This window comes from Botryllus schlosseri, unplaced genomic scaffold, assembly GCF_051294905.1.
Source record: "Botryllus schlosseri isolate E-star unplaced genomic scaffold, Bs_hap1 Bs31a, whole genome shotgun sequence".
NCBI classification, from domain to species: domain Eukaryota; kingdom Metazoa; phylum Chordata; class Ascidiacea; order Stolidobranchia; family Styelidae; genus Botryllus; species Botryllus schlosseri.
The window spans coordinates 129587-199206 of NW_027648640.1; the positions used below are offsets into that span (position 1 = coordinate 129587).

Here is a 69620-nt window from a genome sequence, read left to right on the forward strand (position 1 = left end):
TAACAAACATGTTTAAAACAAAGCCTTTGTTTAAAACATGTTTTTTATAGTTTTTTTGAGCCGTGATGTCACGAATATTCATTGTGACGTCATAGTGGATTGACATGAACAATTGAAAATATAGGGTAAATATAGCTCATTTGACGAAATATCTGTACTATCGCTGTTGAACCGACTATTTTGAGGGTTCCAGCCATCCCATATCGATATACGTTGGCTATATCGGGTGTTGATTGTCCGGAGGCTCATACAACATGTTTTTTGGAAAGTATTTACGCAATTATGGCATAATTTTACAACAACAAAAAAACAAAATTTTGTTTTTTTTCAAATGCCTTTGTTTAAAACACTGTTTAAAACATGTTTTAAACAGAGTGTTTTAAACACCGTTTGTTTTAAATGCAACCCTAATTGTCAGCCATCGAAGGGATTGGAGCTTTCGGTGTTGTAGACCAGTAGCAATCTATCTACCTACCTAAAGCCATTGAATTTACGTTCCATGAACAGCTCAGTGCTCACCGCAACGAGCATCTTGTGCATCGAACATGTATGGTTATGGACGTTTAGATTTCTCGCCAGCAATTTTAGCGGCCTTAAATTGTTTCTCATGGGTGCGTAAGTCGGCTACCAATCGCATCATATCATATCATTTTTTTTCACCTGTATGAGGTTTCGTATTTTATCGTCCATTTGGTCAATTATTGTCATCGAATGCAGTAGGAGGACGCTTGCAGACAGATAACAACGTAGGTTATACTCGATTTACAAAAAAAAATTAGCAACCCAATTTGCAATTTCAATCATTTTCAGAATGCAATGACTTGAGCAATCGGTGTAATCGGTGATTTTATTATTTTCATTTCTTGTACTTGAAGAATCCTACTAGATTTAAAATTGACTTGACGTGACTCGGGTGAAACTAAAAATGTGCTCCTACTTTATATGTCTTGTGACTCGAAGGCAGCGTCTTGTTCCCAGCGTTTGTCGGCACGCGGCCATTATTGCGCAGCGATAGAATCGTACTAACTTGTTGAGCCTTGTCTTCGGTCGCTGTCGATTGCCATGCCTTGTTTTCCAAGCGAGCGTGCGTTATCGCCCGTTCCGGCATGTTGTTCCATTAATCGTCCGGTGAGGAGCTCACGAATACCGGATGAAATCTGCATTCGTTGGTTACGGAACGCGTTGGTGACGTAGCCTACCTCTGTTGCATCGCCTGTCGAGGATTGGGTGAGGCCGACTTTTGATGAGGAGGTCACAATTGATTTACCATTCCGCCATGTCGACGTGGAAAATTCGATCCTACCTGGTTCACTGTCACCAGTATTCACCAACCGTAAATACTATATTTCATCATGAGACCAACAGATAGGCGCTAGCGCGTCGCGCTCTGCAGTGGGGCAGTCTTCGGAATGATGTCACGATAAGCTTTGAAGCACGGAAGTCTGTTTACAGGTTAGCACTATTATCTCACCACGCAATAAAGATACGCTTACCAACACATGTTATTGCGTCGGCGTGTAGCGCACAGAGCTGGTGAAAGTAGTCAATAAAACTACTGAAGTAGAAGCAAAAGTTTCGACGCAATAATCTGCCCGTGGACGAGTAGAGAGTGCTTTTAAAAGCAACCTCATAATACTTCAAGTAGACGTGGATTAGGCTGGCTTTAAATCTACTCAAGTAGGTAAGTAAGTAGTGAAAACATTCATAATACCTTCCATGGACTGTAAAACGCTGCGAATTGAGCTAGGCGAAAGGGGCCGAGAGCATGATTCATATTGATGCATCCCAGGAGATGTACCTTTTTCGACAACATAAGCATTGGGCCGCATCATGGGACCCAAATGATAGTTTTGCTATGGAAAAGCGATTCTAATCTTTTGTTTACTCGCACACCCCGTTTCAGAAAATGGCATGGCACCGTTCCTCTTATTATAAGTTCCGTAGATTAGTCGAAGAGCTATACGGAGAATTTGCATTCAACACGGTTATAACAATGTGAGCAACTAGTGTACGTTATAAAAATATGGCGGATCGTGAAACTGCCTTATTCTGTAAATTTATTTCTGGAGAATGGAGGTACTTGGTTTTAAACTTCAACATGTATTTTCTCAGAACAAAAAGAATGAAATTAATCAGAAGAGCTCAAAGTTATGATGCTGCGAATTACAAGAGAAATAAAAATACTGCTTCTAAATAGCGGAAAATGTATTTCGTGTCTTTCGTCCAGAAACCGTCAACGGTGGTATGCTAGAACAGGTCTAAGGCTCAAAGAAGTCGGTGACCACTTTCCAGAATAGAACACGCCATGTGCTGCCAGATTACGATAACACAGGTAGACGCCAGATTGCGCAACGGTAGTTCCAAACGTTTTGGTGAGCCATATGTATTGTGATGAAACATGTGATATGTGATATGAACGGAACCACGCAACCCGCTACCTAGATTATGTTCACCAATACTTCCGTGAAGACATAGTTGTCACTCCACAGCTAATTTTCGCGAAGCGCGATGAAAACTCTGGGCTTTCCCTAACTTTTGTGAAAATGGAATTGTTGTTGGTACGCCGTGAAAACAGATCCGAAATTCCTCAGTCTCTCACTCCCTCTGATTGGCGATATTAGCCTACTTGTACTTGACAAACCGAAAATAGAGAAAAGAAAGTAAGCAAATCGCAAAATTATACGAAGTAAAAGTAGCGGGAACTTGAATTTACTAGAGTAAGTTTTCAACTACACGAGTCCTCCGAAAAAGCAGAAGTATATCTTTACTAGCCACTTTTGGTGTAGCGCGTATGTTGATTTGAGTGTATTTAGCGCATGTGATGCTATACCCAAGCGAGATACATCCACCACGCGTCGTAAGAGAGGGACTGACCTTTCAGGAGGTCTCGCCACCAACACCACAAGAAGACGGGCCGTAGCTGTTGTTTTTGGAATCCATGGTGTCGATTACTAAGGTCCTTTTACACAAGGCCGATAATATTCCTTATTAATCTTTGTCTGCCGACTAGTAGCACGGCCGTCTTTCATTCTAGGCGTTCGTACGACACCGCTAACGAGGCGGATCACAAGACCACGACGGGTCTAGATACATCCGGAGAGAGACGGACTGTAGCAAGCTAGTACACCGGTTTGCTTTTACGCGGGCGAGTTGAGCCACTTCGGTGAACGCGCGTACGACTATCAGCGGGGTCGGGGCCGCAACAACGGGAAAGTGTGTTGGACACGCGGACGTTGATTGATTCCGACTGCGCGTGGCGAAATCGTCAAGACGTGTTGCGTAACTGCCGTGTCTAATGCCAGCCGCTTTCGTCACAACCGGATCTTCCTTCGATTCGAGTGCGCGCGAGTTGAATATGCCACGACCACTTGTTCTGCAGAACGTCCACTCGAGAGATCGCTTTGCAAGTCGTCGCAGCGAGAGACCTCTCGTTACACGTTGGCATCATCCACGAATCCCGCTGTGCGAGAAGATTACGCCACGATCACGACGCGTCATAGCAGGCGAATGACGGCAGTGTCCTCGTTGGACTTAACGAACTCGACTCGGCGTGCCTTGGAGCGTATCGTGTCCTTACCGCGAGAGCAAAAAATCCGTTTGACCCGCCGTTTGACCCTTACCAATTCCCGATGCATTCTACCGCATAAGGCAGGCACATTTCACCGATCGTTGCCCAGCACGTGCCTCGATGGGTAGTTCGGAGATCATCAATTGCTATCAGACACCGGGAACGTCAATGGAATCCGGACGAAACATAAATACACTCACACACATTCGTTATGAGTCGGAGTAAAACATGACATTCATTGTAACTCGTTCTTGTAGCCCGACGACTGACTTATTCGCGCTTTTTGGATTGTTACTCCGCCCGCGTGATTATCTTTCAACACAAAACTTGTTGACCGCCCCATCCCATCCGCAACACGTTCCACTCGCCATTTACCGTTCCGCCCGTCACATTGCATTAAACATTGGGATAAGGGGGCGCTGTTCCACCGCGCACGTGGTGTTCGTTGATTGCGAAACGGACACTTCAACTGCGTAGGGCCTACACGAAGGGGCGCTGTTCCAACACCCCCGTAATTTCCGTTGGTTACGAAACACACTCGTAAACAGCGTAGCTAGATGGGCAAAACAAGTCCCATTTGCCGAGTCAATATTTGTTTCCTTTTCGTCGGTAGCATATCTTGGATTAGCCGGGAGGGGGGGCGTTATTTCACCGCCCACTTACTTCTCCGTGTTTACTGCTCGGGTGCGGGCAGTACATGCACTCAACGTGTGTTGCAAGGCAGCAGATTGTGCACAGATTGCGGATGCTGGATTTTTTCTCTTTCGTTACGTTCCGAGTGCTGGGGACGTTGTTCTCTCACTTCTTTGATATCATCATGAGGGAGAGCTTGCGGAGGAGAGTGCTGCGCTATGGCAGAAGCGAAAAGACGACGAAGAAGAATTTTTTTCATCTCTCTCTCTCGTTCTCTCTCAGTCCCACGCGCCATACCGGCTACGCCGTGCCAAAACCTATAAAGCGCGGCGGTACGGAAGGCATTTATTCAGCTTCTAAATCAAGCAACGAAGAAAACGAACAAAATGCGTCTGTTGATCATCCTCGCTATCGCCAGTGCCGCTTCGGCCGCATACTACAGCCTGAATTGCCCAGGACGTGAGTATACTGACGGACGAGACGACAAGTCGCCGCGCACTGTAAAAGCTAGACTCTAATGTTGGCCGGTTCTATTCCAGTTAGCCGCAGCCGCTATGGTTGCCAATACGCCTGCGCCATCGCACGACCAACTAGCTACAGCCCATACTGCGGATACAGACGCCCTGTCGTCTCTTGTGCCAATTCCAACAGCAACGTCTGCGAATACATTCCCGGAAAGTACAGATGCATCAACGTGAGACGTCCATGCGTTCGTGCACCATGCACTCCTAAACGTCACTCCTACAGGACCGGAGGCTCCCGTAAGTAACTTTCGATCGATTCGCCCCATTTCCATACTGTTTCCCCTGGCCCGGGTTACTTTTGTTTCGGTTTACAATCTGTCCCGCAGTTGGTCGGTATTTTACACCAGGCCTCGTATGATTCCCGTGCCGTCGACAGTCATCGCAGGCTATCTGAGCTTGTGCGACACACAGCATGCGCGGTTCGCACGACGACTAGGAGCCTAAATAAGCCTCCTTCATCACTCGCGTAGCATATACTGGAGTCGTTCTCGATCTCGCGACCCATTCGTCGGTCATGCCGCGGTGAAGCGTCTGCCGCTGTGCTACTCGCCACCTACTCCTAAACCGGTCGATTTTCTTCAGGTTGCACCAGGGCCGCTCTCTGCAACTACAACCGTCACAGCTTCAGCACCCGTTGTTAGACGACCCTGTAGAACGACGACTTCGGAATCGACTATCGCGAATTGAGATCTTAATAAACAAACTCAGCCACGTGAAAACGTAGTTTTGTCGGTCGATGTGGAAGGGGCGTTGTTTCAGCAGTGTTGGAATCAGCTAACAGCGACTCTTAGCCAGTGCAGATTAGACACAAGCGTGTCGAGATGCTAGAATCCGCAGCTTCGTTCAACACCGCGCGATTTCCGGACAGGTCCGCAAAGGAGATCGTCACGCGTAAACACGTTCAACTCGTCTCTGCGAAACGCGGAAAATGTACTCGGAGATTCGCACGACTTTACAGATGATCTTAATCACAAGCACTGTTCGTCAGTCGAAAATAAAATACAATTGCTCGAACACTTTTTAAATCGAGTACATTCCAATAAATTCCGAGCAGATTTCATTACTCGATTTACGCCACGCAATGCGTATAAAGTCACTGACTGATTCGCGTACGAAGGGAGAAAGCGCACGTCATGTAGCAGTGTTGAGATGACTCGAGCCACGTCTTGATTCGAAGCGAAATCTCCGAGTCAAATGTCAAGTCATTTACTAATCGATGTTGACTATCTCTGTCTCGCTCTACCCGCACAATGTAGCCACAGGCACAAAAGGTGCATGCTCTCGACCCGCTGCCGTGACACGTGAGGGCAACCGTCATAGTCACTCGGCGATCGTGAAGTCCATTTCGTCCGATCCGCACATTTTCCGTCCCAAATCAATTGTCAGTAGGGTTGCATTTAAAACATAAATCAATTTATAACAAACATGTTTAAAACAAAGCCTTTGTTTAAAACATGTTTTTTATAGTTTTTTTGAGCCGTGATGTCACGAATATTCATTGTGACGTCATAGTGGATTGACATGAACAATTGAAAATATAGGGTAAATATAGCTCATTTGACGAAATATCTGTACTATCGCTGTTGAACCGACTATTTTGAGGGTTCCAGCCATCCCATATCGATATACGTTGGCTATATCGGGTGTTGATTGTCCGGAGGCTCATACAACATGTTTTTTGGAAAGTATTTACGCAATTATGGCATAATTTTACAACAACAAAAAAACAAAATTTTGTTTTTTTTCAAATGCCTTTGTTTAAAACACTGTTTAAAACATGTTTTAAACAGAGTGTTTTAAACACCGTTTGTTTTAAATGCAACCCTAATTGTCAGCCATCGAAGGGATTGGAGCTTTCGGTGTTGTAGACCAGTAGCAATCTATCTACCTACCTAAAGCCATTGAATTTACGTTCCATGAACAGCTCAGTGCTCACCGCAACGAGCATCTTGTGCATCGAACATGTATGGTTATGGACGTTTAGATTTCTCGCCAGCAATTTTAGCGGCCTTAAATTGTTTCTCATGGGTGCGTAAGTCGGCTACCAATCGCATCATATCATATCATTTTTTTTCACCTGTATGAGGTTTCGTATTTTATCGTCCATTTGGTCAATTATTGTCATCGAATGCAGTAGGAGGACGCTTGCAGACAGATAACAACGTAGGTTATACTCGATTTACCAAAAAAAATTAGCAACCCAATTTGCAATTTCAATCATTTTCAGAATGCAATGACTTGAGCAATCGGTGTAATCGGTGATTTTATTATTTTCATTTCTTGTACTTGAAGAATCCTACTAGATTTAAAATTGACTTGACGTGACTCGGGTGAAACTAAAAATTTGCTCCTATTTATATGTCTTGTGACTCGAAGGCAGCGTCTTGTTCCCAGCGTTTGTCGGCACGCGGCCATTATTGCGCAGCGATAGAATCGTACTAACTTGTTGAGCCTTGTCTTCGGTCGCTGTCGATTGCCATGCCTTGTTTTCCAAGCGAGCGTGCGTTATCGCCCGTTCCGGCATGTTGTTCCATTAATCGTCCGGTGAGGAGCTCACGAATACCGGATGAAATCTGCATTCGTTGGTTACGGAACGCGTTGGTGACGTAGCCTACCTCTGTTGCATCGCCTGTCGAGGATTGGGTGAGGCCGACTTTTGATGAGGAGGTCACAATTGATTTACCATTCCGCCATGTCGACGTGGAAAATTCGATCCTACCTGGTTCACTGTCACCAGTATTCACCAACCGTAAATACTATATTTCATCATGAGACCAACAGATAGGCGCTAGCGCGTCGCGCTCTGCAGTGGGGCAGTCTTCGGAATGATGTCACGATAAGCTTTGAAGCACGGAAGTCTGTTTACAGGTTAGCACTATTATCTCACCACGCAATAAAGATACGCTTACCAACACATGTTATTGCGTCGGCGTGTAGCGCACAGAGCTGGTGAAAGTAGTCAATAAAACTACTGAAGTAGAAGCAAAAGTTTCGACGCAATAATCTGCCCGTGGACGAGTAGAGAGTGCTTTTAAAAGCAACCTCATAATACTTCAAGTAGACGTGGATTAGGCTGGCTTTAAATCTACTCAAGTAGGTAAGTAAGTAGTGAAAACATTCATAATACCTTCCATGGACTGTAAAACGCTGCGAATTGAGCTAGGCGAAAGGGGCCGAGAGCATGATTCATATTGATGCATCCCAGGAGATGTACCTTTTTCGACAACATAAGCATTGGGCCGCATCATGGGACCCAAATGATAGTTTTGCTATGGAAAAGCGATTCTAATCTTTTGTTTACTCGCACACCCCGTTTCAGAAAATGGCATGGCACCGTTCCTCTTATTATAAGGTCCGTAGATTAGTCGAAGAGCTATACGGAGAATTTGCATTCAACACGGTTATAACAATGTGAGCAACTAGTGTACGTTATAAAAATATGGCGGATCGTGAAACTGCCTTATTCTGTAAATTTATTTCTGGAGAATGGAGGTACTTGGTTTTAAACTTCAACATGTATTTTCTCAGAACAAAAAGAATGAAATTAATCAGAAGAGCTCAAAGTTATGATGCTGCGAATTACAAGAGAAATAAAAATACTGCTTCTAAATAGCGGAAAATGTATTTCGTGTCTTTCGTCCAGAAACCGTCAACGGTGGTATGCTAGAACAGGTCTAAGGCTCAAAGAAGTCGGTGACCACTTTCCAGAATAGAACACGCCATGTGCTGCCAGATTACGATAACACAGGTAGACGCCAGATTGCGCAACGGTAGTTCCAAACGTTTTGGTGAGCCATATGTATTGTGATGAAACATGTGATATGTGATATGAACGGAACCACGCAACCCGCTACCTAGATTATGTTCACCAATACTTCCGTGAAGACATAGTTGTCACTCCACAGCTAATTTTCGCGAAGCGCGATGAAAACTCTGGGCTTTCCCTAACTTTTGTGAAAATGGAATTGTTGTTGGTACGCCGTGAAAACAGATCCGAAATTCCTCAGTCTCTCACTCCCTCTGATTGGCGATATTAGCCTACTTGTACTTGACAAACCGAAAATAGAGAAAAGAAAGTAAGCAAATCGCAAAATTATACGAAGTAAAAGTAGCGGGAACTTGAATTTACTAGAGTAAGTTTTCAACTACACGAGTCCTCCGAAAAAGCAGAAGTATATCTTTACTAGCCACTTTTGGTGTAGCGCGTATGTTGATTTGAGTGTATTTAGCGCATGTGATGCTATACCCAAGCGAGATACATCCACCACGCGTCGTAAGAGAGGGACTGACATTTCAGGAGGTCTCGCCACCAACACCACAAGAAGACGGGCCGTAGCTGTTGTTTTTGGAATCCATGGTGTCGATTACTAAGGTCCTTTTACACAAGGCCGATAATATTCCTTATTAATCTTTGTCTGCCGACTAGTAGCACGGCCGTCTTTCATTCTAGGCGTTCGTACGACACCGCTAACGAGGCGGATCACAAGACCACGACGGGTCTAGATACATCCGGAGAGAGACGGACTGTAGCAAGCTAGTACACCGGTTTGCTTTTACGCGGGCGAGTTGAGCCACTTCGGTGAACGCGCGTACGACTATCAGCGGGGTCGGGGCCGCAACAACGGGAAAGTGTGTTGGACACGCGGACGTTGATTGATTCCGACTGCGCGTGGCGAAATCGTCAAGACGTGTTGCGTAACTGCCGTGTCGAATGCCAGCCGCTTTCGTCACAACCGGATCTTCCTTCGATTCGAGTGCCCGCGAGTTGAATATGCCACGACCACTTGTTCTGCAGAACGTCCACTCGAGAGATCGCTTTGCAAGTCGTCGCAGCGAGAGACCTCTCGTTACACGTTGGCATCATCCACGAATCCCGCTGTGCGAGAAGATTACGCCACGATCACGACGCGTCATAGCAGGCGAATGACGGCAGTGTCCTCGTTGGACTTAACGAACTCGACTCGGCGTGCCTTGGAGCGTATCGTGTCCTTACCGCGAGAGCAAAAAATCCGTTTGACCCGCCGTTTGACCCTTACCAATTCCCGATGCATTCTACCGCATAAGGCAGGCACATTTCACCGATCGTTGCCCAGCACGTGCCTCGATGGGTAGTTCGGAGATCATCAATTGCTATCAGACACCGGGAACGTCAATGGAATCCGGACGAAACATAAATACACTCACACACATTCGTTATGAGTCGGAGTAAAACATGACATTCATTGTAACTCGTTCTTGTAGCCCGACGACTGACTTATTCGCGCTTTTTGGATTGTTACTCCGCCCGCGTGATTATCTTTCAACACAAAACTTGTTGACCGCCCCATCCCATCCGCAACACGTTCCACTCGCCATTTACCGTTCCGCCCGTCACATTGCATTAAACATTGGGATAAGGGGGCGCTGTTCCACCGCGCACGTGGTGTTCGTTGATTGCGAAACGGACACTTCAACTGCGTAGGGCCTACACGAAGGGGCGCTGTTCCAACACCCCCGTAATTTCCGTTGGTTACGAAACACACTCGTAAACAGCGTAGCTAGATGGGCAAAACAAGTCCCATTTGCCGAGTCAATATTTGTTTCCTTTTCGTCGGTAGCATATCTTGGATTAGCCGGGAGGGGGGGGCGTTATTTCACCGCCCACTTACTTCTCCGTGTTTACTGCTCGGGTGCGGGCAGTACATGCACTCAACGTGTGTTGCAAGGCAGCAGATTGTGCACAGATTGCGGATGCTGGATTTTTTCTCTTTCGTTACGTTCCGAGTGCTGGGGACGTTGTTCTCTCACTTCTTTGATATCATCATGAGGGAGAGCTTGCGGAGGAGAGTGCTGCGCTATGGCAGAAGCGAAAAGACGACGAAGAAGAATTTTTTTCATCTCTCTCTCTCGTTCTCTCTCAGTCCCACGCGCCATACCGGCTACGCCGTGCCAAAACCTATAAAGCGCGGCGGTACAGAAGGCATTTATTCAGCTTCTAAATCAAGCAACGAAGAAAACGAACAAAATGCGTCTGTTGATCATCCTCGCTATCGCCAGTGCCGCTTCGGCCGCATACTACAGCCTGAATTGCCCAGGACGTGAGTATACTGACGGACGAGACGACAAGTCGCCGCGCACTGTAAAAGCTAGACTCTAATGTTGGCCGGTTCTATTCCAGTTAGCCGCAGCCGCTATGGTTGCCAATACGCCTGCGCCATCGCACGACCAACTAGCTACAGCCCATACTGCGGATACAGACGCCCTGTCGTCTCTTGTGCCAATTCCAACAGCAACGTCTGCGAATACATTCCCGGAAAGTACAGATGCATCAACGTGAGACGTCCATGCGTTCGTGCACCATGCACTCCTAAACGTCACTCCTACAGGACCGGAGGCTCCCGTAAGTAACTTTCGATCGATTCGCCCAATTTCCATACTGTTTCCCCTGGCCCGGGTTACTTTTGTTTCGGTTTACAATCTGTCCCGCAGTTGGTCGGTATTTTACACCAGGCCTCGTATGATTCCCGTGCCGTCGACAGTCATCGCAGGCTATCTGAGCTTGTGCGACACACAGCATGCGCGGTTCGCACGACGACTAGGAGCCTAAATAAGCCTCCTTCATCACTCGCGTAGCATATACTGGAGTCGTTCTCGATCTCGCGACCCATTCGTCGGTCATGCCGCGGTGAAGCGTCTGCCGCTGTGCTACTCGCCACCTACTCCTAAACCGGTCGATTTTCTTCAGGTTGCACCAGGGCCGCTCTCTGCAACTACAACCGTCACAGCTTCAGCACCCGTTGTTAGACGACCCTGTAGAACGACGACTTCGGAATCGACTATCGCGAATTGAGATCTTAATAAACAAACTCAGCCACGTGAAAACGTAGTTTTGTCGGTCGATGTGGAAGGGGCGTTGTTTCAGCAGTGTTGGAATCAGCTAACAGCGACTCTTAGCCAGTGCAGATTAGACACAAGCGTGTCGAGATGCTAGAATCCGCAGCTTCGTTCAACACCGCGCGATTTCCGGACAGGTCCGCAAAAGAGATCGTCACGCGTAAACACGTTCAACTCGTCTCTGCGAAACGCGGAAAATGTACTCGGAGATTCGCACGACTTTACAGATGATCTTAATCACAAGCACTGTTCGTCAGTCGAAAATAAAATACAATTGCTCGAACACTTTTTAAATCGAGTACATTCCAATAAATTCCGAGCAGATTTCATTACTCGATTTACGCCACGCAATGCGTATAAAGTCACTGACTGATTCGCGTACGAAGGGAGAAAGCGCACGTCATGTAGCAGTGTTGAGATGACTCGAGCCACGTCTTGATTCGAAGCGAAATCTCCGAGTCAAATGTCAAGTCATTTACTAATCGATGTTGACTATCTCTGTCTCGCTCTACCCGCACAATGTAGCCACAGGCACAAAAGGTGCATGCTCTCGACCCGCTGCCGTGACACGTGAGGGCAACCGTCATAGTCACTCGGCGATCGTGAAGTCCATTTCGTCCGATCCGCACATTTTCCGTCCCAAATCAATTGTCAGTAGGGTTGCATTTAAAACATAATTCAATTTAAAACAAACATGTTTAAAACAAAGCCTTTGTTTAAAACATGTTTTTTATAGTTTTTTTGAGCCGTGATGTCACGAATATTCATTGTGACGTCATAGTGGATTGACATGAACAATTGAAAATATAGGGTAAATATAGCTCATTTGACGAAATATCTGTACTATCGCTGTTGAACCGACTATTTTGAGGGTTCCAGCCATCCCATATCGATATACGTTGGCTATATCGGGTGTTGATTGTCCGGAGGCTCATACAACATGTTTTTTTGGAAGTATTTACGCAATTATGGCATAATTTCACAACAACAAAAAAACAAAATTTTGTTTTTTTTAAATGCCTTTGTTTAAAACACTGTTTAAAACATGTTTTATACAGAGTATTTTAAACACCGTTTGTTTTAAATGCAACCCTAATTGTCAGCCATCGAAGGGATTGGAGCTTTCGGTGTTGTAGACCAGTAGCAATCTATCTACCTACCTAAAGCCATTGAATTTGCGTTCCATGAACAGCTCAGTGCTCACCGAAACGAGCATCTTGTGCATCGAACATGTATGGTTATTGACGCTTAGATTTCTCGCCAGCAATTTTAGCGGCCTTAAATTGTTTCTCATGGGTGCGTAAGTCGGCTACCAATCGCATCATATCATATCATTTTTTTTCACCTGTATGAGGTTTCGTATTTTATCGTCCATTTGGTCAATTATTGTCATCGAATGCAGTAGGAGGACGCTTGCAGACAGATAACAACGTAGGTTATACTCGATTTACAAAAAAAATTTAGCAACCCAATTTGCAATTTCAATCATTTTCAGAATGCAATGACTTGAGCAATCGGTGTAATCGGTGATTTTATTATTTTCATTTCTTGTACTTGAAGAATCCTACTAGATTTAAAATTGACTTGACGTGACTCGGGTGAAACTAAAAATGTGCTCCTACTTTATATGTCTTGTGACTCGAAGGCAGCGTCTTGTTCCCAGCGTTTGTCGGCACGCGGCCATTATTGCGCAGCGATAGAATCGTGCTAACTTGTTGAGCCTTGTCTTCGGTCGCTGTCGATTCCCATGCCTTGTTTTCCAAGCGAGCGTGCGTTATCGCCCGTTCCGGCATGTTGTTCCATTAATCGTCCGGTGAGGAGCTCACGAATACCGGATGAAATCTGCATTCGTTGGTTACGGAACGCGTTGGTGACGTAGCCTACCTCTGTTGCATCGCCTGTCGAGGATTGGGTGAGGCCGACTTTTGATGAGGAGGTCACAATTGATTTACCATTCCGCCATGTCGACGTGGAAAATTCGATCCTACCTGGTTCACTGTCACCAGTATTCACCAACCGTAAATACTATATTTCATCATGAGACCAACAGATAGGCGCTAGCGCGTCGCGCTCTGCAGTGGGGCAGTCTTCGGAATGATGTCACGATAAGCTTTGAAGCACGGAAGTCTGTTTACAGGTTAGCACTATTATCTCACCACGCAATAAAGATACGCTTACCAACACATGTTATTGCGTCGGCGTGTAGCGCACAGAGCTGGTGAAAGTAGTCAATAAAACTACTGAAGTAGAAGCAAAAGTTTCGACGCAATAATCTGCCCGTGGACGAGTAGAGAGTGCTTTTAAAAGCAACCTCATAATACTTCAAGTAGACGTGGATTAGGCTGGCTTTAAATCTACTCAAGTAGGTAAGTAAGTAGTGAAAACATTCATAATACCTTCCATGGACTGTAAAACGCTGCGAATTGAGCTAGGCGAAAGGGGCCGAGAGCATGATTCATATTGATGCATCCCAGGAGATGTACCTTTTTCGACAACATAAGCATTGGGCCGCATCATGGGACCCAAATGATAGTTTTGCTATGGAAAAGCGATTCTAATCTTTTGTTTACTCGCACACCCCGTTTCAGAAAATGGCATGGCACCGTTCCTCTTATTATAAGGTCCGTAGATTAGTCGAAGAGCTATACGGAGAATTTGCATTCAACACGGTTATAACAATGTGAGCAACTAGTGTACGTTATAAAAATATGGCGGATCGTGAAACTGCCTTATTCTGTAAATTTATTTCTGGAGAATGGAGGTACTTGGTTTTAAACTTCAACATGTATTTTCTCAGAACAAAAAGAATGAAATTAATCAGAAGAGCTCAAAGTTATGATGCTGCGAATTACAAGAGAAATAAAAATACTGCTTCTAAATAGCGGAAAATGTATTTCGTGTCTTTCGTCCAGAAACCGTCAACGGTGGTATGCTAGAACAGGTCTAAGGCTCAAAGAAGTCGGTGACCACTTTCCAGAATAGAACACGCCATGTGCTGCCAGATTACGATAACACAGGTAGACGCCAGATTGCGCAACGGTAGTTCCAAACGTTTTGGTGAGCCAAATGTATTGTGATGAAACATGTGATATGTGATATGAACGGAACCACGCAACCCGCTACCTAGATTATGTTCACCAATACTTCCGTGAAGACATAGTTGTCACTCCACAGCTAATTTTCGCGAAGCGCGATGAAAACTCTGGGCTTTCCCTAACTTTTGTGAAAATGGAATTGTTGTTGGTACGCCGTGAAAACAGATCCGAAATTCCTCAGTCTCTCACTCCCTCTGATTGGCGATATTAGCCTACTTGTACTTGACAAACCGAAAATAGAGAGAAGAAAGTAAGCAAATCGCAAAATTATACGAAGTAAAAGTAGCGGGAACTTGAATTTACTAGAGTAAGTTTTCAACTACACGAGTCCTCCGAAAAAGCAGAAGTATATCTTTACTAGCCACTTTTGGTGTAGCGCGTATGTTGATTTGAGTGTATTTAGCGCATGTGATGCTATACCCAAGCGAGATACATCCTCCACGCGTCGTAAGAGAGGGACTGACATTTCAGGAGGTCTCGCCACCAACACCACAAGAAGACGGGCCGTAGCTGTTGTTTTTGGAATCCATGGTGTCGATTACTAAGGTCCTTTTACACAAGGCCGATAATATTCCTTATTAATCTTTGTCTACCGACTAGTAGCACGGCCGTCTTTCATTCTAGGCGTTCGTACGACACCGCTAACGAGGCGGATCACAAGACCACGGCGGGTCTAGATACATCCGGAGAGAGACGGACTGTAGCAAGCTAGTACACCGGTTTGCTTTTACGCGGGCGAGTTGAGCCACTTCGGTGAACGCGCGTACGACTATCAGCGGGGTCGGGGCCGCAACAACGGGAAAGTGTGTTGGACACGCGGACGTTGATTGATTCCGACTGCGCGTGGCGAAATCGTCAAGACGTGTTGCGTAACTGCCGTGTCGAATGCCAGCCGCTTTCGTCACAACCGGATCTTCCTTCGATTCGAGTGCCCGCGAGTTGAATATGCCACGACCACTTGTTCTGCAGAACGTCCACTCGAGAGATCGCTTTGCAAGTCGTCGCAGCGAGAGACCTCTCGTTACACGTTGGCATCATCCACGAATCCCGCTGTGCGAGAAGATTACGCCACGATCACGACGCGTCATAGCAGGCGAATGACGGCAGTGTCCTCGTTGGACTTAACGAACTCGACTCGGCGTGCCTTGGAGCGTATCGTGTCCTTACCGCGAGAGCAAAAAATCCGTTTGACCCGCCGTTTGACCCTTACCAATTCCCGATGCATTCTACCGCATAAGGCAGGCACATTTCACCGATCGTTGCCCAGCACGTGCCTCGATGGGTAGTTCGGAGATCATCAATTGCTATCAGACACCGGGAACGTCAATGGAATCCGGACGAAACATAAATACACTCACACACATTCGTTATGAGTCGGAGTAAAACATGACATTCATTGTAACTCGTTCTTGTAGCCCGACGACTGACTTATTCGCGCTTTTTGGATTGTTACTCCGCCCGCGTGATTATCTTTCAACACAAAACTTGTTGACCGCCCCATCCCATCCGCAACACGTTCCACTCGCCATTTACCGTTCCGCCCGTCACATTGCATTAAACATTGGGATAAGGGGGCGCTGTTCCACCGCGCACGTGGTGTTCGTTGATTGCGAAACGGACACTTCAACTGCGTAGGGCCTACACGAAGGGGCGCTGTTCCAACACCCCCGTAATTTCCGTTGGTTACGAAACACACTCGTAAACAGCGTAGCTAGATGGGCAAAACAAGTCCCATTTGCCGAGTCAATATTTGTTTCCTTTTCGTCGGTAGCATATCTTGGATTAGCCGGGAGGGGGGGCGTTATTTCACCGCCCACTTACTTCTCCGTGTTTACTGCTCGGGTGCGGGCAGTACATGCACTCAACGTGTGTTGCAAGGCAGCAGATTGTGCACAGATTGCGGATGCTGGATTTTTTCTCTTTCGTTACGTTCCGAGTGCTGGGGACGTTGTTCTCTCACTTCGTTGATATCATCATGAGGGAGAGCTTGCGGAGGAGAGTGCTGCGCTATGGCAGAAGCGAAAAGACGACGAAGAAGAATTTTTTTCATCTCTCTCTCTCTCGTTCTCTCTCAGTCCCACGCGCCATACCGGCTACGCCGTGCCAAAACCTATAAAGCGCGGCGGTACAGAAGGCATTTATTCAGCTTCTAAATCAAGCAACGAAGAAAACGAACAAAATGCGTCTGTTGATCATCCTCGCTATCGCCAGTGCCGCTTCGGCCGCATACTACAGCCTGAATTGCCCAGGACGTGAGTATACTGACGGACGAGACGACAAGTCGCCGCGCACTGTAAAAGCTAGACTCTAATGTTGGCCGGTTCTATTCCAGTTAGCCGCAGCCGCTATGGTTGCCAATACGCCTGCGCCATCGCACGACCAACTAGCTACAGCCCATACTGCGGATACAGACGCCCCGTCGTCTCTTGTGCCAATTCCAACAGCAACGTCTGCGAATACATTCCCGGAAAGTACAGATGCATCAACGTGAGACGTCCATGCGTTCGTGCACCATGCACTCCTAAACGTCACTCCTACAGGACCGGAGGCTCCCGTAAGTAACTTTCGATCGATTCGCCCCATTTCCATACTGTTTTCCCTGGCCCGGGTTACTTTTGTTTCGGTTTACAATCTGTCCCGCAGTTGGTCGGTATTTTACACCAGGCCTCGTATGATTCCCGTGCCGTCGACAGTCATCGCAGGCTATCTGAGCTTGTGCGACACACAGCATGCGCGGTTCGCACGACGACTAGGAGCCTAAATAAGCCTCCTTCATCACTCGCGTAGCATATACTGGAGTCGTTCTCGATCTCGCGACCCATTCGTCGGTCATGCCGCGGTGAAGCGTCTGCCGCTGTGCTACTCGCCACCTACTCCTAAACCGGTCGATTTTCTTCAGGTTGCACCAGGGCCGCTCTCTGCAACTACAACCGTCACAGCTTCAGCACCCGTTGTTAGACGACCCTGTAGAACGACGACTTCGGAATCGACTATCGCGAATTGAGATCTTAATAAACAAACTCAGCCACGTGAAAACGTAGTTTTGTCGGTCGATGTGGAAGGGGCGTTGTTTCAGCAGTGTTGGAATCAGCTAACAGCGACTCTTAGCCAGTGCAGTTTAGACACAAGCGTGTCGAGATGCTAGAATCCGCAGCTTCGTTCAACACCGCGCGATTTCCGGACAGGTCCGCAAAAGAGATCGTCACGCGTAAACACGTTCAACTCGTCTCTGCGAAACGCGGAAAATGTACTCGGAGATTCGCACGACTTTACAGATGATCTTAATCACAAGCACTGTTCGTCAGTCGAAAATAAAATACAATTGCTCGAACACTTTTTAAATCGAGTACATTCCAATAAATTCCGAGCAGATTTCATTACTCGATTTACGCCACGCAATGCGTATAAAGTCACTGACTGATTCGCGTACGAAGGGAGAAAGCGCACGTCATGTAGCAGTGTTGAGATGACTCGAGCCACGTCTTGATTCGAAGCGAAATCTCCGAGTCAAATGTCAAGTCATTTACTAATCGATGTTGACTATCTCTGTCTCGCTCTACCCGCACAATGTAGCCACAGGCACAAAAGGTGCATGCTCTCGACCCGCTGCCGTGACACGTGAGGGCAACCGTCATAGTCACTCGGCGATCGTGAAGTCCATTTCGTCCGATCCGCACATTTTCCGTCCCAAATCAATTGTCAGTAGGGTTGCATTTAAAACATAATTCAATTTAAAACAAACATGTTTAAAACAAAGCCTTTGTTTAAAACATGTTTTTTATAGTTTTTTTGAGCCGTGATGTCACGAATATTCATTGTGACGTCATAGTGGATTGACATGAACAATTGAAAATATAGGGTAAATATAGCTCATTTGACGAAATATCTGTACTATCGCTGTTGAACCGACTATTTTGAGGGTTCCAGCCATCCCATATCGATATACGTTGGCTATATCGGGTGTTGATTGTCCGGAGGCTCATACAACATGTTTTTTTGGAAGTATTTACGCAATTATGGCATAATTTCACAACAACAAAAAAACAAAATTTTGTTTTTTTTAAATGCCTTTGTTTAAAACACTGTTTAAAACATGTTTTAAACAGAGTATTTTAAACACCGTTTGTTTTAAATGCAACCCTAATTGTCAGCCATCGAAGGGATTGGAGCTTTCGGTGTTGTAGACCAGTAGCAATCTATCTACCTACCTAAAGCCATTGAATTTGCGTTCCATGAACAGCTCAGTGCTCACCGAAACGAGCATCTTGTGCATCGAACATGTATGGTTATTGACGCTTAGATTTCTCGCCAGCAATTTTAGCGGCCTTAAATTGTTTCTCATGGGTGCGTAAGTCGGCTACCAATCGCATCATATCATATCATTTTTTTTCACCTGTATGAGGTTTCGTATTTTATCGTCCATTTGGTCAATTATTGTCATCGAATGCAGTAGGAGGACGCTTGCAGACAGATAACAACGTAGGTTATACTCGATTTACAAAAAAAATTTAGCAACCCAATTTGCAATTTCAATCATTTTCAGAATGCAATGACTTGAGCAATCGGTGTAATCGGTGATTTTATTATTTTCATTTCTTGTACTTGAAGAATCCTACTAGATTTAAAATTGACTTGACGTGACTCGGGTGAAACTAAAAATGTGCTCCTACTTTATATGTCTTGTGACTCGAAGGCAGCGTCTTGTTCCCAGCGTTTGTCGGCACGCGGCCATTATTGCGCAGCGATAGAATCGTGCTAACTTGTTGAGCCTTGTCTTTGGTCGCTGTCGATTCCCATGCCTTGTTTTCCAAGCGAGCGTGCGTTATCGCCCGTTCCGGCATGTTGTTCCATTAATCGTCCGGTGAGGAGCTCACGAATACCGGATGAAATCTGCATTCGTTGGTTACGGAACGCGTTGGTGACGTAGCCTACCTCTGTTGCATCGCCTGTCGAGGATTGGGTGAGGCCGACTTTTGATGAGGAGGTCACAATTGATTTACCATTCCGCCATGTCGACGTGGAAAATTCGATCCTACCTGGTTCACTGTCACCAGTATTCACCAACCGTAAATACTATATTTCATCATGAGACCAACAGATAGGCGCTAGCGCGTCGCGCTCTGCAGTGGGGCAGTCTTCGGAATGATGTCACGATAAGCTTTGAAGCACGGAAGTCTGTTTACAGGTTAGCACTATTATCTCACCACGCAATAAAGATACGCTTACCAACACATGTTATTGCGTCGGCGTGTAGCGCACAGAGCTGGTGAAAGTAGTCAATAAAACTACTGAAGTAGAAGCAAAAGTTTCGACGCAATAATCTGCCCGTGGACGAGTAGAGAGTGCTTTTAAAAGCAACCTCATAATACTTCAAGTAGACGTGGATTAGGCTGGCTTTAAATCTACTCAAGTAGGTAAGTAAGTAGTGAAAACATTCATAATACCTTCCATGGACTGTAAAACGCTGCGAATTGAGCTAGGCGAAAGGGGCCGAGAGCATGATTCATATTGATGCATCCCAGGAGATGTACCTTTTTCGACAACATAAGCATTGGGCCGCATCATGGGACCCAAATGATAGTTTTGCTATGGAAAAGCGATTCTAATCTTTTGTTTACTCGCACACCCCGTTTCAGAAAATGGCATGGCACCGTTCCTCTTATTATAAGGTCCGTAGATTAGTCGAAGAGCTATACGGAGAATTTGCATTCAACACGGTTATAACAATGTGAGCAACTAGTGTACGTTATAAAAATATGGCGGATCGTGAAACTGCCTTATTCTGTAAATTTATTTCTGGAGAATGGAGGTACTTGGTTTTAAACTTCAACATGTATTTTCTCAGAACAAAAAGAATGAAATTAATCAGAAGAGCTCAAAGTTATGATGTTGCGAATTACAAGAGAAATAAAAATACTGCTTCTAAATAGCGGAAAATGTATTTCGTGTCTTTCGTCCAGAAACCGTCAACGGTGGTATGCTAGAACAGGTCTAAGGCTCAAAGAAGTCGGTGACCACTTTCCAGAATAGAACACGCCATGTGCTGCCAGATTACGATAACACAGGTAGACGCCAGATTGCGCAACGGTAGTTCCAAACGTTTTGGTGAGCCATATGTATTGTGATGAAACATGTGATATGTGATATGAACGGAACCACGCAACCCGCTACCTAGATTATGTTCACCAATACTTCCGTGAAGACATAGTTGTCACTCCACAGCTAATTTTCGCGAAGCGCGATGAAAACTCTGGGCTTTCCCTAACTTTTGTGAAAATGGAATTGTTGTTGGTACGCCGTGAAAACAGATCCGAAATTCCTCAGTCTCTCACTCCCTCTGATTGGCGATATTAGCCTACTTGTACTTGACAAACCGAAAATAGAGAAAAGAAAGTAAGCAAATCGCAAAATTATACGAAGTAAAAGTAGCGGGAACTTGAATTTACTAGAGTAAGTTTTCAACTACACGAGTCCTCCGAAAAAGCAGAAGTATATCTTTACTAGCCACTTTTGGTGTAGCGCGTATGTTGATTTGAGTGTATTTAGCGCATGTGATGCTATACCCAAGCGAGATACATCCACCACGCGTCGTAAGAGAGGGACTGACATTTCAGGAGGTCTCGCCACCAACACCACAAGAAGACGGGCCGTAGCTGTTGTTTTTGGAATCCATGGTGTCGATTACTAAGGTCCTTTTACACAAGGCCGATAATATTCCTTATTAATCTTTGTCTGCCGACTAGTAGCACGGCCGTCTTTCATTCTAGGCGTTCGTACGACACCGCTAACGAGGCGGATCACAAGACCACGACGGGTCTAGATACATCCGGAGAGAGACGGACTGTAGCAAGCTAGTACACCGGTTTGCTTTTACGCGGGCGAGTTGTGCCACTTCGGTGAACGCGCGTACGACTATCAGCGGGGTCGGGGCCGCAACAACGGGAAAGTGTGTTGGACACGCGGACGTTGATTGATTCCGACTGCGCGTGGCGAAATCGTCAAGACGTGTTGCGTAACTGCCGTGTCGAATGCCAGCCGCTTTCGTCACAACCGGATCTTCCTTCGATTCGAGTGCCCGCGAGTTGAATATGCCACGACCACTTGTTCTGCAGAACGTCCACTCGAGAGATCGCTTTGCAAGTCGTCGCAGCGAGAGACCTCTCGTTACACGTTGGCATCATCCACGAATCCCGCTGTGCGAGAAGATTACGCCACGATCACGACGCGTCATAGCAGGCGAATGACGGCAGTGTCCTCGTTGGACTTAACGAACTCGACTCGGCGTGCCTTGGAGCGTATCGTGTCCTTACCGCGAGAGCAAAAAATGCGTTTGACCCGCCATTTGACCCTTACCAATTCCCGATGCATTCTACCGCATAAGGCAGGCACATTTCACCGATCGTTGCCCAGCACGTGCCTCGATGGGTAGTTCGGAGATCATCAATTGCTATCAGACACCGGGAACGTCAATGGAATCCGGACGAAACATAAATACACTCACACACATTCGTTATGAGTCGGAGTAAAACATGACATTCATTGTAACTCGTTCTTGTAGCCCGACGACTGACTTATTCGCGCTTTTTGGATTGTTACTCCGCCCGCGTGATTATCTTTCAACACAAAACTTGTTGACCGCCCCATCCCATCCGCAACACGTTCCACTCGCCATTTACCGTTCCGCCCGTCACATTGCATTAAACATTGGGATAAGGGGGCGCTGTTCCACCGCGCACGTGGTGTTCGTTGATTGCGAAACGGACACTTCAACTGCGTAGGGCCTACACGAAGGGGCGCTGTTCCAACACCCCCGTAATTTCCGTTGGTTACGAAACACACTCGTAAACAGCGTATCTAGATGGGCAAAACAAGTCCCATTTGCCGAGTCAATATTTGTTTCCTTTTCGTCGGTAGCATATATTGGATTAGCCGGGAGGGGGGCGTTATTTCACCGCCCACTTACTTCTCCGTGTTTACTGCTCGGGTGCGGGCAGTACATGCACTCAACGTGTGTTGCAAGGCAGCAGATTGTGCACAGATTACGGATGCTGGATTTTTTCTCTTTCGTTACGTTCCGAGTGCTGGGGGCGTTGTTCTCTCACTTCTTTGATATCATCATGAGAGAGAGCTTGCGGAGGAGAGTGCTGCGCTATGGCAGAAGCGAAAAGACGACGAAGAAGAATTTTTTTCATATCTCTCTCTCGTTCTCTCTCAGTCCCACGCGCCATACCGGCTACGCCGTGCCAAAACCTATAAAGCGCGGCGGTACAGAAGGCATTTATTCAGCTTCTAAATCAAGCAACGAAGAAAACGAACAAAATGCGTCTGTTGATCATCCTCGCTATCGCCAGTGCCGCTTCGGCCGCATACTACAGCCTGAATTGCCCAGGACGTGAGTATACTGACGGACGAGACGACAAGTCGCCGCGCACTGTAAAAGCTAGACTCTAATGTTGGCCGGTTCTATTCCAGTTAGCCGCAGCCGCTATGGTTGCCAATACGCCTGCGCCATCGCACGACCAACTAGCTACAGCCCATACTGCGGATACAGACGCCCTGTCGTCTCTTGTGCCAATTCCAACAGCAACGTCTGCGAATACATTCCCGGAAAGTACAGATGCATCAACGTGAGACGTCCATGCGTTCGTGCACCATGCACTCCTAAACGTCACTCCTACAGGACCGGAGGCTCCCGTAAGTAACTTTCGATCGATTCGCCCCATTTCCATACTGTTTCCCCTGGCCCGGGTTACTTTTGTTTCGGTTTACAATCTGTCCCGCAGTTGGTCGGTATTTTACACCAGGCCTCGTATGATTCCCGTGCCGTCGACAGTCATCGCAGGCTATCTGAGCTTGTGCGACACACAGCATGCGCGGTTCGCACGACGACTAGGAGCCTAAATAAGCCTCCTTCATCACTCGCGTAGCATATACTGGAGTCGTTCTCGATCTCGCGACCCATTCGTCGGTCATGCCGCGGTGAAGCGTCTGCCGCTGTGCTACTCGCCACCTACTCCTAAACCGGTCGATTTTCTTCAGGTTGCACCAGGGCCGCTCTCTGCAACTACAACCGTCACAGCTTCAGCACCCGTTGTTAGACGACCCTGTAGAACGACGACTTCGGAATCGACTATCGCGAATTGAGATCTGAATTAACAAACTCAGCCGCGTGAAAACGTAGTTTTGTCGGTCGATGTGGAAGGGGCGTTGTTTCAGCAGTGTTGGAATCAGCTAACAGCGACTCTTAGCCAGTGCAGAATAGACACAAGCGTGTCGAGATGCTAGAATCCGCAGCTTCGTTCAACATCGCGTGATTTCCGGACAGGTCCGCAAAAGAGATCGTCACGCGTAAACTCGATTATTCTCTTGCCGAACACCTACGGCGCTTAGAGAAAAAATGTTTTTCCTGTGACGAAGTACCAAGTTTGAATTGCACGCGGCCATTGGTTTTTGATTTAGCTTATGGTCTGGTACGTTTGTACTAAGCTCAAGTGAGGACAGAGAATAGATTGGACATTAGGATCGACAAAATATGAATGTGCTGCATGCTACCATTGCACATGATTATTTTGACAGAATTTTCATCTGGAATTCTGCGCGACTTCCCTACAGCTCGGGATTTTAGCTCTGTGTATAGACGCAATTTCAAATTGAAGAATGAGAAGTCTCTGGAGAGTCATAACCTTCCATGCCAGCAACCTGTGCGTTGGAAACGCAAACATTTTGGTTGCTCTTTTAAATACTTGTTGATGGAACAGTAACGGGCGCAAAATTTTCAACTGTCATCAAGAGGGGCGTGTCTAAAAAAGATTGAAAACAACTGTACTAACCGAAACGATATTGTCAGAAATAAAGTGCTTGAGTAATCATCACCTACGGCTCTTCTTGGTGTTTCTTTTCATGGTGTTGCATCTACATTGTTAATTTTGCATCACGCTGATATTCTATGTCATGTCCCCTTTATACCGACTTATAGCACTACCCCCTTCTGTTCTAGGCGGCTGTAAGACATCGCGGAAGTGGATAAGATGACGAGGTGGGGCCTAGATAAATCTTCAACTTTTGGGTAAGAACTCTGGATTCGAGGTAGGACTCGAACTCGCAATAACCCCATGGTGTCGCAATTGGGAACGTACCACTACGCTATCCCTCCGCCACTAATTATACGGCGTGAGGACTATTACCGCTTGCGGAGCGTAGTATTTATACTGATAATGAGAATAATATGCTCGAATAAATCAGACTGACCGATTGACTTTCCTGAAAATCCCGACGCCATTTTGTTGACTGCGGTTACGAAAACAAAGTCTCAGATAAACTTTTTCGCAAGATATATGCCAGAAAGCAACAATATTTTATTCAGTTTATAGCCTCAAATTTTTTTATTTTTCCAATTATCTGCCGATTACAAAAAAAAAACAAGTAGCACCTTTAAATCATCTTATATCGGTTGGCAGCACCAGGGATATCAATCTAGATATCCCTGGGCAGCACAAGCTATACAAAGCTTGAAATACATTTTTCGCTGTTGTTCTGTCCGTGAAGTGAACGCTTGCCTTCAGCGTAATGCGCCTCGTCTGACCAAACCTCGTCTTTAACGCGTCAATGAGAAATAAAGGCATGCACGCATGATATAGTACCCGCGCTATTACCACTGGTAACAATGTTCCCGGCTATGGTGGCCTCCTATTCAAGCCAGTGTTGGGATCATGTCACTACCATCGAGTCACAAGTCACTCGAGTCATCGCACATTTTGACTCGAGTCGAGTCAAGTCAAGTCAATTGATTTTCAGAGGTGACTCAAGTCAAGTCGAGTCAAGTTGAGTCAAGTCGAGTCAAGTCGAGTCAAGTCGAGTCAAGTCGAGTCAAGTCGAGTCAAGTCGAGTCAAGTCGAGTCAAGTCGAGTCAAGTCGAGTCAAGTCGAGTCAAGTCGAGTCAAGTCGAGTCAAGTCGAGTCAAGTCGAGTCAAGTCAAGTCGAGTCAAGTCGAGTCAAGTCGAGTCAAGTCGAGTCAAGTCGAGTCAAGTCGAGTCATATCAAGTCAAGTCACTAGTCAAGCCACAATTCAAGTCAAGTTGTCTTTTCGGAGTACGGGGCATGATTAAGTCATTGCAATCACAATTTATTTTAAATCCCGGTCCGAATAAAGAAATAGACATGTAGAAAGGCGTTGCATAGCCCACGCATGCCTAGAATTGCTAAACTAAGTAAGTAACTGTATACACCCGTCTATCATTATCCGCCAAAATTGAGAATAGAATAAGGAACCTCAGAAAGTTGAAACGAATTGATGTGATGCACTATCCAATTACATATCTGGGGATACAATTTAAACCTAAGCCAATGGTTGACGAGTCATATAAAGTATATTCCAATTCAATTTGAATCATACAAGAGGTTTGGGTAAGGTGAGCACATGGCACCAATGACCAGTCTATAGAACAGAGATGGATACTTCGCTATTATTTTGCTTTCCTAAGTTAACGGTCAATTTATTCGTGATAGAATAATGGAGGTTGAGTAAAACGCAAAATCACTGAATGAATGAAATTGATGTCTCTTACACATCACAGCAGCGTATCGAGAGCAATCAAAAAATACGAAACATACTGCGATTTTTATCAACAACGATTACTTGATGACTTGAAATTGACTCGTAAACTTTGCTCCGAGTCACGAGTCAATCCACATTTTTGAAACGACGAGTCAAGTCAAGTCAAGTCATTGTTGCAGAGTGACTCGAGTCAAGTCAAGTCATACGAAAATGGTGACACGAGTCTGACTAGAGTCAAGTCATTACTCGAGTCACCCCAACACTAATTGGAGCACTTAATAGTAGTGTTATGGGAATCGTTATACGCAGGCCCTCAGGCTATTTAGAATGTAAACTCTCTCATAATATAATTTGCGGTGGACTATGCCCGGTTTATGATGTCATCACAGAGGAATTAGGCGACTGCAGTAGGTTATAGGCTAGATTCCCACTTATTCTATTATGTGTATTTTCCTGGATATTCTATTATGTATATTTCTATTAGTGAAATGCGTCTTGATAATATTAGTGCGTTAACTTTCGAGAAATAATTTTTGTATATTTCGGACTATGTATGTTCGCAAAGACTGTAATTAATTAATATAAAATGGGATTTCGCCTATTCCTACTTCCAAACTTTTATTTTACACTCGCGGTTTTATTGTTATATATTAAAATTATACGTACATTTCGCAGGATCAACTACGCATGATTTTATGTGAATTTCATCGATAGTGTCCGAGTTCTATGTGACATAAGTACGATTCCAACATCGGTATTTGCAATAAAGCCGAAAAATTAGAGTCGCACCTTTTCGCAATTTATGCAGTTATTCGCGCAGACTTTGCCGCATTTGCTGTATCTGAAGTAGAGTTTCAGCGTCGTTATTCGCTATAAGCCGAGAAATGCACCTTCGCGCAATTTATATAGCAAAACGCATTAACTTTACTGCATCTGAAGTAGAATTTCAGCGTCGTTATTTGTTATAAGCCGAGAAATGTACCTTCGCGCAATTTTTACAGGCGGTCTCGCACACTTTGCTGCGTCTGAAGTAAAATTTCAGCGTCGTTGTTTGCTATAAGCCGGGAAATTAGAGTCGCTGCTTCGCACCATTTTTACAGGCAGTCTCACACACTTTGCTGCATCTGAGCTTCATACTAATACATGCATAATTTTTGCATGACGAGAATGCGGGTAATACGGTCAATAAACGCCGGAGGCGAGTCATTTAAACCTTGTTGCTAGATAATACCGCTTTCGGCTACAACAAAGTTGCCCTGCAACAAAAAATAGAAGCCCTAGTGATCATGCAGAGGAAAGTTCGATTATACTTCGAATTATTCGAATAGACTATCTATATTGTGTAGGTATGAAGTGAAATAGAACGGAGTTTACGCAAAAGTTGCTATTGATCATAGACCAAGCTTGCTTTCAGAGCTGGAAACTAAATGCATATGAAAATTTACCTAGGTTTTCCCCACACGCATCAAATGTAGGCCTACTCAAGTGTTTATGAGGTGGCGAATAGTTCGAAGGTTGTTGGCATGCAAGGACGTCACATAGAATTGTTTAGTTTTCTGTAAACTATAATCCAGTGATCTATTTTCAATCACTATATTTTTCATTAATTAAAACTAAGTACTGTTAGTAGGCAAACCCTAGGAAAGTATCCTCTGATAAAAGCAGGAGTAATTTGTTATCCGTGAAATAAATAGATGGTGCGCAATATGAGCGGTGCTGCGATGACTGACAAATACTTTGAATTAATGTATAGAAGTGGCGATTTCGAACTACGTAAAAAGTTAGTCCAGCTCACGCATCTTCCATTTTCAAAAGTCAAAACACGACGTTTTTTTTTTGTAAAATGAATACTAATTTTAATAAAAAATAAGGAAAAAAGAGCGAAAAATTACATTTTATCCCGGAACGCAACAAGAAAAATCGTATGAATTTGTAAACTTCTTATTCATGACATAATATTAATTCTACTTGTACACTTTTTCACATTTTATAACACTTTTAGTAGTACTTAACAGTTTCAGTTTTAAATAAAATTCAGAATATAAAAACTAATCGAAAAATTCGGTAACCAATTTCGCGTAAGCTATGCATACAAATGCGGAACGTTACATCAACGCGTGTTAACTAGTTGTATTATGTAGCTTGTAATTCATGCAAGTAAGTGGGACAAATTCGTCGCATGAACACGACTCTAATGGACATAAAGAAATGAAAATTTTGTAAAGTAGATATTTTTCGGTATGCTAAATTCGGCTACGCGGTGCTAGTCTTCTTGGCCGCATGAAATAGGATGTTTTAGCTTCAACCTCCACGCATTAGCACACCGAATTTAAATATAGGCGATAAATAATATACAGTAGCTCCAATTTTAATGAAAAAATAAAAATAAAAAAGCGCGAAAAATTGCATTTATCCTGGAACGCACCAAGAAAAACCGTATGAATTTGTAAAGTAGTTAGAAAACTACACTATTCCGCTACACTAAAGACTTTGACAATCAGGATTTTGTATGGTGTATACTAATTTTACATTGCGGAGTAGCCTATTCATTATTATGTAGCTTGTAACTCATGCAAGTAAGTCGGACAAATTCGTCGCATGAACACGACTCTAATGGACATAACGAAATGAAAATTTTGTCAAGTAGATCTTTTTCAGTATGCTAATTTTGATGTTGTTCCATACCGAATAGCACTCGTCAAGGTTATACAAGCATACCCCTGGTTTCAACACTTTTACAACGATTCTTCTTGCTTCCTATAACATCCCACTCGAAACCCTCGTTATTAGGCTATGATCTCAGCCTGAGCCATGTCTTGAAGCCTACGGGACTCTGCAAATTGTTTCGATTTATTCTGCTCGTTTTAATTTAAGGAAGCCCATTTCACTCAATGTATCGATACCTACGGTACTCTACAAAATTTCCTGATTAATTCCCCCTATGTTAATTTACCATAAGGAAGACAATTTGACTCCTAAATTCCGAAATACTTGTTCGCTTGAGCTAAGCCGCAGCGCCTGGAGTGGAATTTTATAGTTCTTGTAAAAAGTTGTTTGTACACAATATATGTTTAAGGTAAGTCCTACACATTCATGATTTCGTCCGAGTTTGTATTTTAGTAGTATATACTAATTTACGATACCGCGTTTGTAGCTTGTGCAAGTACAGGAATATCATAGTTCTTGAACCGTGCTCAGTGCTTAATAGACCATTTTTGCTATTTTTCATCGCCGTAAGTCATTCTGGACCGCGTAAACGCATTGTACGATATAGATGAAACTTATGCAAATCCCCGGAACGCAACAAGAAAAATCGTATGAATTTGTAAACTACTTATTCATGACATAATAATAATTCTACTTGTACACTTTTTCACATTTTATAACACTTTAAGTAGTACTTAACAGTTTCAGTTTTAAATAAAATACGGAATATAAACTAATCGAAAAATTCGGTAACCAATTTCGCGTAGGCTATGCATACAAATGAGGAAAGTTACATCAACGCGTGTTAACTAGTTGTGTCGAGTTATCGAATGATTTTTTCCTCACATCAAAATAACTAGAATGTGTAACTACATTAAAAACGTATCTAAATGAGCTCCAGGGCATTGTGATTATGCAGCATACCAAATTGCATCACACATTTACATTTCATGATGGAATAACTTTAAAACTAACGCAGTTCTATAGCAACTTTTGCCTACATCTGTTTTCGGTAGCGTGTACATGTACATATACATAGTCAGCTTTAATAACAGAATTACCATGCTAATATGTGACTCCTCACCTTGAAACTTGGTACGTAGTTGTAGGACATTGTGATTATGCAGCATACGAAATTTCCTCACGCATTTTATAATGGAACAACTTTAAAACTAACGCGGCTCTACATCGACATTTTGCGTACATCTGTTTTGCGGGGGGCGTATAGTACGTACCCATGCATAGCCAACTTTAATAACGGAATTACCATGCTTAACATTGAATCCCAACTCTAAACTTGATACGTAGTTGTAGGACATTATGGCAATGCACCATGCTAGATTTCATCACACATCTAATGATGGAACACCTTTGAAACTATCGCAGTCGAATACCGACTTTTACGCATATCTGTTTATCGTGAACATAGCATATACCCATACATAGTCAATTTTAATAACAGAATTAGTATGCTAAACATTAAATTCTCACCTTGAACGTTGGTACGCAAATGTAGGACATAACAAGAATGCACCATACCAAATTTCGTCAGACATTTCATGATGTAACACCTTTAAAACCAACGCAGTTCTATACAGACTTTTGGCTAAATCTGTTTTTCCGTAGCGTAGCACGTACCTATGCATAGTCAACTTTAATAACGGAATTACCATGTTAATAATCGACTCCCCACCTTGAAACTCGCTACACCGTTGTAAGACATTATGACAATGCACCATGTCAAATTTTGTTACGCATTTCATGATTGAACAACTTTAAAACTAATCCAGTTCCATGCCGACTTTTGTGGGAGCGTAGCACGTACCTATGCATACTCAACTTTAATAACGATATTACCGAGCTTAACATTGAATGCGCAACTTGAAGATTGGTTCACAGGTGTAGGACATTATGACAATGGAACATACCAAATTTCATCACACATTTCATGATGGAACACCTTTGAAACTAGCGCAGTTCTATACCAACTTCGCGTGAATCTGTTTGCGGGAGCGTAGCACGTACCTATGCGTGATCAACTTTAGTGATGGAATTACAGATGTAATTAAGTTTCAACACTTTTACAATGATTCGTCTTGCTTCCTATAACATCCCACTCGATGCCCTCGTTATTAGGCTGTAATCTTAGCCTGAGCTTTGTCGTGAAGCCTACGGGACTCTGCAAATTGTTTCGATTTATTCTGTCCGTTTCAATTTAAGATAAGGAAGCCCATTTCACTCAATGTATCGATGCCTACGGTACTCTACAAAATTTTCTGATTAATTCTCCCTATGCTTATTTATCATAAGAAAGATGATTTGACACCTAAAGTACGAAATACTTGTTCGCTTGAGCTAAGCCGCAGCGCTTGGAGTGGAATTTTACGGGGTATGTGGACTCATTTCGTAGGGCTCTATGCCATAGGAGCATACTTTACGCTCCAATTCGATTCCCACACATTCCATATAATTACTAACAGAACCATTGAGTACCAGCCTTGACATTTTCCGTAGTACTAGATGGCATGTATACAGTTTCATGACATCCGACAGTACGACAGAGACTATAAAAATATCGAAAGAAGCCCTCTATTCTTTTCTGAAATAATCAAGGTTTTATCAGGACTTCCCTTCATATAAACTCCAGCAGAATCACTAATAACCTCTCGAGTTTACTCAATTTACTCTAATTTGATACTCGTGTACCAAATCCCTATTTTCCGCAAGTATGATAGAGGCTATCGCTCGACACTCAACGATTCGTAATTTTGCTGGAATGCAAGTACAATTAGGGATTGAAAAGTAACTGATATAGGCGGTTATGTTTGTAGGATATTTACACTTCTACTTACCGGTTTTTCAGGAGAAACTACCTACTTTTAGGACTTTATATTTTAAAGTAGTTTGAGGTTACGTTTGTATCACCTTGACAAGTGCTATTATCAAAAACTGCTCTCGCTAAACTCTTACACTTTCACTAAACTTCTACACTGAATCTTGTAAAGTAGATGGAAAAGGAAAACTATTAACATAAGGTAAGTGAGAAGCACGCAAATTTCGATTCCATACAAATGCCACAAACTGAGCTAACTGTCAGAGTTGTTAAGTATAGTACTCGTACTTCCTGAGAATACCCAAGTAGTTTTTTTTTTGCCTACATGCACCAAATACTCTCAAGTCCTTATGATATTGGCGTACAGCAACTTAATGATAGCTAGAGTATTAAACAGAAATAGACCTAGATTACTAACGTTTTACTTACTCGGAAATGACTATAATTCTACCTTATTTTAAAGGATACCTCGTTCGAAGCGAAAGTTTATGTGATTTTGGATAATATCCAAGATGTAGGCTCACTTTGAAGGGTACTTCGTAAAACTCAAATATTGCGCAGTGAGAGTTCGCAAATTCTCGAATTATTTTTTGTTATTTTTATTGCGATTAGTCATTCTGCAGCGCGAAAATGCGTCGTAGGATATAGATGAAACTAGCACCACTCATCAAGACCGCTGAAAACAGTACATTTCAACATTTAGTAGCAGTAAAGTTCTAGTAAAGTACAAGAAGTGATGATATCCGAGTGAGTTAAAAAGTAAGTATTGAAGGTATAGTTTGGTCGAAAACCGAAAAAAACTCTGAAATAGAAGTAGATGCAGTGTAAATAGTTAATCACTTGATTAAGTATAGTGCAAGCAGATAAACCTATACTTGAGTACTACAAAATGCACCAGTACTTCGCTATCGACTCCCTCCACGTAATAAGTGACTACGGTTTAAGACTGCTTTTACCGATACTCGTCAGTTTCAGTTTTAGATAGAATTCGGAAACCAAATAATTTCATAAACATAAGCTAATTAAATGAATTTACTCGAATGTACTATGCCGCGCTGATAAGATTAATTATAACATACTTATCATGTTACAGCGATTTTTCTAGCGTAGAAAATCTTTAAAATGTAGTAAGCAGGCCAATATGAAAATATTCGTTGAACTGAAGAAACATAAAAATACTCTAGACCAGTGGTTCTCAACCGCCGGTCCGCGGACCGGTGCCGGTCCGCGACGACATTCCTGCCGGTCCGCGAGGAATATTACAATTTTATACTTTAATTTCAAGATGCAATGTTGAAGGCTTGTCCTTTGATAAAATAAATAAAACATCTTATTATTATTATTATTATTATTATTGGTACAACACAGTGGCGCTTATCGCTTTTTTCAAGCTATGTGCTGCCACGACATGAATTGCGATAATGTTCATAGTGTCTTTGCCTTTCGTAATCTTGGGGACGGCTTTCAATCTCTTCTCCCAGTCAATCTTCAGTCACCCTCGCTAGCACGCGCCCCCAGCGTTGTCTCAGCTGCCGACTTGTAGCACGGCTCACTTTCGGTCTGGGCTTTTCAATGCACTACCGTAGTAGTGAGATCGGCGATGAGGAGCCCAGAGAAACCTCCGACACGTAGAAGTTGGTCAGAACCGTGATTCGAACCCACATCCATTGGTGTCGTGACTGCAGTGCGTAACCAGCTGCGCCACTCGCTTCCCCAAATAAAACATCTAATTTTAAACTGATTCAAAACTTCGTGAGGTAACATTAGGGCTAGAAACATGTTCGATTTAACTTAAAGTACAAGACATTTCATTTGACGACATGCGAGCGACAAATACAGAACAGATACGAGCTCACTCATCGCTAAGCAGCGCAGTTTGATCATTGGTTTTCGATTCATTTATTTTCTGCCGGACCCTAACTGGGGCATCTCAAACCGCCCAATTGGAGAGGGGCTGAGGTTGAAAAGGGCCCAAAATTATTTCGCAAATGACTATAAATCATGGCGTTTTATTTGAAACTTTTTCCAACATTTTTCAATTTCTTTTCGGGCTTTGCACGATTTAGTGTCCCTAAATGTCTTGCTCATTAGGTGCCCTTCTCCGTGAAATACGCATGATTTATAGGCATTTCGGCGTCAGCCATTGCCGCACCACGACGTATCCTCACATAATGAAGTTTAGGTTCACATATGGGACTCCGAAATTTGGGCCTAAAATTCGATCGCGAGAAAAGCGCTTCAGTCGTGAATGATCGAAAATTGTCGCCATTGTCGCGATAAGCTACGTAAACTCTCTGCTTACGCTGAGTAGAATGGATATGATCACAAGTACTGATGAAAACAGCCACGCAAGTGTAGGGTCTTGGGGCGAAGCCCCCTGGAAGTTTGGCTTATCGCCCTGTGGGGCCCCCAAGATCAACGTTTTTGGGGGTGGGCTGACGAAGTGCGTTTTCGGCTCGGATTTGCGGATGGCCGGTATAGCTTCTGTAATGTATTTTCTTGCGGCACGAACTGTATTCGCAGTTGCCGGAGTAGCCTGCGTCTGGTGGCAGTGGGCAATGAGCAAGGTAGCACGACAAGGTGCTTGGTTCGACTCCGATACACTTCTTCTCTTGATATTGTCGGTCGGTATTGAGTTGGCGTGGCCGTTTAAACCCGCGGCCTTTGGCGCGAAAGACTGTAAACGACTGTCAGCGGTAGCACGTTTATCTGGACAAGGCAATTTTACCTCGACTTGGCAGATTCACTACCATAAAATTACGTGGTTGCCATCATGAATAATATTAAATACGATCAAAACCCTCCAAATGTCATCATCATCAGGCCGATGAGTATTCGTTGAGTTGTATAAGCATAAAAAACATTCCCGCGCGCACCTTAACCTAATTCTTCCTACCCCTATACCACCTAATACTAAGACACGCGCGCGGGAATGTTTTTTATGCTTATACAACTCAACGAATACTCATCGGCCTGCTTACCACATTTTAAATATTCTCTCCACTATTGTGTATTCAAGAATATACTTCTCTTAGTAAGCAATTTCTCGTGAATTCCGAAGCACATTGACGTGTGTTAACTTCTGTATTAGGTGATAGTATCATTTTCATGTCTGATAATGTTACTTGTCAAGGTGATACAAACGTAAGCTCAAACTACTTTAAAATTTAAAGTCTTACCAAATTTTATCTAAAACTGAAACTGTCAAGTACCGATAAAGTAGTCTAAAGCCTAGTCACTTTTTACGTGGAGGGAGAACATAGCGAAGTACTTGTACATTTTGGAGTACTCAAGTATAGGTTTGGCCTGCTTGCGCTATACTTAATGAAGTGATTAACTATTTACACTGCATCTACTTCTATTTCAGAGTTTTTCGGTTTTCGACCAAACTATACCTTCAATACTTACTTTTTAACTCACTCTGAAATCATTACTTCTTGTACTTTAGTAGGACTTTACTGCTACACTGTACTTTTTTCAGTGGACCAGTGGTCTTGGTGAGTGGTGTCAGTTTCATATATATCCTACGAAAAGCTACTTGAGCACTTTCCGGGTTCGTATCATCGCAAATAATATATTCTAAACATGTTTAGATAGCGAGGAGTTGTATTTATAGTTGAAAGGGACAAATTTTATCTAAAACTGAAACTGTAAAGTACCGATAAAGTAGTCTAGAGTATTTTTATGTTTCTTCAGCTCAACGAATATTTTCATATTGGCCTGCTTACTACATTTTAAAGATTTTCTACGCTAGAAAAATCGCTGTAACATGATAAGTATGTTATAATTAATCTTATCAGCGCGGCATAGTACATTCGAGTAAATTCATTTAATTAGCTTATGTTTATGAAATTATTTGGTTTCCGAATTCTATCTAAAACTGAAACTGACGAGTATCGGTAAAAGCAGTCTTAAACCGTAGTCACTTATTACGTGGAGGGAGTCGATAGCGAAGTACTCGTGCATTTTGTAGTACTCAAGTATAGGTTTATCTGCTTGCACTATACTTAATCAAGTGATTAACTATTTACACTGCATCTACTTCTATTTCAGAGTTTTTTTCGGTTTTCGATCAAGCTATACCTTCAATACTTACTTTTTAACTCACTCGGATATCATCACTTCTTGTACTTTACTAGAAATTTACTGCTACTAAATGTTGAAATGTACTGTTTTCAGCAGTCTTGATGAGTGGTGCTAGTTTCATCTATATCCTACGACGCATTTTCGCGCTGCAGAATGACTTATCGCAATAAAAATAACAACAAATAATTCGAGAATTTGCGAACTCTCACTGCGCAATATTTGAGTTTTACGAAGTACCCTTCAAAGTGAGCCTACATCTTGGATATTATCCAAAATCACATAAACTTTCGCTTCGAACGAGGTATCCTTTAAAATAAGGTAGAATTAGTCATTTCCGAGTAAGTAAAACGTTAGTAATCTAGGTATACTTCTGTTTAATACTCTAGCTATCATTAAGTTGATGTACGCCAATATCATAAGGACTTGAGAGTATTTGGTGCATGTAGGCAAAAAAAAACTACTTGGGTATTCTCAGGAAGTACGAGTACTATACTTAACAACTCTGACAGTTAGCGCAGTTTGTGGCATTTGTATGGAATCGAAATTTGCGTGCTTCTCACTTACCTTATGTTAATAGTTTTCCTTTTCCATCTACTTTACAAGATTCAGTGTAGAAGTTTAGTGAAAGTGTAAGAGTTTAGCGAGAGCAGTTTTTGATAATAGCACTTGTCAAGGTGATACAAACGTAACCTCAAACTACTTTAAAATATAAAGTCCTAAAAGTAGGTAGTTTCTCCTGAAAAACCGGTAAGTAGAAGTGTAAATATCCTACAAACATAACCACCTATATCAGTTACTTTTCAATCCCTAATTGTACTTGCATTCCAGCAAAATTACGAATCGTTGAGTGTCGAGCGATAGCCTCTATCATACTTGCGGAAAATAGGGATTTGGTACACGAGTATCAAATTAGAGTAAATTGAGTAAACTCGAGAGGTTATTAGTGATTCTGCTGGAGTTTATATGAAAGGAAGTCCTGATAAAACCTTGATTATTTCAGAAAAGAATAGAGGGCTTCTTTCGATATTTTTATAGTCTCTGTCGTACTGTCGGATGTCATGAAACTGTATACATGCCATCTAGTACTACGGAAAATGTCAAGGCTGGTACTCAATGGTTCTGTTAGTAATTATATGGAATGTGTGGGAATCGAATTGGAGCGTAAAGTATGCTCCTATGGCATAGAGCCCTACGAAATGAGTCCACATACCCCGTAAAATTCCACTCCAAGCGCTGCGGCTTAGCTCAAGCGAACAAGTATTTCGTACTTTAGGTGTCAAATCATCTTTCTTATGATAAATAAGCATAGGGAGAATTAATCAGAAAATTTTGTAGAGTACCGTAGGCATCGATACATTGAGTGAAATGGGCTTCCTTATCTTAAATTGAAACGGACAGAATAAATCGAAACAATTTGCAGAGTCCCGTAGGCTTCACGACAAAGCTCAGGCTAAGATTACAGCCTAATAACGAGGGCATCGAGTGGGATGTTATAGGAAGCAAGACGAATCATTGTAAAAGTGTTGAAACTTAATTACATCTGTAATTCCATCACTAAAGTTGATCACGCATAGGTACGTGCTACGCTCCCGCAAACAGATTCACGCGAAGTTGGTATAGAACTGCGGTAGTTTCAAAGGTGTTCCATCATGAAATGTGTGATGAAATTTGGTATGTTCCATTGTCATAATGTCCTACACCTGTGAACCAATCTTCAAGTTGCGCATTCAATGTTAAGCTCGGTAATATCGTTATTAAAGTTGAGTATGCATAGGTACGTGCTACGCTCCCGCAAAAGTCGGCATGGAACTGGATTAGTTTTAAAGTTGTTCAATCATGAAATGCGTAACAAAATTTGACATGGTGCATTGTCATAATGTCTTACAACGGTGTAGCGAGTTTCAAGGTGGGGAGTCGATTATTAACATGGTAATTCCGTTATTAAAGTTGACTATGCATAGGTAGGGGAGATGTGGTACCGATGGATCACTGTGACCGAAAATACTTTGAAAATTCTCTATGATAATTCCATGATTACACTCCGTGAACTTGTCTACAATTGCATGCTGGCAAAATCTTTCCGCACATACAAAAAAATTCGACGTGCGCGAGCAATGGGGTCTCTCACAGATGGTTTTTGTTTTAGGGGGTGTAAACTAAATTTAGATCGACATATACATTTTTCTTTGTAACCTTCAACACGAACAAACCAGCAATCATTTTTATTGTGAAGTGTAGGACTCGTATCAGGCTATGTAATGGCACCTATTATTTTTTTCATTACTTTCCTTGAGTGGACTTTTTTCGATTCATGTATAAAATTCGTAGGGTGGGGACCGATGATACAATAGCCAAATCAAGCAAAATAACCAAGCATACTAATCATGAAACAAATGAAACATGTCTACGTACAGAAAATCTTTATGTAATAATTACATATGATGTTTTATCGCCGTAACGAGGTATTTGGAAGTCACACTGTCGATTTTCGGACAATGTGTATGTACCCTCACATTTGTAAGTCCGAGCCTAAATCGAAACGTGATTTTATGACAACATTTGAGTTAATATTTATTCTATTTTTTGACAGTTGCGACCAAACATTCTTCTTTGGCTTGCTTTAGCTTAGATTATAATACTGAGCAAGAAAAGTTGTCACATTTGAGTTTTTTTAGGGTATATGTGTCATAGGTCCCCGGGTCGTGTGTCATTGGACCCACCGGGTGGGGACCGATGACACGTTCGAGCAACAAATTTTGAACGCCCATAAATATTTTTTGAAAAGACGGATATTCATGTATATGTGCGCGATAGGTAGAGCTTGTATAAAAGTGCTGAGCCAGCAAAAGATCTGCTGTTTTCGGCTGAACACTTCAGGGCCAGCGATCATTTTCCGATTTTTGATCCATCGGTACCACATCTCCCCTACGTGCTACGCTACGGAAAAACAGATTTAGCCAAAAGTCTGTATAGAACTGCGTTGGTTTTAAAGGTGTTACATCATGAAATGTCTGACGAAATTTGGTATGGTGCATTCTTATTATGTCCTACAACTGCGTACCAACGTTCAAGGTGAGAATTTAATGTTTAGCATACTAATTCTGTTATTAAAATTGACTATGTATGGGTATATGCTATGTTCACGATAAACAGATATGCGTAAAAGTCGGTATTCGACTGCGATAGTTTCAAAGGTGTTCCATCATTAGATGTGTGATGAAATCTAGCATGGTGCATTGCCATAATGTCCTACAACTACGTATCAAGTTTAGAGTTGGGATTCAATGTTAAGCATGGTAATTCCGTTATTAAAGTTGGCTATGCATGGGTACGTACTATACGCCCCCCGCAAAACAGATGTACGCAAAATGTCGATGTAGAGCCGCGTTAGTTTTAAAGTTGTTCCATTATAAAATGCGTGAGGAAATTTCGTATGCTGCATAATCACAATGTCCTACAACTACGTACCAAGTTTCAAGGTGAGGAGTCACATATTAGCATGGTAATTCTGTTATTAAAGCTGACTATGTATATGTACATGTACACGCTACCGAAAACAGATGTAGGCAAAAGTTGCTATAGAACTGCGTTAGTTTTAAAGTTATTCCATCATGAAATGTAAATGTGTGATGCAATTTGGTATGCTGCATAATCACAATGCCCTGGAGCTCATTTAGATACGTTTTTAATGTAGTTACACATTCTAGTTATTTTGATGTAAGGAAAAAATCATTCGATAACTCGACACAACTAGTTAACACGCGTTGATGTAACTTTCCTCATTTGTATGCATAGCCTACGCGAAATTGGTTACCGAATTTTTCGATTAGTTTATATTCCGTATTTTATTTAAAACTCAAACTGTTAAGTACTACTTAAAGTGTTATAAAATGTGAAAAAGTGTACAAGTAGAATTATTATTATGTCATGAATAAGTAGTTTACAAATTCATACGATTTTTCTTGTTGCGTTCCGGGGATTTGCATAAGTTTCATCTATATCGTACAATGCGTTTACGCGGTCCAGAATGACTTACGGCGATGAAAAATAGCAAAAATGGTCTATTAAGCACTGAGCACGGTTCAAGAACTATGATATTCCTGTACTTGCACAAGCTACAAACGCGGTATCGTAAATTAGTATATACTACTAAAATACAAACTCGGACGAAATCATGAATGTGTAGGACTTACCTTAAACATATATTGTGTACAAACAACTTTTTACAAGAACTATAAAATTCCACTCCAGGCGCTGCGGCTTAGCTCAAGCGAACAAGTATTTCGGAATTTAGGAGTCAAATTGTCTTCCTTATGGTAAATTAACATAGGGGGAATTAATCAGGAAATTTTGTAGAGTACCGTAGGTATCGATACAGTGAGTGAAATGGGCTTCCTTAAATTAAAACGAGCAGAATAAATCGAAACAATTTGCAGAGTCCCGTAGGCTTCAAGACATGGCTCAGGCTGAGATCATAGCCTAATAACGAGGGTTTCGAGTGGGATGTTATAGGAAGCAAGAAGAATCGTTGTAAAAGTGTTGAAACCAGGGGTATGCTTGTATAACCTTGACGAGTGCTATTCGGTATGGAACAACATCAAAATTAGCATACTGAAAAAGATCTACTTGACAAAATTTTCATTTCGTTATGTCCATTAGAGTCGTGTTCATGCGACGAATTTGTCCGACTTACTTGCATGAGTTACAAGCTACATAATAATGAATAGGCTACTCCGCAATGTAAAATTAGTATACACCATACAAAATCCTGATTGTCAAAGTCTTTAGTGTAGCGGAATAGTGTAGTTTTCTAACTACTTAACAAATTCATACGGTTTTTCTTGGTGCGTTCCAGGATAAATGCAATTTTTTGCGCTTTTTTATTTTTATTTTTTCATTAAAATTGGAGCTACTGTATATTATTTATCGCCTATATTTAAATTCGGTGTGCTAATGCGTGGAGGTTGAAGCTAAAACATCCTATTTCATGCGGCCAAGAAGACTAGCACCGCGTAGCCGAATTTAGCATACCGAAAAATATCTACTTTACAAAATTTTCATTTCTTTATGTCCATTAGAGTCGTGTTCATGCGACGAATTTGTCCGACTTACTTGCATGAATTACAAGCTACATAATACAACTAGTTAACACGCGTTGATGTAACGTTCCGCATTTGTATGCATAGCCTACGCGAAATTGGTTACCGAATTTTTCGATTAGTTTTTATATTCTGAATTTTATTTAAAACTGAAACTGTTAAGTACTACTAAAAGTGTTATAAAATGTGAAAAAGTGTACAAGTAGAATTAATATTATGTCATGAATAAGTAGTTTACAAATTCATACGATTTTTCTTGTTGCGTTCCGGGATAAAATGTAATTTTTCGCTCTTTTTTCCTTATTTTTTATTAAAATTAGTATTCATTTTACAAAAAAAAACGTCGTGTTTTGACTTTTGAAAATGGAAGATGCGTGAGCTGGACTAACTTTTTACGTAGTTCGAAATCGCCACTTCTATACATTAATTCAAAGTATTTGTCAGTCATCGCAGCACCGCTCATATTGCGCACCATCTATTTATTTCACGGATAACAAATTACTCCTGCTTTTATCAGAGGATACTTTCCTAGGGTTTGCCTACTAACAGTACTTAGTTTTAATTAATGAAAAATATAGTGATTGAAAATAGATCACTGGATTATAGTTTACAGAAAACTAAACAATTCTATGTGACGTCCTTACATGCCAACAACCTTCGAACTATTCGCCACCTCATAAACACTTGAGTAGGCCTACATTTGATGCGTGTGGGGAAAACCTAGGTAAATTTTCATATGCATTTAGTTTCCAGCTCTGAAAGCAAGCTTGGTCTATGATCAATAGCAACTTTTGCGTAAACTCCGTTCTATTTCACTTCATACCTACACAATATAGATAGTCTATTCGAATAATTCGAAGTATAATCGAACTTTCCTCTGCATGATCATTAGGGCTTCTATTTTTTGTTGCAGGGCAACTTTGTTGTAGCCGAAAGCGGTATTATCTAGCAACAAGGTTTAAATGACTCGCCTCCGGCGTTTATTGACCGTATTACCCGCATTCTCGTCATGCAAAAATTATGCATGTATTAGTATGAAGCTCAGATGCAGCAAAGTGTGTGAGACTGCCTGTAAAAATGGTGCGAAGCAGCGACTTTAATTTCCCGGCTTATAGCAAACAACGACGCTGAAATTTTACTTCAGACGCAGCAAAGTGTGTGAGACCGCCTGTAAAAATTGCGCGAAGGTACATTTCTCGGCTTATAACAAATAACGACGCTGAAATTCTACTTCAGATGCAGTAAAGTTAATGCGTTTGGCTATATAAATTGCGCGAAGGTGCATTTCTCGGCTTATAGCGAATAACGACGCTGAAACTCTACTTCAGATACAGCAAATGCGGCAAAGTCTGCGCGAATAACTGCATAAATTGCGAAAAGGTGCGACTCTAATTTTTCGGCTTTATTGCAAATACCGATGTTGGAATCGTACTTATGTCACATAGAACTCGGACACTATCGATGAAATTCACATAAAATCATGCGTAGTTGATCCTGCGAAATGTACGTATAATTTTAATATATAACAATAAAACCGCGAGTGTAAAATAAAAGTTTGGAAGTAGGAATAGGCGAAATCCCATTTTATATTAATTAATTACAGTCTTTGCGAACATACATAGTCCGAAATATACAAAAATTATTTCTCGAAAGTTAACGCACTAATATTATCAAGACGCATTTCACTAATACAAATATACATAATAGAATATCCAGGAAAATACACATAATAGAATAAGTGGGAATCGAGCCTATAACCTACTGCAGTCGCCTAATTCCTCTGTGATGACATCATAAACCGGGCATAGTCCACCGCAAATTATATTATGAGAGAGTTTACATTCTAAATAGCCTGAGGGCCTGCGTATAACCATTCCCATAACACTACTCTTATTTCCACCTATCAATATCCATCAGTGTAACCTCCTTTTCTTGCATCGCTTACTGCAATCAGATATCCCGTGTCGTTCATTGACTTGATAGACTGGACGACAGATGAAGGTAGACGAAATAACCGGACGTCGTGACCTTTTTTCTGCAGTCCTTCAATAATATCCTGGAAATATAATGTTTGCTGAACAAAACGCATCAACAGCTGGTAACAATACAAAAACGTGACTGATAATGAATATTATTAGTATATAAATATTATTATTAGGATTTATTCGCAAAAGGACCTAACTCGGCTCTTTATGTGAACTTATTGATAAATCAAGCGAATGCCGAACTTGTTTATATCCGCTATCTTTGGTCAATTCCGTCAAATTGCTTATAGCATGATATGGCAGCATGACCCTTCCAAAGGTCGAATCATGGATATAACCATGGTGTCCTATATAGTGTGGACACAAGCAAATCTCACGGCGCACTGCGATTGGTCTACGTCACACTTTCCATTTGGCCGAAGGCAATTTTACGGTAATTTTCGAACGACTTGCCGAGCGCGAAAACTCAGGAAATTGATATCAACCGAAAGCTACTACGGTAGTGATTGGGAAAATATAAATTTTATTCTGCTCGTGGTCCTGGAACCCCCCAAAATCAGCAACCAATGTTCCATTGTAACGGAGTTTGGTATTGTGACGCACCGTGCCGCCTGGGAGCAAGTGAGGAGCAGCGGAAACCGCAAGCGTATTGGCCATTGTTGAGCAATAGATTGAGCATTCACACTCTCACTCTCGTGCGGACTTGATCCTTAGCTGCACCGTATTATTTGAGACGGTATTGCTGCGTTACAGTACCGAACTACGTTACAATGCAGCATTCGAGCTGATTTTGGGGGTTACAGGACCACGAGCAGAATAAAATTTATATTTTCGCAATCAGTGCCGCGGTAGCTTTCGATTTATATCAATTTTCGCGCTCGGCAAGTCAGTCAAAAAGTTATCGTAAAATTGCCTTTGACCAAATGGAAAGTGTGACGTATACCAATCGCAGTGAGCCGTCAGATTTGCTCGTGTCCACACCATATAGGACACTATGATCAGAGGTGGTCAGTAACGAAATACTTCTACTTTTTCGAAGTACTCAAGTAATTTTCCTCTACTTCTGGTACTTATTCAAGTACATCTGATTTGCGCTACTTCTACTTCGTAATATTTTGTGATCTACTTACTTACTTTTCGCTATTTTCAGTTTGTCAAGTAGAAGTAGTTTAATCCTCCAAACGGGAAGATAGCCTGAGGAATTGTGGGGCTGTTTTCACGGAGAATCTGCATTCAATTTTCATAAAACTTGAGTAAAGCTCAGAATTTGAGTCGTGCTTCGCGCGCAGTGGATACGGGGCGACCAGTATGATTTCACGATAGTATCGGTGAATATAATTTAGGTAGCGGGTTGGCGTGGTTCCGTTCACATCGCATTGTCTCCCTTCGCCATATCAAATATTTCGCAATCTAGCAGTTACTTATCATATCGTAATCTAGCAGTCCGTGGCGTGTACTAATCTGGAAAAGTGGACTCTGACTTATTTTTAGTTTTAGGGCTGTTTTAGCACACCAACCTTCGAAACTTTCTGGACTAAAGACATGAAATACATGTTCCGCTTTTAGAAGTAGTATTTATATATCACTTTCAACTCCCAGTATCATAGGGTTACCATATTTTGAAATCTGAAAAGAGGACAGTTTTTCAAAATTTTCAGAATTGCAACACCGGAGGAAAACCCCCAAAAAATGGTATATTTTTCGCACTTCGTGGTCGGTTGACTAGACAAAAAGGTCAACTTTCCGGCTCAGCTCCCGAAATAGCCCCCGGAGCGTTACTACAGTGCTGATTTACTGTATCTTAGTCGAATGTTGTCCTATATTTAACCCAAATTCTCAAGAAAGAGGACAAAATCTCAAAAAAGAGAACATTTGGGCGTCCTCAGAGGACACTTTCAAAAATGTCAAAAAAGAGGACAAATCCTTTCAAAAGAGGATGTATGGCAACCCTACAGTGTCATATACTTTGAATTCTAATTAATATCAGTTCTTTTGTCTGGATAACATACATGTTGAAGTATAAAAGCAAGTGTAGTAATGCCTTTAATTTCCGAAAATAAAGCTACATAGTATGGCATTTTTACCATCCGGGTAATTTTTATTAACGTTTACTAATCGCGCAAAGCGTTTACACCGTATCCTATACAACTTCTCCGTATTGCTCCTCGACTAAACTACAGGCCTTATAATATGGGGGAGGGTGCCATACCATGATATTTTCTAAAACGTGCTGCTCGAGTAAACAGAGGATTAGTATCGCATTTCCATATCCATACTATCATTTTCATCCCATGATGTGGACGAATGCTTATGCCGTCGAAAATTGGATACCTCCTGGTATGCATCAATATGAATCAAGCTCAGCACCTTTCCCATAGCTCAATTTGCGCCATTTGACAATCCATGTGAACGAATTACCATCGTTTCACAACCACATAGGCCTACTTACTTGAGTAGATGTAAATTCAGTCAATGCTACTTCTACTTCAAGTAATGTTAGGTTGCTTATGAGATAAGTACTTCTACTCGTACCTTGGTAGATTTTTTTCGTCGCTACTTCCACTTCTACTTGAGTAGCTTTCTTGACTACTTTGACCACCTCTGACTATGATATAACCCCAACAACCGTTCCACTCGGTACACCACATAAAGTTAAATTTTCGCTAGCAATCAGCAGAATTTGACATCCGTGAATGGGAGGTCTAATCTGTGAATCAGGCACAATGACAAGGTATTTTCCTGTTCTCAACGACATTATTCTGCCAGATTCACTCCCTTTCCTGAACAAAGCGTAATTTCGGAGCAGAATGGGGTAATCATTTTAATGAATGGGCTTCAACACTTGAAGTATTTAGTCATGGAAGATACATAAATTAGTTATAACCAAAATTTTGAATTTGGACAACTCAGTGGTTAGAGTTGGCAGGCCTCGCACTCTGCAGGCACGGGTCCTAATCACATCGGTGTCACTCACCCTACAACACAGATACTAACTAGCGAAAATTTATTTCCCTATACCGGTCACGGTCACAAGCCCGAGCAAAGTACACATCAATTTCAATAGGGTATCGAAACCATACTTAGTGATCATAGTCAAGTGTAAGCCCATATGTGTATACTTGAATAAGTCACTTCATGCCGTCAATAAGTGCTTCACCGCCACTCACGTACTAACCCTACACCTACATATATACTTTCAATAACTGTTTGAACCAACTCTTGGCGGTGCAGAACATTACTATACAAGGGAGTAATATGTTCAATTGTTCATATTGATAGAAATCCGGGTATTTTTGACTGACCCTCGTCAGGGGTAATCGTCAGCAACATGTGGGGAGTTCATCAACATCAATTATGGCGAGATTATTTGAATAATCAAAACTTCATGCCTCTGACGTCGTAATGATTGGTGATGTGACTGTTAATATCCGAAATTCTTTTGAATTCTGTAGGCTACTAGTTGCTCAGGATTACCCTTGATGAGTGTCATCCGAAAATATTTCGATTTGAATATATTATTCATTCGTATTTCAATGAATACCCAACGTGATGTGAGTTTTCTTGGAGCGCACCTTTGTCTAAGTAATGCAGTGATTCTCAAACTTTTTTAGACACCCCCCGCTTGCGTATAGTGGAACATTTCGCGCCGCATTATCGTCATATGAAAAAGTAGTAAAAAGAGCGACGATAAGTTTGCAATCCCAATGCAGAGTTTGATGGCATGGGAGGTCATAACTAATGAGAGACTAATTCAACTGATCCTTATTTCTCAGATTCATAATGCATATTTTACATGGCATATAACACGACCTGATAAGGATCTTATTTCTACATAAATTTGTGCCTTTCCACGCACTCTGCATGAATGCTTGATGGACAGAACATAAAGGGGTCAGCTAACATCTATACGCATCCATTATATAGTTACTCTCAATTCACAGACTTCTTCTGATCAGAGCAAGGTCCGTTATCAGTCAAAATCAAGCATCGGTGTAGGGATGGTACGACGCAATTGTGACATTTAAATCGTAATATAATGAGCATAATTGTCTTTTTTGAAACTTGAAAGTTTAAACATAAATCAAACTCATTCCGAGTTCAAGAAACATTATTTGCTCTCGCGCTCCCTTCAGATACTTTCATGCCACCTAGAGCGCGCACGCCCAGTTTGAGAACCACTAAACTAGGGTGATTATCCGCCAGGTGTAATTTTGCGATACTGCTTATGTAATACGCGATACTGCTTACTGTAAGGTTCACATTCCGCAGTATAATCCACCGTGAGACGCTCGCGTCGCGGTTGATACTGTGAATCTATACACTCATTCAAGATACCGCGAGACTGATGAATAGGTCGTGTGACGAAACATGCCATACTTTGCACTGGATTTAGAACTGATAGCATTAAGTATTAATGTGAAATAATTAACATTCGCAAATGTTCGCTACACTGGACAAGTGTTGGGATATAATGATATTTGATCAAACACCACATATTGATGGCATAGTCCGAAAGATATTTGTGAGCCATATGCTGTCCACTGGTGCAATACCGCAAACTAATTGTGTGAACAAATACTTCAAGATATAGAACGATTGAGTAACCGGTAGAACAATATGACTTCACCGAAACATTGACCAAGCAAGTTCATACGAATGTAGCCAGAGGTACACAATTATACCGCATCAAATCCGTCCTCATATAATATGTGCTCTGGGTACAGTTGATGATGAATTCTCTTTTGGCACGTTGCGTCTTGTAAATCTTTACCAAACCATATACTTTGCATGATGACCTAGAGTAGAAATACAAGGCAATCGAAATGTTATTGATATTAAGGCGGCAGTCTGAATAAAAATATTCATGGAGGTTTTACGCAAGGAGTAGTATGATCGAGCGCGAAGTCAAGACAAGCGTATAGCGAGGCAGTCGCCAATTTCAGTTCTTCACGTAATAAGCTAACCCATACCAGCGATGGATGGAAAGTCATTTCTACGTTGACGATTTAACATAGGGATGATTTGTTATTCGATCGAGTAATGCGGCATTACGATATTTTAGTTATAATAAGATTTCCCTGACTTCAAGCCTACATTTTAGCAGCAATGCCAACATGCTGCATAACAATCGGGAACGATGATCGCTATTGGCTATGCTTGCAATTTGAATTTGTAATTGGGAACTTCGAAGGGAGTTCATTTCTCGTCATGATCAGAAAGTCCATGCGGGTTTGAAAGCCGAATTGTCATTTGCCATGCAAGCGTCGTCATGTCTGCCATTCTCTGTGATCAATCAACGAATTCTGCAATCCATAATTTCAAGGCGTGCGGCTGATTTACGATTGTTATTGTTTGCCGGCGTGACAGAAATTTTGGAAATTATACAAACTTCGTATCGAACTAGACGTTCTAGATTTGACCGATAATACCACTAAATAACTTGAAGATGCCGTGCTCGCCCTACTATGAAAAAAACATTATATTGGACTGACAAATGAGAACTGAGCATTATGAGCAATAATCAGCCAAAGTTATTTGATATAAATATTAGGACTTTGAAAGGGGTACGTCACTGTTTTGACCTCAGACTTGTCTCAGCTACCACACGAATATTTATTCTGACCGTTATGATATCTCATATTCAAGTCAAAGCAATATCGATTAATAAGTTGCTAATCAAGGGCCTTATTAAAAATTTATCAGAGAGCCAAATCATATCCTCCAAAGAGCAATATATGGCTGGCGAGCCACAGCTTCCCGACCCTTGGGCTAGAACAGGGCGGCCAATCCGTGGCCCGCGGGCCGAAGGTTTCCAGTGGCCCACAAGTTAATTCTCTAAATGAAACTGGGGTAATTTATTGTGAACTTGCAAGGCCATCAAAAAATTTGATTTGCCTGACCGCAAAATTTGGGATGTTGATGACTAAATTATCAGTCGCGACGCATTGTCGTAGCCAGGGGCTGGTACATTTTTCGTAGGTCTTTGTATATGACTACAAAGTAGAATATTTCGTGGCAGATTTATTTGACTTGGTATTTTTCTTAGCACTTCGCGCGATTTATAGTTACTTGATTTCTTGCTTTTAGTATTGGTACCCCTTCCTGAAAATCAAAAATACGCCTAATTTATAGATTTGAGTCTGACTACATTCACAATTATGAGAGAACGTGTCATCCAACATCCGAATTTGCATGTGCGCTCGCAGAAAAATCGTCGGCAAATGAAACCTTCCGCAAAATGATTGAAGCATCTTCGCCGAAATCTGCGATGTTTATATGTCCAAAAGCCGAGTAATCCTGTCCTTGCCAAATGAGCCGAGTGGTGTACGGAGGTGACTCGCAATGTATGCAAAGGACATTATTATTGACCGAATTCGTACATTGAGTTCGAAAATTTTCACGCATTGCGCGGTTAGGACATGTATACGCTACACACCTAGTTTTCATGTCATAATTGATATCGATTTTAATGCGTTTTGACTTCACCGTTACCTAATCCGGTTCGCTCGTATCAGAAGACTAAACAAAGTCATCAACATTCAAGTGGCCCGCGCAATGGGTCGTAAATCTCATGTTACCCTTTGACCGAAAAGGTTGGCCGCCCCAGGTGTAGTAAGTACTCGAGTTGATAGTTTCGAAAACTAGATCTGTTCAAGGATTCCCATGTTTTCGGCAGTTGATTCGATGTGGCTATACTATCAAAATTGCAATAACCATTCTCGCGATTAACACAAAATGACTGAAAGCGCTACAAAGAGGTGTAATTTGCGAATATAGATACTTGAAAACCCAAAGTGCAAAACGTCAATGGTTTTGCCTGAAAAAACTAATCAAGTACAGGCGGCCATATTCTATAAATAAAACCACTGGAGCAAGAAGTACAGGTTTTCAAATTCACTTTGATACTTTTAGGAAGTAGGAGTAAATCGTGGCTGACGACCTCCCCGTATTACCGACTCAAAACCAAACAGACAAATTCGTACCTGAGCTATCCCAGTTACTATTTTGGTTCCCCCAGAAGCGCCAATCACCAGTGCCGGCCTTTTTGAACCTTTCCGTAGTACTATGGTGGGGGCCATTGAAGACATGGGCCGCTTTCCCGGTGCGATGGAATTCGCTTTCGACGGTGGAAGATCTGACGAAAGCAAAATTTCGATGTGGGACACTCAACGTATTCAACCCGTATTGTCCCTTACCGAAAAAGTTTGAGACATTCGGATATGAAAAGTCGTCCATTTGATTATTGAATATAATACCAGTGCGACTTCCTCTCACTTTTGAACCAAACCTATTACAACATGATGAAGGTATTTTTTGTTATCAAGGTCAAATATTATATAACCTTACTTTGTATTAATCATATTTTTAGCGTTTCACGTGACTGTCGCCAGTTTTTTAGTTTCTTTGAATGTACGTCTTATATATACATTCCGCAATAAGTAAAGATAGAAATAATTTACTAAAAATGTTAAGTTGGCTAAGAAATCGTTACGCACCTAGTTTGACTCAATTCCAACCAGTAGATGCTAAGCTACAGAAGTTTGAAAACTTTGAATTTATTATAAAAAAAAAAGTTAAATCTTACTGTCAACCCCATGAAATTGTAAAGTTATCTAGAAGAACGATGCATAACAAGTTTTTCTCACTTGCAACCGATAGAAGTTAAGTTATTGCAGTTGAAAATTTTGGATTTGTAAAAATAACGTCGACGGTGTATAATCCTAGAGTTATGAATGAAAAAATCAAATAACTTCGCTTCTATGGGTTGGAATTGCGTCAACTTTGTTTTGCCCCGTTTTTGTAGACCACTCAACAACTTCATGAGGTGGACAGTAAAATTCGAAAAAAATTAAAATGAATCCAAAATAAACTAAAAATTTCCGAACTCCTGTAGCTTCATATCAACTAGTTTGAATTGAGCCAGAATTTGTGTGCAAAGTTTTCTTAACTAACCTAACAATTTTATCAAATAGCTGCAAAAATATCTAAAAGTGGTTTTTGAACAACCCCAATGTCCATAGGTGCGTAAATGGCCTGCGCCGAATACTCCTGTCCTGGCAATCTGAGCCCCACAGTACAAATGCGACAAGCAATGGTAAATGATGCGCCTACCGAAGATATGGCAATTTGGAATGATGTGCGTATGCATCACAAAACACGAAGACTAATGCGTTGGGGAGAGCCTGGCGAAGTGCTGCTTCGGTCCTGTGCAACACTGTTGCGGTATTGGTTTTGATCTTATTTCATGTCCCAACTTGAAATGATTTTCATAAACAGAAGTGAGTATTAATGCCAGCTGCCGTAGGAAGACCGTGTAGGTTACTATCACGAATAGCGCAGAAAAGATAACGAGATCGTCAGGCTGAAATAACGTTATCGAACTGTAAATGGCATTTTCTCCGCGGCACTGACCATATATTAAGAGAGCACGTTGCTGCAACTGCGCTGCCGTTGCCGCCCACGACACAGACATGTGACGTTCCGCTATCTACTGCGAAATCGCCACCATATTGTTCCGAGTTATATGTTACGTCGTCTGATATTTTGCTTCTCAGTTCGTCCCCGTACTCTGGCGACAACATCTCCTCAATTAGCTGGAAAATAGACAAGAAATGCAATTGCATAATTCACAATGACCACGTCATCAATGTCCTTGAAAACCTCGCTCATATGTTTGTTGTATCTTTCATCTCCTAGTTTGGACCGGTGAGCAAATGCATGTTTGAAAGCTTCAACGATCCTGTGATGTGTCAGTGTGGATGCTTCTTTGTTCGCCAGATCATCGCGAGTGAACTTGTAACCTTGACAACAATATTTTGCCAAATAAAATACATTTCTGTCGCTTTTTGGGTAACCACGGCTACGGTGATGAAATGATTCAATTGAAATAAACGTAACATAAAAAGATTACCTTTTAATATATTCAGAATGAGACCGAGCACGACTCCACTACTTGAAGTACCGGGAATGAAAAACGTATGATCGCCGATCTCCACGTTCAGAAGCGGTTTGACATCCACTCTTGATATAAAAAGAAATAACCGCTCAGAAGAATCAAAAGTGTGGGACCTTCAGAGTATGCTGTGGTTTGCATGAATTACAAAGGATTTTAGGCGACGCGCAATACATTTTCTTTTCAAATTTCGTACAAAAGAATGCAAACAGAGAGACTGAACAATTCTCACGGAGATGACTGAATGATCGTTCTATCAGTCATTAGTGTGAAACTCATTATGCTTGCTCAAACTGAACATGTTGCTATTAGCAAATTACATTTCCACGTTTTCAATCACTCGAATCCAATTCGTAAGAGCACTTATGCAAGCATATCTGTGTAAGTGTGTGTGTGTGTGTGTGTGTGTGTGTGTGTGTGTGTGTGTGTGTGTGAGAGAGAGAGAGGTCGTGCTGTTGCATTATGTCAGTGGTTCTCAACCGGTGTGCCACGACACACTATAGTGTGCCATTTACGTCTCGGAAGGGTGCCGCGAGAGATTCATTCGGAATTTCGAAATTATGCGCAAAATAATTCTAGTCTATAGCAAACGATCAATAATTAAAACGCGCTCGATGTGAAGTTTGTACATTTGACAAATCAAAATTGCTGTCATGTCCGCAATCAACACCCCCCGCGAATTCGCTTTTCCGAGGTATAGCGTGCCTTGAAGGCTGAATTCAGTTTTGCACAATTCGTTGATTGAACGCAGAGGAGAGCAGCATGGCGTCGTCCTCGTCCTAAACATCAGCGAGAAATGAATTGCTTTAGAATTGATGTCCACGTTTAAAATTTCGAATGACAAACAGTAGCCATCCACATTGCGATTGTTAAGTACCGTGCCGGCACTCCCGTTAAAATGTAGGCGCGGAGCGCAACGTTATGTTACAGGCTACGGATCTGATAAGTGAGAAGTAAAGTTGATCAAATTATATCAGTTAACAAGTTTCCCCGCCTTTGTGGTTATCATCCCGGTTTGTTGGAACTTTAATTGAACTGCGGGTGACTGCCCGTGCCAGTAGAACTATTGAGGTATTACTATCCTCACTCATACGCATGCGATACACGATACGCGTGCGATACACGATACGCGCGGAAATGCGTTTGGTATCCTTGTATCCTCTGTAATCGTCCATGGCGATTGTGCTCGGCCTCTTCGACGCGATGGTTCATTACATCGAAAATGCGGTAATTGGCAAAGTGTATTGTCGAACAAATCTTATGAAATAGTATATAAGCGTATACCGCAGTTTCAACAATATCGCATCAGGCTAGTTATGTGGTAGCAGAGGTAATCGCTAGAAATTCAAAACCTCACACGGAAGCGGAGAACATTATTCTTCTAGCTTGCACTAGAATTTAAAAAAAATAATTGGGGCCAAAGCTGCGAAAGAATTGAAAACAATTCCCGTGTCAAATGATACTATTCGTAGGCGTATATTTGTGACATGTCGCAGATATAGGAGATACCGTAATTTATTCTTCGAAGCAGAGCAAATCCTACTTGAGTGCTCCGAAAAGTTAGAAGTAGCCTATACTTCGTCCGAGACCACCTATGTACGTACGACTGTAGGTGCTGCGTTGAGAACCAGTGCGCTAGTGTGCCACGAACTATTTTTCATTTTCAAAGTGTGCCGCGAGGTCAAAAAGGTTAAGAACCACTGCATTATGTGAAAGCATCATATGTTTTCAACGTGCAGTATAAGATGCAGTTCGCGTCGAGAAATTGCGACATTAATGGCATTCACGTGCCAGTAATTTAGCAAAGCTTCAACAAGCGATCACGTGTGATGACGTGTGACCTCGACAGCACAGATGTCGCACGTGTACTATGGTGCATTTTTCTTAAATCTTGCAGCTGCACTTCGAATACGGTGGCTTCGTGAAGAAAGTGGCTTCTACTGAAAATCCTTTTCCTAGTTTTATCATTAATTTCGGACCCCATCACATTTAGAGGAAAGTGTCCCGTTAAGACCTAACTGGTAGATAAGTGTAGGCTACTATGCTCCCGTCCTAGTGACTGGAATAGTATCATAGAATCCGGAATGTCTGTTTATGGATGTAGTTATCCTTCTCTCAAATTGTATATTCCGTGATTTGCGGGAAAGGGATTATCATGGACATTCCCAGGCGTTTCGGTTGCACAGCGATGTGATAGATATTTATTGATATTTTTGAGATTCCTTGATATTCTTCAGATTTTTGTCAACATTTAAGCAGGTCTTGAGGTGTGCAGGCTGACATATGCAATATCCATTCGAATGAGCCTCATCTTGCATATTGCATACTTACGTATAGTTTTTTAGGTCGTCAATACTGAATATAGATTCTCCGACAGCGTCCTCCAAATCGGCGATGATCTCGTTAGCGAGGTCTCCGCGATAGAAGACTTCGTATCCATGGTCAGCGATGGCTGTTAACGTCCTGGCCAGCGTTTCTCTTACTATAAGATCGCCTTTTTTCTTAAGACTGCCATCCGGATTCACGAATATAGGTCTGAATAGATTCAATCAGCGAGCTGTCTATTAAACGATGTGAGGGTGCCTCATCGTTTCATTTTAATTAAGCGTGATTGCGCAGATTCATTTATGAAACACCTTGTTGAGATGAGATCGGCTCATTTGCCATGGACTACCAATTTTATGGGTATTCGCAGACGAAATTGATCGCGAACTCCTGCGATATCGTAACCGTTGACATCGCTGGCCAACAAATTTCCAACGCTAAAAAGGCCAAATACCTTGGTGTTTTACTAGATAAGGACATGTCTAGGAAAAGTCACATACAGTCACTCAAAGCACAACTATCGGAGGTATGTGGTATGTTTCGCCGCCTTAGTTTGGCACTCTGCCAGTTAGGGTTCTGGTGATAATCTTCAACACTCTATTCTTATCAAAGTTACAATACGGAATTCTTTGTTGGGGTGCTGCCTGTAATAATACGATTGACCCACTGCAAAAACTACAACATCGGATCATCCGTATCATTGCCAAAGTCCCACGGGGGCCTGGATGTGCAACTGATAAATCGCTACTCAATATATTTGGTGTTCTAAACATAAAAGATATGAGGAAGCTAGAAATTGCCAAGTGTATATGTGTCAGTGCCATGGCGGTCAATGCCCCTCAAATTTAAACGACTACTTCACCTCGGAGTCAGAAGTGCACAAGTACGGCACTCGCGCGTCAACGAGGAACAACTACAATATGATCAGGACGGAATACAAGAAAACGCATTGCTTTATCAAGTATGCTGGAACCCGATTGTGGAACAGCGTCTCGCCGGCTATCCGACAGTCGTCGATCATGTCCGAATTCAAGTCGAAATACAAGCAATTTCTTCTAAATGAATACTAGTCAGCCTTCAGGATTACCGGACCACGACCTAGCATCGATCTCGCCTTCAGTCACATGCCACATCATTTCGTCGCTTGCCTTTTACATCCTCTGCTTTACTTTTCATCCAGTTTGCATGCCTCTTCTCAACGTCGCCTAGGCCAAGGTGGGTTTAACGGAGTATATTGGTATAACGCCATTTAAATATTATTCGATAAGGAGTTGGTAGACCTTACGTAATTCCCGGAACTGAAACCTGATAAGACCTTTGTGAGTCGTATATTTTGTCGTGTGAACGTAGATAACAATTTGTGCATGTACTCTCTCGTGGCTATGAGAGACGGTCATTTCTATTCATGATTTTTCGCCGATTTGGAAGTCCGTTACTTTGTCGTACGTGATTCAATAAAGTTACAAGTCGTGGAGACAGAAACAAATATATTCGTCAGTGTGATCCATCAAATACGTGTACAAAAGACAGGCTTCGTGGTACGTCAGCCAACAAGGCCGTACGGCGCGATTACGCCGGTCCGTCGAACGAAAGAAGAAACACGCAGCGAATCGTAAACGCAACCTTTCTTGGAGTCAGATATACAATTATACAACTACAAACGTTCGCTCTGCGTTAAAGTGGTGACCCTCGACTTTTAATCAAGACCGACCGGCAGACCGAGCTACGGGCCACGAAGACGATCAATATAAAGATTCGCCTCACACAACGGCGAGAAAGATCAATCAGCAATACACAGCGACGACGGAAACGAAAGTCATCGCGACGTTCTCGCAGAAGAAACGACAACGAAAATCGCCTACTCAGAAGAGACGAAGGATTGTAACATATTTGAAGTTAAGTAGCTTTCCCGGACAGGGTTTTGCATTTATTTCAATTTCAGAGACGGCGTTGTTTAATGGAGGTGTGTCTATTGTGGAATTAATTGTTTTAGTATGTCGGAGTATCGAGCTATGTGGTAAAATTGTGTTGTTTGGGAAATGTTCATGTCCGTTGAACAGATTAATTATAATTTGAAATTTATAGTAATTTTGTGTGAATTCCATATTGCTTATTGTAATTTTGTTTTCTCAGTGGTATAGCCGTTATTTCGTGATAAAGTCTGAGTTGGCGTTTCTGCCGGAATATTCGTCTGTGTGCAGTACGACATTTGCGTGTACGGGCAACGGAGAAGGTAATCATTTTCAATTCTCGCATGAGCAATTGCTATTCACTGTCATAAATGGAAGTGGAAAGTAGTGACAACGAACCTCTGGACACGTTCACTTCTCGCGAGATCACTATCAATCGACCTTTTAACAAGCAGGAACCGGCGCTGTATTTCAGAATATTAGAACATCAGCTCGAGGGCGAGAATGTACGGTCGCAAAAAGCTAAATATCTCATTTTGTTGAGGAACTTGAATGACGCACACTTCGCCGCTATCGATGGAAGTATTCCTGGCCCACATGATCCTAATTGCTACGACTTGCTTAAAAAGGTTCTGTTGGACCGTTTTGATGTTCCGATTAATCAGAAGTTGAATAACTTTTATGCCGAGGTAGTTCCGGGTATGAATCCCAGAGATTTGCGATCGCTGATTATTGAGTGTGCGGGTGCCGATAATTCACCGCATATGGCGGGGTTCAAGCGCCACATGTTCTTGCAGTACTACAGGCCCGACATCGCTTTCGCATTACGTGGACATTATAGAGATGATTTTGATACAATGTGTCAGCGCGCGGTTGAGCTGTTTAATGGGGGGTTGAATCCGGGTAATAACTCCATTCAAACTAATGAAGTAAGTGTGGCAAAACCGGAAAAGGAGCGCGCGGTTGTTAGAGCTGAGGAAGATACGCAGTTTATCGAGTCGATAAGTAAGCAACTTGCTAGGATGGAGAAGCAAATGGCGGAATTGAAATTGGATGATGTTAAAGTGCAACCAAGTGATGATAGCGATAACTCTTTGAACCATTCTCCCATGACGCAGAATAGGGCTGAGTCAAACCGCGGAGGCACGCGATATTATCGGGGCGGCAACGTTGGTACCCGAGGTGGCAGTAATACTGAATGGGTATGCCAGAATCATCACCGATATGGTGATCGGAGCTTTTCAGCCTATCGTGAACGTAAATGTGTTGGTCGTAGTTCATGACTATATGGTAGTGGTTTCTATCCAAGTGGTCCAAGTATTAATTCTTTTGATTTTGAGTATTTGGCTTATGCGTTTGATAAATTAAATGGTTTGAATTTCTTGAGTGACAGTGGTTCCATGATTTCTAATTTACCAGCGAGTGAACATGTGATTCGGCACTATACGCCGAAATGGCAATTTCGGGGAGCAAATGGTTCCGTGATTAATGCGTATGGCACCAAGACTTTGATGTTGCAGTTTGGTGATAATGAACCACTTGAATGTCCTTTTGTAATAACCGAAGTGTCGAAGCCAATATTGGGCTGGAATTTTATGAAAAAGCATAAGTTGCTTTTAGATCCAGAATTGGATGAACTCGCGACTCGTGACCGCAGTACTGTAATAAAGTTGTCTCAAAACAAATTTTCGTCTCTTGTCGCGCATATCGACGCGAGTGAACGCACGCCATACGCTGAGTTACTTGAAGAGTTTCCGGAGATCTTGGTCCGGCAACCTGTTAAACGGCGCGAAATGAAACATGTTATGCTAATAAAAACGTTCGGTTATTTAAAATCTCCGAAGCCACGTTCAATCCCACCCCAGTATTTGTTAGAAGTTCGGCGGCAAATCAAAGATATGTTAGAGCGCGGTGTGATTTCAAAATCGGATTCGGATTTTGCTCGCCGATCGTGTGTGTCCCTAAACAGAGTCACGTTGAGGGGAAACCTCCCGGTGTGCGGTTGTGCATCGATTATCGTTATTTGAATTCGCATGTGGCTCCTCAGTGTTATCCATTACCGAATATTGCGTCGATGCGTACACAAATGGCAGGGGCCAAGGTATTTTCCACTCTCGACATAGCAAGCGCATACCACAACATTGAAGTGGCGGAGTCAGACCGCCATTTGACAGCGTTTTATGCTAAGGAAATCGGTAAATTTCAGTACAATGTGTGTCCGTTCGGTTTTCGGTCCAGTGGGGATCAATGGTGTAAATTGGCTTACGAGTTGCTTGGGGACATTCCTAATACTTTTCTGTATTGTGACGATATTGTGGTAGCGACGCCTGACGAGAAGTCTCATTTGGAGACGTTGCGGGTAATTTTTGAGAAATTGAAGAGTGAGTCCCTTTCGTTGTCTATTGAGAAGTGTAAGTTCGGAGCAGAGTCAGTTCGATTTTTGGGGTTTTTAATTGACAAAGATGGCATCAGACCAGATCCCAAACGAGTTGAGGCGATTGTGAAATTTCCAGTGCCAAAGACTCTTCGTGAGGTGAGAAGAATGATCGGCATGATCAACTATTATTCGAGAAGTATCAAGAATTGCTCGTCTATTATGCAGCTGCTCTATGATTTGCTGAAAGGAACAAATGCTCGGAGTAAGCTCAAATGGTCCAGTGTGGCGCAGAATGCATTTGAGCAGATCAAAGAAGCTTTGATCGATGCAGCGAGATTGGCTTTTCCGACATTCAAAGGACCTGTACAGCTTGTGACAGATGCAAGTCAAGTTGCGTTGGGCGCAGTAATCAATGAGTACCAGAATGGTAGATATGTACCTCTGGCTTTCTTCAGCAAGAGTTTGACTGAGTCTCAGCGAAAATGGTCAGCTGTGAAGAGAGAGAGGTACGCTGTATACATGGCTCTGCAGCATTTTCGAGATTTTTGCATGGGCAGGTCAGTGAGCCTTGTCACGTACAGTCAGGTGTTGGCTAAGATGATTATCAATCCGAAGGAATGTGCCGACCCAGCTATGTTTCGGTATCTTGAGTACATTAATTACTTTGTGAACAAAACTACATGTATCCGCGATATTTTCAACTCCGTTTCTGATTGCTTGTCCCGTGTTGAGATTAATGAATTTGTCGTACCAGAGGGTTTGAAGCCTGATTTTATCAAACGTATTGCAGCGGCACAAAAGGAGGACAAGGAATTGGCAGAATTTCGTGAGCGTACTTTGAGTGAGACTGGTTTGAAGTTAAGAGAGTTGAAGTTGGTTGGGTGTGAGATGGGCGTGATTTGTCACGTCCCGGATATCGGCGTTAAATCACAGAAGTCGTCTGTAATTCCACGAGTGTGGGTTCCACGTAATATGAGACGGGAGTTGTTTGAACATGTGCATTCGTTGTCGCATCCCGGTATTCGTGCGACGTTGGCATTGGCCAAACGGCATTACGTTTTCCCTAATATGGACAGATGGTTACGAGAATCAGTGAGGGCATGTCCGATGTGTAACAAAAGCAAAATTATTCGTCATGTACGCTCTGCATTAAAGCATGTGCCGCGACGTAGTGATCGCAATGCTGACATTTCAATTGATATCGCGGGTCCGCTTCGTGAAACGGAAGATGGTAATCGATATTTTCTTGTCATCGTTGATCGTGTAACAAATTACACTAATGCAGTCCCCATGAAAAGACAAGATACTGACACGGTGATCCGTGCTTTGATTGATGGTTTTGTAAAGGATCGTGGAGCACCCATGGTTATAAGGTCCGACCGTGGCTCAGTGTTCACATCGTATGAATGGGAAAAGTTTATGTCGGTCCTTGAATGTAAACATTCATTTTCGTTGGCACTTTCGCCACAGCAGAATTCGATCTCCGAGACGGGGATTCGGCGGATAAAGCGCGGTTTACGGTGCGCTAATAATCCCGCGGCCTGGGATAGGCTATTGCCTTTTGTGATTTTGTCATTAAATGCCTCTGTGCGAGAGGGATATGATTATTCCGCGGCGGAAATGACATATGGGGAAAATGTGCGCTTGCCGGGAACATATTTTGAGTATGACCCGAATAAGTTCAAGAATAGTCAAGCAGAGGTACTGTGTGATGTACGGGAATTTTTCGAGAACTTGAATTTCGATAAGTCCAACATTCGGACGAATGTCAATGCATATGTTCCGCCGGATCTTATGGCTTGTTCACATGTCTATGTAAAAAACGAGAGAGGTAAAAAGACCGCGTTTGATTTCTGGTATGTGGGTCCGTACAAGGTGATCGAGAGATCGCAATCGGGCAAGGCCTTTACCTTGTTAATCAAGGGAAAAGAGAAGGCTGTGTCGATCGACAGGCTGAAAGTGTGCTACTTTCCTCCATTTGATGTAGATAACGACATGTTCGATGATTTTGTGCAGCAGTTTCCGCCCGTTGATGCGGACAAAGTGGTACTAAACTCCGCGGTAACTCCGGGTGACGCGTGTGTAGTGTCGTCTAGTTGTGATGACAGCGGTAGCGACTGTCCGGGTAGTGTTAGTGACGCGTCTCGAGAGCGAATATCTGATAGCTTACCTGTTGATGTCGATCGCGATAATAATGGACATGAATCCGAATCTAAGACCCAAACATGTAATGAAGGCAGAACTCTCAACGAGTCAAGTCCAAGATATACGTCCAGAGGGAGACGAATTGTTAGACCAAGACATTTGAATGATTACGTGTTGCATTAAATCGCGTAGAATAAAGATATGCGTGATGAAAATTGTGCCTTGTGCATTAATATGTTGCGTCAATGCAGGATTGCTGCTTCATCGATTGTTGAATCGCGTAAAGTAAGATAGACGCGGTTAAATTGCGCTTTGTAAAGTGATATGTTATGTAAATGCAGGATTGCTGCATCATGTTGTGACTCCCGTCGTAGAATGTAAGGTGGGGTCACCGAAGCTCGTTGCTGAAGTATGCGTTGTGATGATAAATGCTGACACCAATATGTTAGTCTCGTGTAGTCGCTTGCGTCATGTTTGAGATGGTCACTATAGATTGTAGAATGGTTGTTGGATTGCCATAAGCCCTCTGTTGTTACGTAGACGCGGAACGAGCAACACGGATTTGGTACGGATGATTGCTGTTCCCGCTGGACGGGTTAACAGTAATGATGAGAAAGTAGAAGAAGTAAGTCAATGACAGTGAATAGCAGGTTCTGTGGGGTTTGAGGCATGATTGCTGGATGAATTATAATGTTGGCCTTGCATACACGTTGATGGCATTCGTCAGTGCACATAGACTTTTTCTGTCTATGAATTGTATTGTAGTTACTTTAGTTGTTTATCTTTATTATTCATTTTCATTACTTTGTGGTTTTGCATGCGAAGTGGCCTTTAATGTCACCGCTGTCCCGCTTTTGTGCCATTGATATTTTAGTTCTGCATTTGTGTTTAATGATGGTATGTTATTGCAAGCGATGAGATCGTGATTGTCTTTATGGTATCGCTTTTTAGGCTAATTTTTATGTTTCTTTTATTGTATTGATGATATCATGTTATTATTGGATGCGAAATGACCTGTAATGTCGCTGATGGTACCGCTTTTATGCTAGTTAATGTATTTTATTTCTTTAGTTGTATTTGAACGCTAAATATGGTTGGTTTGCGTTTCAGTTGCCTCTAGGGCGTAATAGTGTGATTTCGTGTCATCCCGGGATGGTTAGGTAAAATAGGGTTTCCGAATGCCACGCTTGGATGGTATTTCGTTTCATTAGTTTACTTTTTCCCCTGCATATAAAATCGTTTCCTGTCTCCAGTCCCTATGATTAGCCCCAGTCCATATGTTGTATGACCCTAGGTTTGAGATTTTGACCAATATACTCGTTTTTTTTACACCAAGTTATTTTGGTGGGAAGGGGGAACTTTTAACGGAGTATATTGGTATAACGCCATTTAAATATTATTCGATAAGGAGTTGGTAGACCTTACGTAATTCCCGGAACTGAAACCTGATAAGACCTTTGTGAGTCGTATATTTTGTCGTGTGAACGTAGATAACAATTTGTGCATGTACTCTCTCGTGGCTATGAGAGACGGTCATTTCTATTCATGATTTTTCGCCGATTTGGAAGTCCGTTACTTTGTCGTACGTGATTCAATAAAGTTACAAGTCGTGGAGACAGAAACAAATATATTCGTCAGTGTGATCCATCAAATACGTGTACAAAAGACAGGCTTCGTGGTACGTCAGCCAACAAGGCCGTACGGCGCGATTACGCCGGTCCGTCGAACGAAAGAAGAAACACGCAGCGAATCGTAAACGCAACCTTTCTTGGAGTCAGATATACAATTATACAACTACAAACGTTCGCTCTGCGTTAAAGTGGTGACCCTCGACTTTTAATCAAGACCGACCGGCAGACCGAGCTACGGGCCACGAAGACGATCAATATAAAGATTCGCCTCACACAACGGCGAGAAAGATCAATCAGCAATACACAGCGACGACGGAAACGAAAGTCATCGCGACGTTCTCGCAGAAGAAACGACAACGAAAATCGCCTACTCAGAAGAGACGAAGGATTGTAACATATTTGAAGTTAAGTAGCTTTCCCGGACAGGGTTTTGCATTTATTTCAATTTCAGAGACGGCGTTGTTTAATGGAGGTGTGTCTATTGTGGAATTAATTGTTTTAGTATGTCGGAGTATCGAGCTATGTGGTAAAATTGTGTTGTTTGGGAAATGTTCATGTCCGTTGAACAGATTAATTATAATTTGAAATTTATAGTAATTTTGTGTGAATTCCATATTGCTTATTGTAATTTTGTTTTCTCAGTGGTATAGCCGTTATTTCGTGATAAAGTCTGAGTTGGCGTTTCTGCCGGAATATTCGTCTGTGTGCAGTACGACATTTGCGTGTACGGGCAACGGAGAAGGTAATCATTTTCAATTCTCGCATGAGCAATTGCTATTCACTGTCATAAATGGAAGTGGAAAGTAGTGACAACGAACCTCTGGACACGTTCACTTCTCGCGAGATCACTATCAATCGACCTTTTAACAAGCAGGAACCGGCGCTGTATTTCAGAATATTAGAACATCAGCTCGAGGGCGAGAATGTACGGTCGCAAAAAGCTAAATATCTCATTTTGTTGAGGAACTTGAATGACGCACACTTCGCCGCTATCGATGGAAGTATTCCTGGCCCACATGATCCTAATTGCTACGACTTGCTTAAAAAGGTTCTGTTGGACCGTTTTGATGTTCCGATTAATCAGAAGTTGAATAACTTTTATGCCGAGGTAGTTCCGGGTATGAATCCCAGAGATTTGCGATCGCGGATTATTGAGTGTGCGGGTGCCGATAATTCACCGCATATGGCGGGGTTCAAGCGCCACATGTTCTTGCAGTACTACAGGCCCGACATCGCTTTCGCATTACGTGGACATTATAGAGATGATTTTGATACAATGTGTCAGCGCGCGGTTGAGCTGTTTAATGGGGGGTTGAATCCGGGTAATAACTCCATTCAAACTAATGAAGTAAGTGTGGCAAAACCGGAAAAGGAGCGCGCGGTTGTTAGAGCTGAGGAAGATACGCAGTTTATCGAGTCGATAAGTAAGCAACTTGCTAGGATGGAGAAGCAAATGGCGGAATTGAAATTGGATGATGTTAAAGTGCAACCAAGTGATGATAGCGATAACTCTTTGAACCATTCTCCCATGACGCAGAATAGGGCTGAGTCAAACCGCGGAGGCACGCGATATTATCGGGGCGGCAACGTTGGTACCCGAGGTGGCAGTAATACTGAATGGGTATGCCAGAATCATCACCGATATGGTGATCGGAGCTTTTCAGCCTATCGTGAACGTAAATGTGTTGGTCGTAGTTCATGACTATATGGTAGTGGTTTCTATCCAAGTGGTCCAAGTATTAATTCTTTTGATTTTGAGTATTTGGCTTATGCGTTTGATAAATTAAATGGTTTGAATTTCTTGAGTGACAGTGGTTCCATGATTTCTAATTTACCAGCGAGTGAACATGTGATTCGGCACTATACGCCGAAATGGCAATTTCGGGGAGCAAATGGTTCCGTGATTAATGCGTATGGCACCAAGACTTTGATGTTGCAGTTTGGTGATAATGAACCACTTGAATGTCCTTTTGTAATAACCGAAGTGTCGAAGCCAATATTGGGCTGGAATTTTATGAAAAAGCATAAGTTGCTTTTAGATCCAGAATTGGATGAACTCGCGACTCGTGACCGCAGTACTGTAATAAAGTTGTCTCAAAACAAATTTTCGTCTCTTGTCGCGCATATCGACGCGAGTGAACGCACGCCATACGCTGAGTTACTTGAAGAGTTTCCGGAGATCTTGGTCCGGCAACCTGTTAAACGGCGCGAAATGAAACATGTTATGCTAATAAAAACGTTCGGTTATTTAAAATCTCCGAAGCCACGTTCAATCCCACCCCAGTATTTGTTAGAAGTTCGGCGGCAAATCAAAGATATGTTAGAGCGCGGTGTGATTTCAAAATCGGATTCGGATTTTGCTCGCCGATCGTGTGTGTCCCTAAACAGAGTCACGTTGAGGGGAAACCTCCCGGTGTGCGGTTGTGCATCGATTATCGTTATTTGAATTCGCATGTGGCTCCTCAGTGTTATCCATTACCGAATATTGCGTCGATGCGTACACAAATGGCAGGGGCCAAGGTATTTTCCACTCTCGACATAGCAAGCGCATACCACAACATTGAAGTGGCGGAGTCAGACCGCCATTTGACAGCGTTTTATGCTAAGGAAATCGGTAAATTTCAGTACAATGTGTGTCCGTTCGGTTTTCGGTCCAGTGGGGATCAATGGTGTAAATTGGCTTACGAGTTGCTTGGGGACATTCCTAATACTTTTCTGTATTGTGACGATATTGTGGTAGCGACGCCTGACGAGAAGTCTCATTTGGAGACGTTGCGGGTAATTTTTGAGAAATTGAAGAGTGAGTCCCTTTCGTTGTCTATTGAGAAGTGTAAGTTCGGAGCAGAGTCAGTTCGATTTTTGGGGTTTTTAATTGACAAAGATGGCATCAGACCAGATCCCAAACGAGTTGAGGCGATTGTGAAATTTCCAGTGCCAAAGACTCTTCGTGAGGTGAGAAGAATGATCGGCATGATCAACTATTATTCGAGAAGTATCAAGAATTGCTCGTCTATTATGCAGCTGCTCTATGATTTGCTGAAAGGAACAAATGCTCGGAGTAAGCTCAAATGGTCCAGTGTGGCGCAGAATGCATTTGAGCAGATCAAAGAAGCTTTGATCGATGCAGCGAGATTGGCTTTTCCGACATTCAAAGGACCTGTACAGCTTGTGACAGATGCAAGTCAAGTTGCGTTGGGCGCAGTAATCAATGAGTACCAGAATGGGAGATATGTACCTCTGGCTTTCTTCAGCAAGAGTTTGACTGAGTCTCAGCGAAAATGGTCAGCTGTGAAGAGAGAGAGGTACGCTGTATACATGGCTCTGCAGCATTTTCGAGATTTTTGCATGGGCAGGTCAGTGAGCCTTGTCACGTACAGTCAGGTGTTGGCTAAGATGATTATCAATCCGAAGGAATGTGCCGACCCAGCTATGTTTCGGTATCTTGAGTACATTAATTACTTTGTGAACAAAACTACATGTATCCGCGATATTTTCAACTCCGTTTCTGATTGCTTGTCCCGTGTTGAGATTAATGAATTTGTCGTACCAGAGGGTTTGAAGCCTGATTTTATCAAACGTATTGCAGCGGCACAAAAGGAGGACAAGGAATTGGCAGAATTTCGTGAGCGTACTTTGAGTGAGACTGGTTTGAAGTTAAGAGAGTTGAAGTTGGTTGGGTGTGAGATGGGCGTGATTTGTCACGTCCCGGATATCGGCGTTAAATCACAGAAGTCGTCTGTAATTCCACGAGTGTGGGTTCCACGTAATATGAGACGGGAGTTGTTTGAACATGTGCATTCGTTGTCGCATCCCGGTATTCGTGCGACGTTGGCATTGGCCAAACGGCATTACGTTTTCCCTAATATGGACAGATGGTTACGAGAATCAGTGAGGGCATGTCCGATGTGTAACAAAAGCAAAATTATTCGTCATGTACGCTCTGCATTAAAGCATGTGCCGCGACGTAGTGATCGCAATGCTGACATTTCAATTGATATCGCGGGTCCGCTTCGTGAAACGGAAGATGGTAATCGATATTTTCTTGTCATCGTTGATCGTGTAACAAATTACACTAATGCAGTCCCCATGAAAAGACAAGATACTGACACGGTGATCCGTGCTTTGATTGATGGTTTTGTAAAGGATCGTGGAGCACCCATGGTTATAAGGTCCGACCGTGGCTCAGTGTTCACATCGTATGAATGGGAAAAGTTTATGTCGGTCCTTGAATGTAAACATTCATTTTCGTTGGCACTTTCGCCACAGCAGAATTCGATCTCCGAGACGGGGATTCGGCGGATAAAGCGCGGTTTACGGTGCGCTAATAATCCCGCGGCCTGGGATAGGCTATTGCCTTTTGTGATTTTGTCATTAAATGCCTCTGTGCGAGAGGGATATGATTATTCCGCGGCGGAAATGACATATGGGGAAAATGTGCGCTTGCCGGGAACATATTTTGAGTATGACCCGAATAAGTTCAAGAATAGTCAAGCAGAGGTACTGTGTGATGTACGGGAATTTTTCGAGAACTTGAATTTCGATAAGTCCAACATTCGGACGAATGTCAATGCATATGTTCCGCCGGATCTTATGGCTTGTTCACATGTCTATGTAAAAAACGAGAGAGGTAAAAAGACCGCGTTTGATTTCTGGTATGTGGGTCCGTACAAGGTGATCGAGAGATCGCAATCGGGCAAGGCCTTTACCTTGTTAATCAAGGGAAAAGAGAAGGCTGTGTCGATCGACAGGCTGAAAGTGTGCTACTTTCCTCCATTTGATGTAGATAACGACATGTTCGATGATTTTGTGCAGCAGTTTCCGCCCGTTGATGCGGACAAAGTGGTACTAAACTCCGCGGTAACTCCGGGTGACGCGTGTGTAGTGTCGTCTAGTTGTGATGACAGCGGTAGCGACTGTCCGGGTAGTGTTAGTGACGCGTCTCGAGAGCGAATATCTGATAGCTTACCTGTTGATGTCGATCGCGATAATAATGGACATGAATCCGAATCTAAGACCCAAACATGTAATGAAGGCAGAACTCTCAACGAGTCAAGTCCAAGATATACGTCCAGAGGGAGACGAATTGTTAGACCAAGACATTTGAATGATTACGTGTTGCATTAAATCGCGTAGAATAAAGATATGCGTGATGAAAATTGTGCCTTGTGCATTAATATGTTGCGTCAATGCAGGATTGCTGCTTCATCGATTGTTGAATCGCGTAAAGTAAGATAGACGCGGTTAAATTGCGCTTTGTAAAGTGATATGTTATGTAAATGCAGGATTGCTGCATCATGTTGTGACTCCCGTCGTAGAATGTAAGGTGGGGTCACCGAAGCTCGTTGCTGAAGTATGCGTTGTGATGATAAATGCTGACACCAATATGTTAGTCTCGTGTAGTCGCTTGCGTCATGTTTGAGATGGTCACTATAGATTGTAGAATGGTTGTTGGATTGCCATAAGCCCTCTGTTGTTACGTAGACGCGGAACGAGCAACACGGATTTGGTACGGATGATTGCTGTTCCCGCTGGACGGATTAACAGTAATGATGAGAAAGTAGAAGAAGTAAGTCAATGACAGTGAATAGCAGGTTCTGTGGGGTTTGAGGCATGATTGCTGGATGAATTATAATGTTGGCCTTGCATACACGTTGATGGCATTCGTCAGTGCACATAGACTTTTTCTGTCTATGAATTGTATTGTAGTTACTTTAGTTGTTTATCTTTATTATTCATTTTCATTACTTTGTGGTTTTGCATGCGAAGTGGCCTTTAATGTCACCGCTGTCCCGCTTTTGTGCCATTGATATTTTAGTTCTGCATTTGTGTTTAATGATGGTATGTTATTGCAAGCGATGAGATCGTGATTGTCTTTATGGTATCGCTTTTTAGGCTAATTTTTATGTTTCTTTTATTGTATTGATGATATCATGTTATTATTGGATGCGAAATGACCTGTAATGTCGCTGATGGTACCGCTTTTATGCTAGTTAATGTATTTTATTTCTTTAGTTGTATTTGAACGCTAAATATGGTTGGTTTGCGTTTCAGTTGCCTCTAGGGCGTAATAGTGTGATTTCGTGTCATCCCGGGATGGTTAGGTAAAATAGGGTTTCCGAATGCCACGCTTGGATGGTATTTCGTTTCATTAGTTTACTTTTTCCCCTGCATATAAAATCGTTTCCTGTCTCCAGTCCCTATGATTAGCCCCAGTCCATATGTTGTATGACCCTAGGTTTGAGATTTTGACCAATATACTCGTTTTTTTTACACCAAGTTATTTTGGTGGGAAGGGGGAACTTTTAACGGAGTATATTGGTATAACGCCATTTAAATATTATTCGATAAGGAGTTGGTAGACCTTACGTAATTCCCGGAACTGAAACCTGATAAGACCTTTGTGAGTCGTATATTTTGTCGTGTGAACGTAGATAACAATTTGTGCATGTACTCTCTCGTGGCTATGAGAGACGGTCATTTCTATTCATGATTTTTCGCCGATTTGGAAGTCCGTTACTTTGTCGTACGTGATTCAATAAAGTTACAAGTCGTGGAGACAGAAACAAATATATTCGTCAGTGTGATCCATCAAATACGTGTACAAAAGACAGGCTTCGTGGTACGTCAGCCAACAAGGCCGTACGGCGCGATTACGCCGGTCCGTCGAACGAAAGAAGAAACACGCAGCGAATCGTAAACGCAACCTTTCTTGGAGTCAGATATACAATTATACAACTACAAACGTTCGCTCTGCGTTAAAGTGGTGACCCTCGACTTTTAATCAAGACCGACCGGCAGACCGAGCTACGGGCCACGAAGACGATCAATATAAAGATTCGCCTCACACAACGGCGAGAAAGATCAATCAGCAATACACAGCGACGACGGAAACGAAAGTCATCGCGACGTTCTCGCAGAAGAAACGACAACGAAAATCGCCTACTCAGAAGAGACGAAGGATTGTAACATATTTGAAGTTAAGTAGCTTTCCCGGACAGGGTTTTGCATTTATTTCAATTTCAGAGACGGCGTTGTTTAATGGAGCTGTGTCTATTGTGGAATTAATTGTTTTAGTATGTCGGAGTATCGAGCTATGTGGTAAAATTGTGTTGTTTGGGAAATGTTCATGTCCGTTGAACAGATTGATTATAATTTGAAATTTATAGTAATTTTGTGTGAATTCCATATTGCTTATTGTAATTTTGTTTTCTCAGTGGTATAGCCGTTATTTCGTGATAAAGTCTGAGTTGGCGTTTCTGCCGGAATATTCGTCTGTGTGCAGTACGACATTTGCGTGTACGGGCAACGGAGAAGGTAATCATT

The 69620-nt window shown here is 42.4% G+C and overlaps 1 protein-coding gene across 1 annotated transcript; it reads right to left on the reverse strand.

Moving 5' to 3' along the window:
* Positions 1-43745: 43745 nt before the first annotated feature.
* On the reverse strand, positions 43746-54458 carry LOC145460028 (glutathione hydrolase 1 proenzyme-like; the record flags this gene model as incomplete). The annotated part of the gene is made up of 7 exons (XM_080338435.1): positions 43746-47752; positions 49940-50091; positions 50153-50244; positions 51369-51550; positions 51618-51757; positions 51868-51977; positions 54241-54458. Coding segments are annotated over 7 exons (1014 nt in total), but the record flags the coding sequence as incomplete, so codon positions are not given.
* Positions 54459-69620: the final 15162 nt, after the last annotated feature.